We start from the raw sequence: 72,080 nt of genomic DNA, 5'->3' as shown, positions 1-72,080 counted from the left end.
ACTCTAGGGATAGCCTCCCTTGTGACCTTGTTAGTGACTTTCTTAGACTTCTTAGAAGTCTTAGTCACTTTGGTTGCAAAGATACTTCTAGGGATATCTTCCCTTGTATCCTTGACTTGACCTCTAGACATAGGGTTGGTTCCATAACTATATGGAACCCTATGGTAAGAGATTACATCCTTCTTAGCCTTTGGTTTGTATCCCAAACCCCTATGGCCATTAGATGACCTTTGTGCTCCTAGACCTAGACTATGCTCATTTTGCCCTTTTAGGATATTTTTCATCCTTTTTAGGGTCTTTTCCATTTTATCAAGCCTTGACCTCAAGACTTGATTTTCTATCACTAAGTCCTTAGTTTTTGGTTTTCCATTAAATTTATGAGCATTTTTATTTCTAGGTTTGTAGCTAAGGTCCTTAGTGTGATTGCCTAGATTTTTATCTACCTTCCTAATCCTAGGTGTGGTAGTTTTAGCATGGTAAGCTACATTATTTTCCTTAATTTTACCATGCTCTCTATTCTTATGGTAAATAGCATTAAAATGATAAAAATTTGAACTATCATGCTTTTCACCATAACGTAAAGGGGTAGGCTCAATAAATGTTACCTTCTTCTTTACCTTGGAGGCTCCCCCTTGACTAGTGCCTCCTTGAGTCTTGACCATCTTCTTCCCCTTGGGGCATTGACTTCGGTAATGCCCTTTTTGTTGACACAAGAAGCACACAATGTGCTCCTTGCTCTTCTTTGTCCCGGGGGTGGTCTCCTTGGGCTTCTCCTTGCCCATTTGTGTCACTTGACCCTTCTTCTTGGCCAAGTTGGGACACTTGCTCTTGTAGTGCCCACTTTCCCTACACTCAAAATATATTATATGATTTTTATTTTTAATTGAAACATTTATACCTTCTTGTGTAGGGATGGCACTAGCTCCGGATGTGGAAGCTTCTCCATTTGATTTGGCTTGACTTGTGGAGTTGAAAGTTTCTTCATCCTCTTCTTCTCTTGACCCGGATGTGGATACTTCTTCTTGCTCCGGGGTCAAAGAAGATCTCTCCCCCTCAATCCTAGAGGTGGAGGCTTCCTCATCTTCATCTTGTTCATGGAACAAAAAGTATGCTCCCTCCTTGTTCTCTTCATTGCTTTCCCTTGAAGATGAGGCTTCTTCTTGGACTTCATCTTCAGAGGTTGAGCATCTCTCAACCTCGGAGTCCTCCTCTTGATCTTGCTCCAATGAGTCGCCCTCTTTGGATTTTTCTTGATCTTGTACAGTGAAGGGGATCTCTTCATGGAGCTTGATCAATTTGTTCCACAATTCCTTTGCATCTTCAAATTCTCCAATTTTGCAAAGGATGGTGCTTGGCAATAAATTGACCAAAAGCTTGGTCACTTTGTCATTGGCCTCGCACCTTTGGATTTGCTCTTGGCTCCACTTGCTCCTCTTGAGAACATTGCCCTTTGAGTTTGTTGGAGTCTTGAAGCCTTCCATAAGAGCAAACCATTGCTCTATCTCCATCATAAGAAAATTTTCGATTCTTGATTTCCAAGAATCGAAGCTCATGGAAGTGTATGGTGGAGCCACCCTTGTGTCGAATCCGAGCCCATCTCGGAATTCCATTGTAGAAGTTGAGCTTTTGAATTTCTTTGACTTTGACAACTTTGCTTCAACTTCTTCACCCTCTAGCTCTTCTTGTTATGCTTGACCCTTCCGGCGATGATTCCGGTGAAGAGCGGCCTCGCTCTGATACCACTTGTTAGGACCGAAAAGTAGCTAGAGGGGGGGGGGGGGGGGAATAGCCCTTCGCGTTCTCGTTGCTCGGCGTTGCTTGTTTCTTCAAGGATGCGCAGCGGAAATACAAAGAAACAAATACAAACACGCTAACACTTGGATTTTACTTGGTATCCACCTCCAAGGGAGGTGACTAATCCAAGGATCCACACAACGCACGCACCCTCCACTAATGAAACTCTCCTTTATGGTAACTACCAAGGGCGGAGAAGCCCTACAAGACTCAATACAAGAAGAAGAAAGGGTAGTAAAGAAATACAAGCTTACAAGCTTACAATGAGTGCACAAACCCTAACCCTAGTTTCTTCTTCTTGCTTTGATCCGCCTCTTGACTTGGAAGAGCCTCCAAGAACCTTCAAGAACTGGCGATCTCGAGCTTGAGAAGAGTTGTGGAGGAGCTGGTGAAGATCTGAAATGAATCGGTGAAGAGATACTGAAGGAATCGCACGCCAACAGCTATAAACGACGCCAACGGTCGAATCCCAATCGATTGGATTGCTCCCAATCGATCGGGGAGGCTTTGGATCGATCCACGGATCGATCCAGAGCGCCTCTGTGCTCTGGAAAAATGCCTGGATCGATCCACGGATCGATCCAGCGCTTATCGCGCGAAGCAGCAGCGTCCCAATCGATCCACTGATCGATTGGGACCTCTGGATCGATCCACGGATCAATCCAGAGGGGTTCTGTTCGCGGGGACTCACCGGATCGATCGGCGGATCGATCCGGATCTTCTGGATCGATCCACTGATCGATCCAGATCTGCTGGATCGATCCACGGATCAATCCAAACCTGCTAGATCAATCCACGGATCAATCCAAATCTGCTGGATCAATCCACGGATCAATCCAAACCTGTTGGATCAATCCACGGATCAATCCAAACCTTGGTTTTTGTCCAAAACCAAGTCTAAAGCCCCCTAAACCAACATCTAGTCAACCATGACTTGTTGGTACATAAGACCTAGCATCCGGTCACCCTTGACCGGCTAGGACTCTCTCACCAAGTGTCTGGTCAATCCCTTTAACCCACTTGGACTTTTCTCTTCTTGCCAAGTATCCGGTCAGTCCCTCTGACCTACTTGGACTTTTCTTTTTCGTGCCAAGTATCCGGTCAATCCCTTTGACCTACTTGGATTCTCACCAAATGTCTGGTCAACCTTGACCCATTTGGATTTCTCTTGCCTGGCTTCACTCACCAGGACTTTCCCAATTGCCTAGCTTCACTCACTAGGTCTTTCACCTGGCTTCACTCACCAGGACTTTCCCAATTGCCTAGCTTCACTCACTAGGTCTCTCACTTGGCTTCACTCACCAGGATTTTCCTCCTGCCTAGCTTCACTCACTAGGACTTCCCAGTCAAGTATCCGGTCATCCTTGACCTACTTGATTCTTCTTCAATCAACATTGCATTGTCAAACATCGAAACCCAAACCAAGACTCAAGCTTGGTCAACCAGGTCAACCTTGACTTAAGGATGTTGCACCAACATAACTCTCAACCAACTAGTAATAGCATACACCAAAACCACTGATAGTATGATTTGACCAATCCTCTGAGACTGTAAATCCTTGATCTCCAGTAGGGTCAACCATGATTAGTGATTGACCCAACACATGCAATGCATGCTACAAACAAATAGGCAGGTACTAACATGAGAGTACTAACACATGTCATAACTATTAGAACAACAATGCATATACTAACAGAAATGTATGATCACAATATCTAAACATACCTCCTATAGCCTGGAGACGTCCTGCTGCTGCTTGGTCCGAAAGCTCGAAAAGTCACATCAACAAAATCGAATCACGAAATTCAAAACACGAATAACAGGCATCGTACCTGCTCTGATACCAAAAATTAGTATCAGATAAATCTCGAAAATCCAAAACATATAGCAAGTACCGTAAACCTTGCTCTGATACCACTAAATTATCACGTCCCCAAAGGAGTCTCTATTAGACAAAAATCCGGCAGCATCTCCCCTGTACCGGTGACAATCTGAAGTATCAATACAAGCAAAATGCATCAGCCACATACGACTGGAATATTTATATACACAACCACACAGTTATAATAACAGCTTACACGGCTGGAATGAAACAATCACAACCACGTAGTTATATTTAAAATAGCCCACACAGCTGTACTAAAAACCAACACAGCGGAAAAATGAAAACGGAAAGCCTAATACAACACAATCAACACACTGCTAGCCGGCTAGGCTTTATACAACAACCACAACAACAAATACAACAACCCACCAAATACAAAAAATACAAATAAAACGTATACCAAACCAAAAATGACCTTCGGATGTGACGTAGGACCCGACAGACAGGATACTCCGAGCGACACTCCAACCATCTACCTGAAAACATAAAGATATACATGCGGTGGTGAGTATAGGTAACTCAGCAGGTAATAGAAAAGATAGTGCATGGTCTATACATAAACATAGAGATCAAAGGTATACAGTCTCAGTAGGAAATCAAAGAACATGATCCTACTATCATAATCAATGCATCTGAACATATCAGACCTACTAACCTGACATACATACTGTAAAAACCACAACCGACATAATGATAGATACATACCCAATCTGGAATCGACACCTGGTACAATGGTCAGTAAACTCACCAGATCTGCAACAAACCTACTCGTGACACTTGTGCAATATAAATACGACTGCAAATACATGTAAATAAATGACATGTATGCAGCATGACAACCATATGCAACAATCATATCACAAACAAATACAACATACCACAAACACATGCAACTAGTATCTACTAGGCATGTATGCAAATATATCTCCAACGATGCACCGCGCATCAAATGCAAATGTGCATGCATGCTCCATGGTCACCCCCGCCACCTCTCTAGACACCACGACCCCTGTATGGCCGAGAGGCTTGGGTCCGTGACAAATCGTACTAGCCTCCAGTACATGCACCGCTATAGGCGGCCGAAGCGGACGGTCAGCTAAGCAGTTATATAACTATATAGCTAAGGGTCCCTGACCACTCACAACTCAAGCCCTCTGACTACTGTACCCTTAAGACCCACTGCTCCAGAGTGGTCGAGGCTGACAGAACACTGAGCGGCCGAATGAGCACGACAGGACTAGTTCCACTCCTAGCTACCACTCTCCAACAGTGGTCGAATGGGCAGCTATAAACAACCGACAACTCTCTCACCACAAGGGAGACAATAGTCGTCAGTATGCAATGAATGATGACATGATATATATACATATATAATCATGATACCGACACTGTCATCATCTATGCAACCCCCAAACCACATGAGTACCCCACAATATGAGTATAATCGTCATGGTACCTCCATATATACCACCAACCACATACGCACAACTACGCATGTATAATCGACCAAAGAATCTCCAATAACCCCACAAGACACATGTACACAGAACATAAGTACAATCAACATGTATCCTCCAGTAAAAACACAACAAACATGTGTATATACCCCAAACATACAATCAACACAACTCCTCCAAAAGTACATGACAAATACGTATGTACACACCACATGTAAATGCATGGTCAACAAGATAACTCCTATAACACACACCCACCTATGTACAGTCCACATCATATACTCAATCAGCATGGGAATATCAACAACCTGACAATCCTTACAAGACATACTCTACACGTGTAATCACAACAGAGTAGATATCAAGAGTGGAGACTGTATATAAATTAAATAGATCATCACAAGGGTCAAACATAAGTATCATGCAGGAAAAACAGTAACCGATCATGATATAAGTTAAAGCAGCCTAATTCATCCAATAATAACCATGCACTAAGTTTCAAATAAACTATAAAGAGGCCAAGGAAGAAATACCCGCCTTTATCTGTAGATCGCGTCCAAAATAAATCTCACGTCGTGATAATCGTCTCATATTAAGGTCCTGCATCAATCAATATATATATTTTATTTAGCTAAATTCATATAAATTAAAATAGCTAAATAAAATCCCTACCCAATCAGGATAACTCCACTCAAATCTGATATCTAATTAATCCTCCAAATAATCCTTGATCACACTCCTTCTAGATCCCAACATAATCCATAATCTATTAATCAATCCAAAACTCATTAATCAACACATCTTAAATCCAACTCACATAATTCATCATCAATCAAACACTAATCCAACTCATCATAAATCCTTCCAATCATAAACTAAACACCCCACATCTAATAATAAATCTAATGATCCCAATGACAAACATGAAATCATGATATTCATCCACCCTACATAATCCATCATTTAATCCATGACTTCGCACAATCAAACACTCATCAACCAAACTACACAGATTACAACCTTAAATGAAATCTAATACATGCTATATTAACCCAATACCATCATCAACACTCCACCAATTCATCATCGAAATGCAAACTGACCTCCAATTCCATAATGAAATCAATCCAATGCACCTAAACAACCATGAATTTATTTCCATATTAATCCAAATTAATATACATCTTACCCCACCAGATTCTATAGCAACTTCCCCTCCAAATGCAACTATGAGGAACAAGAGCTACTGACCTTTGCCGGAATTGGTGACCTATCGAGTGATGAACCCGAGTAGCAACCCTCCACAGCTTCAAGAAGTGGATTTGACAGTGGCCAGCAACAGGTAAAGTCCACAATGAGTTGATCCGTTGCCTTCCTAAAATCCAGAACAGAAAGAACAACGAAATAGAAACAATTAAGCAAGATCTTGAATCCATACGAATCTAGATGAAATTTACCTAAATTGATCACCTGATTCGATTCATCTGATGGAGAGATGTGGATTACCCTCCAACGAACAGGTTGAGGAGGAACAGATCAGTCGGAGATCGGCTGGGAATGCGAGTTAAGGTCCTCACTGTGCCCTAGCATCGAATCCTGTCGGACGCGCACCAGAATCGAACGAACTTTGTGACCGGCAACCAGATATGGGGAAGAGACGATGACGGTTGGCCGAAAGGGGAGGAGCAATGTCGCTGGTGCTCACAGTGATCCAACTACGCCGTGTGGTGTGCCATAATCGGGAGGGCTCGGCGTCGACAAATCTAGGGCACGACGACAAGGGAGAAAGGATCGATGGATTCGTGGAGGAGAAGAACGAGTGGCGGAGATGAGGGACAGTGGAGGAGAAGCTCTCCATCAGTGGTGAACTCACGACGGCCGGCGATCAACGTTGCTGCCCGACGACCAGCGATGAGACCTGATCGCGAGGGAGAAGAGTACGGGGAAGAAAGGGGATCGGGCGAAAAGAGGGGTTCGGGAGAAAGAATAGGAGAAGAAATTATATGTTAGGTATTAAAAAAAAAAAAAAAAAAAAAAAAAATTCAACAAGCCATACCTGTCCACGTGCCCCTTCCCCCTTCTTTTCCTTTTTTCTTCCCTTCCCCCACCGAACCTTGCAACCCCTCCTTCTTCTCTTTTCCTTGCTTCTCGTCAACAGCAGAAAAGGAGAAATCGCAGCAGCTCCTTTCTCTTCTCCGGTGGTGACGAAGGGTAGATCCCTTCCCTTTCTTCTTCTCCAGATTTGCGACCCCCTTCTCTCTTTTTCTCTTCTCCGACGGCAACAAGCTTCCTCTTCCTTGCTGCTGTCCTACTTCTCGGCAACATCGTCGGAGCTCCTCGGAGTGTGCCGGAGCTCGCCGGACCACTAGGAAAGGGGGGAAAAACAAAGCCCTAGTTGCTCTCTCCTTTTCCCCTCCAACAGCAGCACCTTGCTTCCTTTTGTTTCCTCCAACAGCAGCCCTAGCTGCTGCCCTTTTCTTGGCAGCACTGCCGGAGCTCGCCGGAGCTCGCCGGAGCTAGCTGAGGCGGCCAACGACGAAGGGAAAATAACCCTAGTTGCTGTCCTCATTTCCAGCAGCCACACAAAACCCTTAGAAGGTATATTTTAGGTTGCTTTGGGTTAAGTTAATGTGTAGATTTTAGGTCATTATTATTATTAGATAGTATTTTGATTATTTAAGTTATGTTTGATATTGTGTTTGTAGATCCGAGCTCGAGTGGAGCACGGTGACCTGCCGATACTCGGAGATTTTTGCTGTATATAAGGTGGATATATCTACTCTTGTCTATTTCCTTGTGCATGAATAAATATATTAATTGGAATATGTATATGTTGTATTATTGTTTTCAAAATGGGGATTAAACTGATATTAGAAATAGCGAAATGGGTTAAAATATTAAAATTATTGGAGGGTAAATAATTGATATTATTTCTTGTTCATATGTGGGTTCATATTAGGATTGATATGGGGAGGGTTGTTTTTAAAATTAAAGAAATATTCGAAATTTATCTTCTGTTGCTACCTTGTCTCTTTTGACTTGCTTGACCTTTCATACTTCATGCTTTTGATACTCTATCTGTTGATACTTGTAACTTTTTATCTGTGGACCCTATAATGATAAACTAATAGATTTGATACGAAAATATTACATTGATTGACCAATTAATATAAAAAGAGAATAATCATGATAAATGGATGAATATAATCATAACGGTGAATTAATAAAGATAATAAATGAAGAATTAAAAAGTGAAGACCATGAGCCTAACTTTATACCAGAGCTCTATATTAGAGTACTGGACCGCCCACATGTTATTGTGGTAGCGCGGCGGCCGCGGTCCAGAGTACCTGACCGTACACCCGAGGCGTGTTGGCGTGATGTAGCCCTCGGTCAGTGTTTATTATGTCTTCCACCGGTGAGGGCTGATAGCCCGTACGTCAGATGACGTATGCGACAGTTTTATACTCTTAGGAGGCTTTTAGCCTATCCATATGATATTTCACTCTGATGATATTGGCTCCAGTGATTCACTTTTTAGTTGATTTATCAGATTCAGACTATTGATATACATGTTGATCTTACCATGATAACTTATAATTGAGTGATTAAATAATAAGATTGAAAAATTGATTTTATTAATGATGACAAGTGATGATAAGGTGAAGATCCTAAACTCTAATCTAAAAATTTTACCTGATTATAGATAATGAGAAGATGATTATACATATATATGTATAAATGTAGAACTTTAAGAATAATCCTAAAGTTGTAACAAAAGATGATGATTTATTCTACTTCCTTGACTTCTTCAATAAGATTAAATTCATGTACATCTTTCTTGAGTATCCACTTAGCCATTTGGCTAATTTGCTACATTCCTTGGTCTCCAGTTTTGCAGACACAGGGATCCTTTTGATATTATAGTTGATTTTGGACTTTCATAGAGTTGCTCAGAGATCTCGACGTGCTGATTTTCTGGTTTGTTTTACGTTTGTTTCGCTGTATTTACATTTTGCACTTTTGTTACAGATGTCGTTTATCTGTATAGTGATTGTAGTCTATGGATAGATATATATAATTGATACATTTCGTGGTTATGCTGTATCTATTTTATGTATGTTCCAGCCGTGTGGGCTGATGAATATGTTGTTTATGTTTATATATTGTGATGTATGTATGTATGCTTCATATTGTCACCGGTACAGGGGAGATGCTGTCGGATTTTTGTCTGGCAGGGACTCCTCTGGGGCGTGACAATTTTATTGGTATCAGAGCTCGGTTTTTCGTTTTCTGTTCGTGGGTTTTGGCTTTATTTCGAGATTTTTGTTTTCAGTTTATGTACTTCTCGAGCAAAGGAATTTTTATACAAGTCGAGTTGTATCTCTGAGCTATAGGATTTACGGGGCATTCTTTGTTTTAATTATCGTGATTATAAATGATTATTGAAAATTTTCATCTGATTTTATAGGCAATGCCACGAGCCCGTGGTCGCGGTTGGGGCGGTAGCCGTGCCCGTAGTCGCAGGCGTGGTTACGACAGTGGTAGTGGTCGCGGTCGTGGTCGTGCATGTCAGCGTGCCACTACTACTGATCTTGGTTTGGATGAGGCTCCTATCTCCCCATCTGAGTTGGTACCGGGAGCTCAGGTTGGTCCCAGTATTGGAGTTGGTGGTCAGATTGAGGGACAACCTCATCTTGTTGCAGCTCAGGTAGCCGTACCAGCCATTCCTACAGCATCGTTTATTATGGAAAAGGCCCGTATTCCTTTGCTTGCTAGTTCAGCAAAGGATCGTTTTACGCTGTTCCATGGAGGCACCGATCCTTGGGTGGCGCGTACATGGTTGGAGGATATTGAGACCACTTTTGGATACATGTCCTGTTCAGACACAGAGAAGGTAGAGCTAGCCGCTTATCATTTTCGAGGGCAAGCATCCACATGGTGGAAGATGCAAAAGACAGTCTTTGGGGATCAGATTATCTCTTGGCAGTCTTTTCGAGAGGCGTTCGAGAGACAGTATTTTCCTGCAGCATTTTGTGTTGCTCGACGCCAGGAATTCATGAGTCTCAAGCAGGGTGATCGAAGCGTGCTAGACTATAGTGCAGAATTTAGCAGACTTGCTGAGTTTTGCCCACATATGGTTGCTCAGGACTCAGACCGTATGTTTCACTTTACACAGGGACTGGCAGCATATATTCGGATCAGGATGTCTGGATTTCCTGTTACTACTTATCGAGAGGCACTTGATCGAGCCATATTTATTGAGATGACTCAGCAGCAAGTCTCTCAAGAAAGAGAAGCCAGCCGACAGACCTCGCAGAGCTTACACTCTAGGCAGCAGAGTCGAGGTCGTCGATCTCGTGGTCAGGATACGACTAGAGAATCTTCACGGTCACGAAAGGTGGCCAAAGTATCACAGGGATCTAGTCGCCCAGTTCCATCACAGCGGGGCCAGATATCGGTGAAGTGTTTTCAATGTGGTGCACCAAATCACCTGGCATCAGAATGTCCACTGGATAAGAGTATATGTTTTTATTGTAAACTGCCAGGACATATGCAGAAAGATTGCACTTTGAAGGCACAACATCAAGCAGGAGGATCACAGTCTCAGCAGGCTCGACCTACCTCACGACCTCCACAGTCTCGGCAGCAGAAAGGCCCACAGAGACCTCAGCAGCCTCAGCAACGAAATCCCCCACCTACACAGTCTGCTCACCAGCCACAACTCTATCATTTGCAGTCCCAGGTGGAGAGTGAGTATCACTCAGTACCTCCACTTCAGCAGTATCTGCCAGCTCCATCTCAGTACTTGCCAGCTCCATCTCAGCAGTATTTGGTGGCTCCACCCCAGCAGTACCTGCTACCTCCACCCCAGCAGTACTTATTACCTCCACCCCAGCAGTATCATCCACCATTCTCTTATCAGCCTTCGACCCAGTCATACCAACCTTCGCAGGATCAGAGTCAGCCCTCTTCTTCTATCCAGAGGGGTCAGCCATCAGGTCTTGAGCCGGGTCATGTTTATGCTTTGACTCGTGAGGAGGCACAGCGAGCTGGAGGATCTGTTATCCGAGGTATTATTTCTGTTTATAATATTCCTGCGGATATATTGATAGATACGGGTAGCTCGCATTCCTTTATTTCTCCTGAGTTTGTATGCAAGATTAGGAGGGTCCCAACTCTTCGACCTTATGGATTATCAGTAGTGACACCATCAGGTGGAATATTGATGTCAGATCAGGAGATCAAGAGTTGCCCTTTAACTTTTGATAGTCATATCCTTACTGTGGATCTACAAGTGCTAGAGATGACTGAATTCGATATTATTTTGGGTATGGATTGGTTGTCAGAGCATCATGCCACTGTCGATTGTCGAGCCAAAGTGGTGACTTTTCAACCCTTAGATCAATCATCATGGGAATTTATTGGGATCAATGATCGAGGGGTATCTATTATCTCAGCTCTCCAGGCTCAGCAGTTGTTGGCTCGGGGATGCAAGGGGTATCTCTTGTCTTTAGTAAGTTCCAATGTGGATAGTTTTGTCCAGCTTTCTGATGTCCACATAATACGTGAATATCCCGACGTATTTCCTGAAGAACTTCCTGGCTTGCCACCTCGGCGACAGGTAGAGTTTGCCATTGAGTTGCTTCCTGGCACAGCTTCAATATCGAAAGCTCCATATCGGATGGCGCCAAGAGAACTAGAGGAACTAAAGATCCAGCTTCAGGAGTTGCTAGACAAGGGTTTTATCCGTCCTAGTGTTTCTCCTTGGGGTGCTCCGGTGCTCTTTGTTAAGAAAAAGGATGGATCCTTAAGGCTCTGCATTGATTATAGGCAGTTAAACTCAGCAACTATCAAGAACAAGTATCCTCTACCTAGAATAGATGATTTATTTGATCAGCTTAAAGGTACCTGTGTGTACTCAAGGATTGATTTAAGATCAGGCTATCACCAGTTACGGGTTAGAGATACAGATATTCAGAAGACTGCCTTCCGTACTCGGTATGGACATTATAAGTTTTTGGTAATGCCGTTTGGGCTTACCAATGCTCCTGCAGCTTTTATGGATATGATGAACCGGGTATACTTAGAATATTTAGACCGGTTTCTTATTGTCTTTATTGATGACATTCTGGTATATTCGCGATCAGAAGAGGAACACGAACAACATCTCAGAATAGTTCTAGAAACTTTACGGAAGGAACGCTTATATGCAAAGTTTAGTAAATGTGCTTTTTGGCTTACTTCTGTGGGATTTCTAGGGCATGTAATCTCTAGTAAAGGGATTTCAGTAGACCCCCAGAAAATTGAAGCAGTTGACCGATGGGAACAACCAAAGTCAGTGCAGGAAATTCGTAGTTTTCTCGGATTAGCTGGGTACTATCGGAGATTTGTGGAAGGATTTTCTAGTATTGCTGCACCTTTGACTCGATTAACTAGAAAAGGAGTCAAGTTTACTTGGTCTGAGGCTTGTGAAGCAAGCTTCCAAGAGCTCAAGCAGAGATTGGTGAGTGCTCCAGTATTAGTTATTCCCTCTGGAGATGATGGATTCATTCTTTACACGGATGCATCTATTCAAGGATTGGGGGCAGTTTTGATGCAGTATGATAGAGTAGTAGCTTATGCTTCTCGTCAGCTAAAAGATCATGAGAAGAATTATCCCGTGCATGATTTAGAATTAGCAGCCATCATTTTTGCCCTTAAAATTTGGAGACATTATCTCTACGGTATTACCTTTGAGATATTCACCGATCACAAGAGTCTGAAATATCTTTTCACTCAGAAAGAGTTAAACCTTCGACAGAGAAGGTGGATGGAGTTTCTGAAAGACTATGACTGCACTATCAACTACCATCCTGGAAAAGCTAATGTAGTCGCAGATGCATTGAGCAGGAAGTCTAGAGGAGTATTGGCAACTCACAGGGTGGCAGTTACAGATATAGTCAGACAGTTTTCAAAATTAGATTTATCTGAAGTAGGGCAAACACAGCGTGGTATACTGGTCTCCTTGATCGCACAGTCCCCATTGGTGGAGCGGATTAAGGAAAGTCAAATGGAAGACCAGTATCTCAGATCTATAGCTAGTGAGTTGGAATTAGGCCCCAAGCCAGAATTCACACGTGATATGGATGGATCTCTTCGGTTCCGAAACAGATTATGTGTCCCAGAGGTACATCCTGTTAAGGAGGATCTTCTTCGAGAAGCCCACCGATCGAGATTTGCAGTTCATCCTGGTGGTACACGGATGTATCAAGACTTGAAGCGATCATATTGGTGGAAAGGTATGAAAAGAGATATTGCAGACTTTGTAGCTCGGTGTCTAGTTTGCCAGCAAATTAAGGCAGAACACCAGAGATCGGCCGGGTTACTTCAGAAGATTGCAGTGCCAGAATGGAAGTGGGAGCATGTCACTATGGATTTTGTCACGGGGTTACCAAGGACCCAGAGGAGACATGATTCAATCTGGGTGATTGTCGATCGGTTAACTAAATCTGCACATTTCTTACCGATTCGTAAGACAGAATCTCTAGATCGTCTAGCAGAGTTATATTGCAGAGAAATTATTAAACTCCATGGTATTCCCCTCAGTATTATTTCTGATAGAGATCCACATTTTACTTCGAGATTCTGGCAAAGTTTTCAAAAGGCGTTGGGAACCGAGCTACGCTTTAGCACCGCTTTTCATCCTCAGACTGATGGACAGTCAGAGCGCACTATCCAGACTCTAGAGGATCTGTTGCGTGCTTGTGTGCTAGATTTTGGGGGTAGTTGGGAGGACCACCTACATTTGGTAGAGTTTGCTTATAATAACAGTTACCACTCTGCTATTCAAATGGCACCGTTTGAGGCACTTTATGGCAGAGCATGTAGATCTCCTATCTTATGGGATGAGGTCGGTGAACGTCAACTCTTGGGCCCTCAGAGTGTTCAGCAGGATGCTGAACTAGTACGCACTATTAGACAGAGACTGTTGACTGCTCAAAGTCGCCAAAAGAGTTATGCAGATAAAAGACGAAGAATGTTAGAATTTGCGGTAGGTGATCACGTATTTCTTCGTGTTTCACCCATAAAAGGAGTTAAGAGATTTGGGTTAAAAGGGAAGTTAGCACCCAGATTTATCGGACCTTTCCAGATTCTTGAGCGGATTGGTGCTGTTGCATATCGACTTGCGTTACCCCCAGCTTTAGCAGGAGTACATAATGTCTTTCATGTTTCTATGCTGCGGAAATATGTTCTGGATCCGACACATGTCTTGAAGGATCTTATAGTTCCCCTACAGTCTGATGCGACATACGAAGAATTCCCTGTTCGTATTCTAGATCGCAAGGAACATCAGTTGAGGAACAAATGCCTCCGTCTCGTAAAGGTTGGGTGGCAGCACCACTCTGATCAAGAAGCAACTTGGGAGCGTGAGGAGGATATGCGTATCGGATATCCTCATTTATTTACCTCAGGTATCAATTCTCCTCAATTACCTAAATTTGGGGACCAAATTTCTTTTAGTGGGGGAGAATGTTAGGTATTAAAAAAAAAAAATTCAATAAGCCATACCTGTCCACGTGCCCCTTCCCCCTTCTTTTCCTTTTTTCTTCCCTTCCCCCACCGAACCTTGCAACCCCTCCTTCTTCTCTTTTCCTTGCTTCTCGTCAACAGCAGAAAAGGAGAAATCGCAGCAGCTCCTTTCTCTTCTCCGGTGGTGACGAAGGGTAGATCCCTTCCCTTTCTTCTTCTCCAGATTTGCGACCCCCTTCTCTCTTTTTCTCTTCTCCGACGGCAACAAGCTTCCTCTTCCTTGCTGCTGTCCTGCTTCTCGGCAACATCGTCGGAGCTCCTCGGAGTGTGCCGGAGCTCGCCGGACCACTAGGAAAGGGGGGGAAAACAAAGCCCTAGTTGCTCTCTCCTTTTCCCCTCCAACAGCAGCACCTTGCTTCCTTTTGTTTCCTCCAACAGCAGCCCTAGCTGCTGCCCTTTTCTTGGCAGCACTGCCGGAGCTCGCCGGAGCTCGCCGGAGCTAGCTGAGGCGGCCAACGACGAAGGGAAAATAACCCTAGTTGCTGTCCTCATTTCCAGCAGCCACACAAAACCCTTAGAAGGTATATTTTAGGTTGCTTTGGGTTAAGTTAATGTGTAGATTTTAGGTCATTATTATTATTAGATAGTATTTTGATTATTTAAGTTATGTTTGATATTGTGTTTGTAGATCCGAGCTCGAGTGGAGCACGGTGACCTGCCGATACTCGGAGATTTTTGCTGTATATAAGGTGGATATATCTACTCTTGTCTATTTCCTTGTGCATGAATAAATATATTAATTGGAATATGTATATGTTGTATTATTGTTTTCAAAATGGGGATTAAACTGATATTAGAAATAGCGAAATGGGTTAAAATATTAAAATTATTGGAGGGTAAATAATTGATATTATTTCTTGTTCATATGTGGGTTCATATTGGGATTGATATGGGGAGGGTTGTTTTTAAAATTAAAGAAATATTCGAAATTTATCTTCTGTTGCTACCTTGTCTCTTTTGACTTGCTTGACCTTTCATACTTCATGCTTTTGATACTCTATCTGTTGATACTTGTAACTTTTTATCTGTGGACCCTATAATGATAAACTAATAGATTTGATACGAAAATATTACCTTGATTGACCAATTAATATGAAAAGAGAATAATCATGATAAATGGATGAATATAATCATAACGGTGAATTAATAAAGATAATAAATGAAGAATTAAAAAGTGAAGACCATGAGCCTAGCTTTATACCAGAGCTCTATATTAGAGTACTGGACCGCCCACATGTTATTGTGGTAGCGCGGCGACCTGACCGTACACCCGAGGCGTGTTGGCGTGATGTAGCCCTCGGTCAGTGTTTATTATGTCTTCCACCGGTGAGGGCTGATAGCCCGTACGTCAGATGACGTATGCGACAGTTTTATACTCTTAGGAGGCTTTTAGCCTATCCATATGATATTTCACTCTGATGATATTGGCTCCAGTGATTCACTTTTTAGTTGATTTATCAGATTCAGACTATTGATATACATGTTGATCTTACCATGATAACTTATAATTGAGTGATTAAATAATAAGATTGAAAAATTGATTTTATTAATGATGACAAGTGATGATAAGGTGAAGATCCTAAACTCTAATCTAAAAATTTTACCTGATTATAGATAATGAGAAGATGATTATACATATATATGTATAAATGTAGAACTTTAAGAATAATCCTAAAGTTGTAACAAAAGATGATGATTTATTCTACTTCCTTGACTTCTTCAATAAGATTAAATTCATGTACATCTTTCTTGAGTATCCACTTAGCCATTTGGCTAATTTGCTACATTCCTTGGTCTCCAGTTTTGCAGACACAGGGATCCTTTTGATATTACTGTTGATTTTGGACTTTCATAGAGTTGCTCAGAGATCTCGACGTGCTGATTTTCTGGTTTGTTTTACGTTTGTTTCGCTGTATTTACATTTTGCACTTTTGTTACAGATGTCGTTTATCTGTATAGTAATTGTAGTCTATGGATAGATATATATAATTGATACATTTCGTGGTTATGCTGTATCTATTTTATGTATGTTCCAGCCGTGTGGGCTGATGAATATGTTGTTTATGTTTATATATTGTGATGTATGTATGTATGCTTCATATTGTCACCGGTACAGGGGAGATGCTGTCGGATTTTTGTCTGGCAGGGACTCCTCTGGGGCGTGACATTATAAACCTAGGTTAATTAAACTTAGGTTAGTTTAATTAAATGATAAGTTAATTCCTCGATCAACTCCCACTTATTTTGGGTATCCCAAACAGGTCTCCACAAGCCCAACGATTTATCCCCTCAAAATGAGTCATAGAGACTCCATTTAAATCCCAAAAAATTTCTAAAAATTCCTGAAAAATCCAATAAGATTTTTCGTCCAATAACATTTATTATTTAATTTTACAGTATCTTACACCGGGACTTGAAGTCGGCACGCAGGCCGGGATAAAATATCGGCATGCAAGCCGAGATATGACTTCGACACGCAGGCCGGGATAATATATCGGCTCGAAGGCCAGAACACAACCACAACACAAAGCTGCAACAGGGACGCAATGGACGTGTGGACTACCGACAATGACAATAACGCTGTACGGTTGGCCCAGATCGTGGGTCGGCGAAAACCATGGATCGGCTAGGACAGCAGATCCACCGAGATAGTGGGCCCATCAAGGGCTGCCACCGGAGATGGCGACCGGAAGGGAGGAGAGCTGATGTAAGGGCTACTACACTATGACGTCGATGCGGAGGGGGAGAAAGGGCTGTCGGCGCTGGGGCTTCCCGTTGGAGCTGCCGGTGAGCTACGAGGGAGATATGGGGTGGATCGTTGCTATGGTCGGTGCTGCGAGGAGGAAGAAGGAGCGCTGCGAGGAGGAGGCAGAAGAGAGGGTTGTCGCCGGCGTTGTGAGGGTGGCAGCGAGAGAGAGAGAGAGGGAGCGACACAGTGAGGAGAGGGAGAGGAGAGGGTTGTCGCCGGCGTTGTGAGGGTGACAACGAGAGAGAGGGAGCGATACAGTGAGGAGAGGGAGAGGAGAGGGTTGTCGCCGACGTTCGCGAAGGAGGAAGAAGAAGAGAGGTGGGCGGGTGTTGGCTGTTGGAATGTATACTGAAAGCCTAAGCTTTTGTAAACATTTATTTTGAATAAAGAATCACATTTGGTCAAATTGTCTACATTTAGTTGTAGTTGTTCAATTAATTTATATTGTAGATAACATAGTATGTGGTGCTACATACAGAAGATGATGTTATCAGTACCTTATAAATTATAAACAGTAGCTCACGATCAAAATGAAAAGGAACAAACCATTGGAAGGTCGTAGTGTAATTAGGATTTAGTTTATCTTGACTATATAATTACACTAGTACACTTAGAGTGTATTGAGTAGGATCATTTGAGGTTGTTTCTTTTATACTGACTTTATAAAGGAACAAATACCTCAGTTATTATGAAAGTGTGTGGTCTTAATCCTAATATAATAACAAGCACATATATTTGATATTTATTTCTTTAATTTATCAATGGGTGAGATTTAGTTCAATAAATCAATAAGCTCGATAAGTTGGGAAATGATATTACTTATAGTGTATGTTGTTAATTATAGAAGGAAACTGTGTCCTAGTAATCTAGGTTGATAATGTCTCCAAGATGAGCTCATAAAGATTGTCATGTTAAACCCTGCAGGTGGACTTAGTCCGACATAACAATGAGGTTGAGTGGTACTATTCTTGGATAAAGATATTAATTAAATGAATTGTCAGTAACTCACTTAATTAGTGGACATTTGACATCTTAAACACAGGGAGACTAACACACTCATAATAAGAAGGAGCCCAAAAATATAATTTGGGATTGGTGCGGTAGTTCAATAATAGTTCTCTAGTGGAATGAATTATTATTAATAAAATTAAGTTGTGTGTTCGGGGCGAACACGGAATGCTTAATTTTATCGGGAGACCAAAACCAATTCCTCCTCTCGGTCCCTATCGTAGCCTCTTATTTATAGAGTACTATACCCACCTATACCCACCTTCTATACCCACCTAGAGGGGGCCGGCCAAGCTAGCTTGGGAATCAAGCTAGGGCCGGCCTAAGCTTGGTTTATGGGTGGCCGGCCCTAGCTTGAACCCAAGCTAGAGGGGGCCGACCATAATAAAATTAAAAAGAATTTTAATTTTAATTTTTATTATGTAGAAAATATAATTTATTAAAGAGAATTAAAATTAAAATATCTCTCTTAAAAGGGTCTACAAAAGATTAAAGAAAGAGATTAGATTTCTTTCCTTATTTGTAGATTGGAAAGATATTTTATTTTCTCTTTGAAAATTATTCACATGTTAAAAAATTAAAATTATAGAAATTTCTTTTTATCAACCATGAAGGAATTTTTGAAGAGAAATTTTATTTTTAAAATTTCCGGAAACAAATAAGGAAGTTTTAATTTGTTGATTGAAACTTGTCTAATTTGTCTCTCTATGATGTGGCCGGCCATTGTAAGTTTAATTGGGAAATTTTATTTTATTTTTCTCAATTAATTCATGTCAAGGAAAATTAAGGAAATTTTATTGTAATTAAATTTCCTAATTTACCAAAGCCAAGAAATATAAAAGAAGGGGTGGGGGTGCCTTCAAGGGTTACAACCTCTATTATTCTCTCTCTCTTTTCCTTGGTGTTGTGGCCGGCCAACCTCTCTCCCTCTCTTTCTCTTTGTGGTGGCCGAATCCTTCCTCTTGCTTGGAGCTCTTGTGGTGGCCGGATACTACTTGGAGAAGAAGAAGAAGAAGGAGAGAAAGCTGTTAGGACCGATGATCGCGGCTAGAGAGGGGGGGGGGTGTGAATAGTCGACCCCAAATTCGTTCTTTTCTTTCTACAAACTAGGGTTAGCGCAGCGGAAATAAGAACAAGAAACGAAAACAAAAAGATCAAACCTCAACGCGTCGATGTAACGAGGTTCGGAGATGAAACTCCTACTCCTCGGCGTGTCCGTAAGGTGGACGAAGCCTACCAATCCGTCGGTGGATGAGACCCCGGAAACCCGACTAATAATCACTCCTTCTGGGTGGAGAAACCTCGCCACAATGTTTTGCAAAAGCAATACAGGAGTAGAAAGCAGCAAGAAGCAAAATACAAGACAAATGTATGAAACACCTTCGCTTACTTGCCTTCTCTTCGACTGGATGAAGCAGCAGCTTCTCGGATCCAACCACAACAGAAACAGCAACTGATCAGTTGGTCCCAGCCGAGTGGAAGCTCACAAAAAGCTTCAGGAACGAGGAGCTCAACAAAGCTCGCAGAAGAACTTGCAGCAGCAAGAAGAAGAGGCAGTAATAAGAAGAAGCAGAAGCTTCGAAGAAGAAGCAGCAGCCTAGAAGCCCTCAGCCTCTTTTATACCTGCATCCACCTGCGAAGAAGAAGACAGAAGAAACTAGCCGTTGCTACGCAACGGCTAGGATGTGGACCGATCAGGCTTCATCCTGATCGGTCCACAAGGGTCCTAATCGGTCACAAGACCGATCAGGCCCTTCCCTGATCGGTCATGGAGACCGATCAGGTCCTTCCCTGATCGGTCCCATGACCGATCAGGACCTTTCCCTCCCGAAGGTGATCTCCTTCTGATCGTCTCCTGATCGGTCTGCAGACCGATCAGGAACTTCACCGTATGCTACTGATCGATCACTGATCGGTCTGCTGATCGATCACTGATCGGTCTGCTGACCGATCAGATAAGCAACAGAATACTTCTGTTTGGTTACTGATCGGTCACCAGACCGATCAGATAACCCAGCGTATCACTGGATCGGTTACCAGACCGATCTAGGTTTAGAGCTCCCGACCCTAAACCCTACTTGGTCCTGAGAACGAGCTACCGAGCCCTCTCCGACTTCGTCCGGTCCAGAGAACGAGCTACCGAGCCCTCTCCGACCACAGTCCGGAGAACGAGCTACCGAGCCCTCTCCGACTTTCCGTGCCAAGTCTCCATCTTGGTCTTCTCCGTGCCAAGTCTCCATTCTTGGACTTTTCCCGTGCCAAGCTCCCTGCTTGGACTTTTCACCAGATGTCTGGTCAACCTTGACCCATTTGGATTTCCCTTGCCTGGATTCACTCACCAGGACTTCTAAACTGCCTAGCTTCACTCACCAGGTCTTTCCCCTACTGCCTGGCTTCACTCACCAGGACTTTCACTTTCACCTAGCTTCACTCACTAGGATTTTCACCTGGCTTCAGTCACCAGGATTTCCTGACTGCTTGGCTTCACTCACCAGGACTTTACGAACTGCCTAACATCCCAGTTAGGACTTCCCAGTCAAGTATCCGGTCAACCTTGACCTACTTGATTCTTCTTCATCCAACCTGATCAGACCCTGATCAGTATCTCTCCGCATGGACAGCTGCACCTGCATTGTCCATGTCTACATGTCTTTCTGTATTGTCAAACATCGAAACCATGACCAAGGTTTACGCTTGGTCAACTAGGTCAACATTGACCTACTGGAAATTGCACCAACAATCTCCCCCTTTTTGATGTTTGACAATACCTTTAAGTTAGGCTAATCCAATAGCCTCAACTTTCTTCATGCCACTAGGTAATGAAACATAAGTTACAACCTTACATTCTCCTTCTAAGAAGGCAACCTCCTTCTTAGATAATGAAGGCCTAACTTAAACCCTTCATTCTCCCCCTTTTGGCACACATCAACAAACTCTCCCCCTGAAGAGTAAGTTATTGTTGTTCACAACTTTACTCGTCGTGATCAACAAATTCTCTCACTAACTCCAATGTTCTTCCTTGAACATTCTCTAGACATTCTTCCCCTTTTTGACACACATCAAAAGGAGTGAATCAAGGTCAAGAGTTTCTTACTAATGAAAGTCTCATACCTTTCATTGAAACCCTTAATTTCCCCCTTGAAACTAAATTCAACAATCAACTTAGTGATAATCCCATATCACTCATCCTCAAAAATTTCGACGAGTAAAAACTCCCCCTAAAAGTCAACTCCTACTTGACTAATAAGTAAAATTCCCCCTAAAGGTCAACTCCCCCTTGACCATTGCACCAACAATGCCTTGGAGAGTTTCAAACCTTTAGAACTCTAAAACACCACTTCCATAGCTGCAATTTCAGACAAACAGTCGAAATTCAGCAGGTTGGCACGCCCTGATTGGTCACGGTGACCGATCCAGGCTCCCCTGGACCGATCAGAAACCCTTCCGATCGGTCCACAACTCTGATATCGATTTCGATTTTTCTCTCCACGAAATTCAGAAACCTCTAGAAAATTACAGAAAATTCCAAAAATTGTGAAATTTTGAGGATACATTCCTCATAACATATACTATCAAGGAAAAATAGTTTTCTATGAAAATAATTTCCCTTTTCAAATCTTGATACAAAGTTCAAAAGTCTTTGAAATAGCTCAAAGTTAACTCATTTTGTATCACTTTGCTCAATGATGAATGCTATCACTAGAAAAGCTTCATCAAGGTTTTTCAAATCAATTTTGAAATGATTTTAAACCATTTAATTTAGGACCACAATCTTTGGGCTAAATGTACATGACTTGTACACAAGCTTTCCCTATGATCCCCAATTTTGAATTAGGCTCATCTAGGTACAAGAACTATGCACCTTGTTCCTAACTCATCATCCTAATATCTCACACACATCTAAGGTGTATCAAACACATCCAAGTCAATTTTGATGTGAGATATGGGTTTAGGTTATCTTAGGCTAAGGTCTCATGCATTTTTCTAAATAACAATTTGATCTCCATATCAAATTGTGTTTTGGTCCTTAAATCAATTTCATTGATCATAAATGCAAAAGATGATGACATGGCATATAATTGTATCATAAATGGAAACATGTGCCAATGTCATGATGTCATGGCATAAAGTATGAAACTTAAATAAAGCATGACATTTAACTAACCTAAACATTATCATGACATTTTAAATGATCATAAAATAAATATGATGTCATGACATGGCATATGGCAAACAATATATGGCAAATAGCACATAAAGGTATAGAAAATACCTAATTCTAGCCTTAGTTGCCATTTTTGATAATTTTGATCATTTTGCCATAGGTTATATATTCCTAAGTGTAATAGACCTAAAATCACATACCAAGGATGTTTAGATCACTATGTGCCAATTAAATTGACCTAAGAGAACTCCTCAAATGTGATTGGCACATCCTAATCACCTTAGAAATAATTTTCAATTTCATTTTCAAGGCTTGATTGCACCTTGAAAATTCCTAAAGTGCCACCTTTTGCCATGATTAGGTTAACTACCTATTCAAGTGAGGTTGGCATACCCTAACTCATCTAGCGTGATGAAATCACGCTCCTAGGAACCCAATACCTATTGGAGCTCATTGGGTTCACTAAATATTCACTAGGGATGACTTCCCTAGCAACCCTCCTAATGACCCTCCTAGACTTTAAAGTCTTGGTCATTTGGGACTCATCAAGATCCACTCTAGGGGTGACTCCCCTAGTGACCTTGGTGATGGTCTTCCTAGTCCTAGGTTTTGTTCCATAATCGAATGGAACATCATGGTAAGTGGGCTTGACTACTTGGGACTTAGGTTTGTGACCCAAACCTTTCATGTCCTTGGACTTGGGTTTTTGACCCTTAGACCCTAGAGTTGACTTCTCTAAATTTTTAAGGGTCTTTTCTAAAGTGTCAAGTCTTGACCTCAAGACTTGATTCTCCTTTTCTAATACCTCAAGTTTTAATTTGTCATTGTTCTTTGAGGTACTCCTAGGCATATGTCTAGTAGTTTTGGGATTCCTATCTAGGTTTCCCTTAACCTTGGATGAGTTGATCCTAGGGTTGGCTTTCCTAGTGTTATCCTTATCTAGGCTCACATGTTTGGCACCTAAGCATGTGTATCGATTTCTAATGTTATCATGCTTACCATTATTAACAATAGCAATAAGGCTACTAGCACGTGTCTTATTATTATTGCAATAATGTGCCTTAGAGATTACCTTAGGGTTTGCCTTAGCTCCCCCTATCGATGTGCTCGTCTTCTTGTCCTTGTGAGGTTGCCTCCCCCTCGGACATTGGCTCCGATAATGTCCCCTTCGCTTGCATTGGAAGCACACCACGTGCTCCTTGCTCTTGCGTATCGGGACTCCGGCTTCCTTGATCTTTGGCGCCGGTGGAGTCTTCCTAATCCTCCTTGGACACTTACTCTTGTAATGTCCATACTCCCTACACTCAAAGCACATTATGTGTAATTTATTTGAAATTGAAATGCTTGAGTTACCTAGGGTTGAGGATGGATGAAGACTTTCTTTTTCATCCCTTCCGGAGGTAGAAGCTTCTTCCTCTTGCTCCATTCTTGAAGAAGAACTCTCCTCTTCTTCTTCTTTAGATGTTGAGTAGCCCTCAACTTCTAATTCCTCTCCTCCATGATGTGAGCTACTTGGCTCACTTGACTCCTCTTCATGACTTGAAGTGGAGTTCCCCTCATGGAACTTTGCCAAGTTGTTCCACAACTCCTTGGCATTGTTATATCCACCTACCTTACACAAAATGTCATTAGGTAATGAAAATTCAAGAGTTTTCGTTACCTCATCGTTGATTGTGGATTGGTGGATTTGCTCATTCGTCCACTTTTTCTTCTCTAGGGTTTTTTCGTCTTTATCCACCGGATGGGTAAACCCTACTTGCACACAACTCCAATGAACTAGGTTAGTCATAAGAAAGTACTTCATCCTTACCTTCCAAAACGCGAAGTCGTCGCGATCGTAGAAGGGTGGAATCGTGACGTCTTCTCCAAGTTGATCCATTCTCTAGCTTGTGCTCCCCCGGGTGTTAATCCAACGAAGAGCGACCTCGCTCTGATACCACTTGTTAGGACCGATGATCGCGGCTAGAGAGGGGGGGGTGTGAATAGCCGACCCCAAATTCGTTCTTTTCTTTCTACAAACTAGGGTTAGCGCAGCGGAAATAAGAACAAGAAATGAAAACAAAAAGATCAAACCTCAACGCGTCGATGTAACGAGGTTCGGAGATGAAACTCCTACTCCTCGGCGTGCCCGTAAGGTGGACGAAGCCTACCAATCCGTCGGTGGATGAGACCCCGGAAATCCGGCTAATAATCACTCCTTCTGGGGGGAGAAACCTCGCCACAATGTTTTGCAAAAGCAATACAGGAGTAGAAAGCAGCAAGAAGCAAAATACAAGACAAATGTATGAAACACCTTCGCTTACTTGCCTTCTCTTCGACTGGATGAAGCAGCAGCTTCTCGGATCCAACCACAACAGCAACAGCAACTGATCAGTTGGTCCCAGCCGAGTGGAAGCTCACAAAAAGCTTTAGGAATGAGGAGCTCAACAAAGCTCGCAGAAGAAGTTGCAGCAGCAAGAAGAAGAGGCAGCAATAAGAAGAAGCAGAAGCTTCAAAGAAGAAGCAGCAGCCTAGAAGCCCTCAGCCTCTTTTATACCTGCATCCACCTGTGAAGAAGAAGCCAGAAGAAACTAGCCGTTGCTACGCAACGGCTAGGATGTGGACCGATCAGGCTTCATCCTGATCGGTCCACAAGGGTCCTGATCGGTCACAAGACCGATCAGGCCCTTCCCTGATCGGTCATGGAGACCGATCAGGTCCTTCCCTGATCGGTCCCATGACCGATCAGGACCTTTCCCTCCCGAAGGTGATCTCCTTCTGATCGTCTCCTGATCGGTCTGCAGACCGATCAGGAACTTCACCGTATACTACTGATCGATCACTGATCGGTCTGCTGACCGATCAGATAAGCAACAGAATACTTCTGTTTGGTTACTGATCGGTCACCAGACCGATCAGATAACCCAGCGTATCACTGGATCGGTTACCAGACCGATCCAGGTTTAGAGCTCAGCCCTAAACCCTACTTGGTCCTGAGAACGAGCTACCGAGCCGTCTCCGACTTCGTCCAGTCTAGAGAACGAGCTACCGAGCCCTCTCCGACCACAGTCCGGAGAACGAGCTACCGAGCCCTCTCCGACTTTCCGTGCCAAGTCTCCATCTTGGTCTTCTCCGTGCCAAGTCTCCATTCTTGGACTTTTCCCGTGCCAAGCTCCCTGCTTGGACTTTTCACCAGATGTCTGGTCAACCTTGAACCATTTGGATTTCCCTTGCCTGGATTCACTCACCAGGACTTCTAAACTGCCTAGCTTCACTCACCAGGTCTTTCCCCTACTGCCTGGCTTCACTCACCAGGACTTTCACTTTCACCTAGCTTCACTCACTAGGATTTTCACCTGGCTTCAGTCACCAGGATTTCCTGACTGCTTGGCTTCACTCACCAGGACTTTCCGAACTGCCTGGCTTCACTCACCAGGACTTTACGAACTGCCTAACATCCCAGTTAGGACTTCCCAGTCAAGTATCCGGTCAACCTTGACCTACTTGATTCTTCTTCATCCAACCTGATCAGACCCTGATCAGTATCTCTCCGCATGGACAGCTGCACCTGCATTGTCCATGTCTACATGTCTTTCTGTATTGTCAAACATCGAAACCATGACCAAGGTTTACGCTTGGTCAACTAGGTCAACCTTGACCTACTGGAAATTGCACCAACAAAAGCTTGTATCCCTTGGAGCTTGGTTGGTGTTTTTTTTCTTCATCCTTCGTGAAGCTCTTTTGTTTTGGCCGAACCTAGCTAGGAGGAGAAGAAGGTGCATTGGTGGTTTCTCATCTCGGAAGATCGTTGCCCACACAACGTTCGAGGTTAGAAGAGGAATACGGTAGAAGATCAAGAGGTCTTTCTAAAAGGTATAACTAGTAATTTTTCCTTTCCGCATCATACTAGTTATTTTTGGAAATAATATCAAATACAAGAGGCTTACGATTCTAGTATTTCGAATTTATTTTCGATGTAGTGTTCTTATGTTGATTTCTTTTCCTTGTGATTTGATTGTTCCTTTCGGTTAACCTAAAGTTATTTTAGGAAATTAAATATTAGCTTTCCATAAAAGGTTTTGTCTAGTCGGTGGTGGTTGCTCCCATATCCAAAAAGGTCATGTGCCTCGCCACGTCAGTACTGGGAACCAATTATGGAAATTAATATTTAATGGAATTAATAACTTAGGTGATTTGGATCAAACGTGTTAAGTTCCGCAGGAGATCCAAGTCTAAACCTAAAAGAACAAATAAATTAAGTTTTAGATCAAACATATTAAGTTTCGCAGGCGATCCAAAATTTAATTTAAAAGAACACATGGTAGCTAGGAAAAGGTTCAAACCTTTGTACAAAATTTTTGTACAGTGGAACCTCTAGGTTTTCCGAGTAGCAACCAACAACGAGGAGTTAAGCACGAGGGAGAGATGTGGAGAAGAGGTGGAGGTCGCTGGCCGGCGTCGGTGTCGACTAAGAGCCTGGGAAGGAGGAAAGGGCTGGCCTCTCTGGCGGCGGCGTTGCGAGGAAGAGAAGAGGAGCAGTAGCGTCGCATCGACCCGGTGGTGAAGTCGCGAGGAGGAAGAGGAGGAAGGAAAAGAGAGGAGGCCGGCGGCCGGTGTTGTCGCCGGCGAGGAGCTCGAGAGGGAGAAGCAGATGGCGGCGGCGCAAATCCACGAACGCACGAAAACCCCGCTTCCTGCTACAATGCCTCCCCCTTTTCTCCCAAAGCCCTAGCCAGCCCCAAAGACTAAAACGCCCTCCCATCTCCACTTAATTGCACCTCTACCCCTGAATCATATCCACGTCACATGCCTCCCTTTCAAGTCTAGTCGAAGGAGGCGCAAGTCCGACTGACTAGACCAAGCCCCAAAACGGAATCGCTACCGAACACGGAATCAGATCACCGAGCTCATCTTACTACGTCGAAAAAGTAGCTATGGTGATGCTACGCGACTCAAATAGTATCGAGCGAGCGATGAGAAATAGTGCGGAAGGCATGCCGAGCAAGCGCTCGATCAGAGGCTGAGGGAGACCGAATGATATCGAGAAGATGCTCGAGCGATACTGAGCAGATTGATCGGGCGATTATGCAAATGACAAGTAAAAAACAAGCGTCGACCGGGAGACGAATGCGAGGCAAAACGATAATTGAAACACGGGCAAGGGGTGCGAGACGCGGACGACGAGTGCAAAGTGGAACGGCGAGTGAGTCGCGAGCTATGAATATCAACCAAGCTATGAGTGTCGAATAGAACAGCAACCAACTCAGAATTAGATCGAACATCTGAACGATACCCCAGGCGATAGGACAACTGTCGAGCGGGTTGTAAGACGCTGAACGTGCGATGTCAAGCGTGTGACCGAAAAAATATCGTCCGAGCGATAGTGAATCCGGGTGATAGAGAGAATAATGGACGAGCGAAGCCGTGAGCACGAATAAGAAATTACTGATTGAGCGACGATAAATCACGACCGGACACTCAAAAGTTAGGCGACCGAGACAAAGCTGAGCGAGTAGACGAACGGATAAGTAGAAACGATTGTGCGCTCGAGAAAGGGTCGACCGAGCGATGGTAAATCACGACCTGATGATAAAGAGCATGACCGCATGAGTGCCGATCGAGCGACAGTAAATCACGACCTGTCAACAAAGAGTGATGGACGATCAAAGATCATGACCGAACGAGGGCCGTCCGAGCGACAGTAAATCATGACCTGTCAACAAAGAGTGATGGACGATCAAAGATCGTGACCGAATGAGGGTCGACCAAGCGACATCGGTGAGCAAAGCGCTAAGGATTAGTGCCGAGTAGAGCAGCGAAGCGTGCACGATGAGTGCCGAGCAGAGCTGCGAGTGAAGCGATGAATGTCGACCGAGCAACAGCAGTGATCGGAACGTGGGAGCTGAGTGCCGGGCAGAGCGGTGAGTAAAGCGAATATGACGAGTGTCATGCAGAGCTGCAAGTGAGTGATGAGCGCCGACCGAGAGGTCGTTGGGCGTGAGAGCATGCTCACTTATAACTCGCACTGGGGCGAGAGTCTGGGACAGCCGACCGAGCAACTCGGTCGTTGGGCGTGAGAGCAGAGCTCACTTATAATTCGCACTGGGGCGAGAGTCTAGGACAGCCGACTGAGCAGCTTGGTCGTTGGGCGTGAGAGCAGAGCTCACTTATAACTCGCACTGGGGCGAGAGTCTGGGACAGCCGACCGAGCAGCTCGGTCGTTGGGCGTGAGAGCTTTGCTCACTTATAACTCGCACTGGGGCGAGAGTCTAGGATACTCCGGTCCGAGACCGGTGGCGATGGCGCTGGTCCAAGACCAGTAATGATACTCCGGTCCAAGACCGGTGGCGATGACACTGGTCCGAGACCAGTAATGATACTCCGTTCCGAGATCGGTGGCGATAACTTGACCCCGAATGAGGGAGATAAGAAATCCAATAAGCTGGTCCAAGACCAGTGAAAACCACTCAACCCCGAACAGGGGAGATATGAAATCCGATAAACTGGTCCAAGACTAGTGAAAACCGCTCAATCCCGAACGGGGGAGATATGAAATCCGATAAGCTAGTCCAAGATTAGTGAAAATCGCTCAACCCTAAACGGGAGAGGATAAGCCTCGAAACCCATAGAAGCGAAGCCTGTAGCAATATAAGGGAATAAAGCATTTATCATACCTGGTCACGGAGTGGTGTCAGCTGACTGAGGATTTGTCTCGGTCCCTCAACTCCTGAATACACATGGAGCGAGGGGAGAGGATGATAATATGAGCCCAGACCATCAGAGGGAGTGAAGTCTATAGCCACACAAGGGAGCAGAGTCCGTAACAATAGGAACAGAGCACCGTGAATGTAGGGAGCAGAACCTGTAGGCGGAAGATGTTGCAAAACAAGTGAAGGCAGAACATATACTAATGATAGAGTAAAGTGCCTATAGCAGTAAGAGGGGATTGAGCCCCATGATGAAGGGTGCAGAGCCTGTAGTAGTAAGAGGATGCAGAGTCTTATGGTGAAGGGTGTAGAGCCTATAACACACCTGATCGAGGAGCTGGGCCCTGGTCCCTGATCGGAGAGTAAGGCTCCTAGCCTGTAATCAAAGAGTGAGGCCCCTAGTATATGAGCGGGGAGTTGGGCCCCTAGTGTACGAATGGGGAGCGGGGCCCCTAGTGTCGGATCAAAAATCAAAGGCTCTAGTATTTGATCAAGGAACTAGGAACTTACTCTGTTATCAGGGAGCTTTAGCAGCTCCTATAACCGTATAAAAGAGAGAGCAGAGCTGGTAATCGTACCTGGTCAGAGAGTCGTGCCAACCCGCTAAGGGTTTGTCTCGGCCCCTTGACTCCCAAATACCCGTGGAGTCAGGGAAAAAACATAACGAAAAAACTAACCTGTCAGCCAGCTGAAGCTCCACTCGATCCCTCGACTCCCGAATACCGGTGGAGTGAGGACAGAAGATAATATGTGCGTTGAGATCCTCCGGGATTGTGATAAAGGCAGAGAACTTTCTGACGTCGTCCATCTTCACGTTCCGGAACAGGTGCATATGTTCCCATAGACGATGCCAAATTGATCCGGTCCGGAATCTGAGTCAGACGGACTGTCGGGTGAGATGGCGAGAATGTTGATGAAGTCACGACGTCCCGGAGGAGGAGGGGTGTGCTGAGATGACTTCTGTGTTGACCAAGTCTTCAAAAGTCCTCTGGTCAACGCTACCTGCAGCCACCGATCGGGTTGACCCAACCCCCGGTACCCCGATGCTCGAGGCAGATCCAACAAATATATGAGTACAAGATTAAGCCATAAAATAATGAAATATGCATAGGATATGAACGAAGAACGTACCCTGGCCCAGGGGGGCGCCCTCGGATGGGACGCGGCTCGAGTTGTTGCGACCCGGAAGAATGGATGACTCCGATTAAGCTGGAGAGCTGGATCTGACGACGAGGAGTTGAACGTGGCACGGGCTCGGAAGACGAGCTGCAGGTCGAGATAAAACACCGACACACAGCCCGGGAGATATTAGCGGCATGCAGGTCGGGACACGAAACCATCACACGGACTGGGAAAAGAGATCGGCACGCAGGCCGGGACACTAGGTCAGCACGCAGGCCGGGACATGAGGTCGGCACGTCGGTCGAGACATGAGATCGGCACGCAGGCCAGGATAAAATATCGACATGCAAGCCGAGATATGACTTCGACACGCAGGCCGGGATAATATATCGGCTCGAAGGCCAGAACACAACCACAACACAAAGCTGCAACAGGGACGCAATGGACGCGTGGACTACCGACAATGACAATAATGCTGTACAGTTGGCCCAGATCGTGGGTCGGCGAAAACCATGGATCGGCTAGGACAGCAGATCGACCGAGATAGTGGGGCCCATCAAGGGCTACCACCGGAGATGGCGACCGGAAGGGAGGAGAGCCGATGTAAGGGCTACGACGCTGCAGAGAGGCGACACTACGATGTCGATGCGGAGGGGGAGAAAGGGCTGCCGGCGCTGGGGCTACCCGCTGGAGCTGCCGGCGAGCTACGAGGGAGATAGGGGTGGATCGTCGCTATGGCCGGTGTTGTAATTCATGTACAATCCTGTAACTTTGTCTTATATGGTGCATTTAATTTCTTTCGAGAATGAGAATGGCCTAAATGATGGTGTCGTTTAATTGAACTAGAAGAGTGTCATTATACAATTTAGTAACTATTTACTGAATAAAGGGCCATATTATCTGATTCAAGTGCACATGCACTACCTTCGGCAGCTAATGGCCATCACTTACAAGTTGCTCCCAGGCAGTTATGGCGTCTGCTCCCTCTCTGTCATTGCTACTTCCCCATCTTTTCGATCAGAGAACTCATCCAAATGATGCAAAATGAACGACGACGATCCAGAGAATTTGGATGCCATCAATCTCCCAGGGCCATCTAATTAAAGGCCCTCCATATTCTTTCATCATACTTTTTTTCTCATCACACTTTCTCTACTTTTCTCTCTCATCACACTTTCTTTCTCTTCATTCTCTCTCATAACACTTTCTCTCTCCTTATTTTCTTTCTTTCGTGAATTTCTCCACCCTTTTCTCTCTTATCATGCATTATCTTCCATCATACACTCTCTTTTCATTTTTCTTCCATCACATTTTTTCTCTCATCACGCTTTCTCTCTCACCATACTTTCTCTCTTCTCAATCTCTCTCATCACATTCTCTTCATTTTCTCTCATCATACTTTTCCTCTCTTTGTTATCTTTCATCACACTTTCTCTTTCATTATATTTTTCGCTCCCATTCACTTTTCTCTCGCATCTAATTTTTTCTTTTATTTTTGTCTACAGGTAAAAAAGAAAATTTTGGTTCATTCTAATAAAAAATATTCAAGTAATCAAACATTATCTTTAAGAATGATATCACCCACATCATTTTCCCTATCAATATATTTAAAATTTAGGGTAAATAATTCACTTTATTAAATTTAGACAATAATTTTTTACTACACACTACATCAACTACCCTTCTTTTTTATTATTATATTTATGGAATGAGTATAAGAAGAAAGATTGAAAAGAATGAGTGGAATGAGAGATGTTAAAAAGAAATATTATTTACTTTTAGGATAGAGGTTTCATTCCCTAAATTTAGATAATCATTATTTATCAAATCTAAAGTTAGGAAATATATATGGTAGTTGATGTAAATATTTTTTAACTTCCCTATCTAAAATTTAGGATAAAATCATTGGATATGGTAGCTGATGTGGATGTTCTTGTACCCATTCATATTCCATAATACTATCATTCTCATTCCCATTTTGATTTCTTGGAAATAACCAAATACCGATACTCAAAATATTTTATTAGGTATATGATATCCTCGTATAAAGGACTGTTGCATTAGAATAGGATTGTAAATAAGCTGAGCCGAGCTCGAGTCAACCTAGGCTTAAACTCAACTCAACTCGATTTATACTGACTCGACTTATATGATATCCTAGGATTGTAAATGAGCTTGAGCCTAATTATTAGTAACTCAGTGGTTTATCGAATCAAACGAAGTTAGTAATAATATATATTTTTATAATATATAATAGATAATATATATTTTATTAATTTATTTATTAAAAATAATAAAAAAATAAAAAAAATTAGAGCTCGAGTCAAGCAAGTATAAATTGAGTCGAGCCAAGCTCGAGCCTAGGCTTGCTTATGCTCAGCTCGACTTGTTTACCGTCCTAACTTAGAACAAAATATTCCTCGTAATTTATTATTTAACTGGGGTTAACTAGGACTGTAAATGAGATGAGCTTGAGCCAGCATAGGTTCGAGCTTGGTTCGATTCAATTTATACTGGCTCGATTCAAGCTCAAGCTCACTCGAGCTTATAGAGTTGAGCTCTATATTTAATTATAGGCTTAAATTCGAGCTCGAATTTTTTAGTTATTTATATTATTTTTAATAAATAAATTAATATTATATATATATTATAAAAATATATATTAATAATGACTTGTTTGGTTCGATGAGCCACCAAACTAATAATTAGATTTAAATTCGGCTTGATTTCTAATTAAGTCAGTTTAAGCTCAGCTCAATTTCTAATTAAGCCTACTCGAGCTGAGCTCAGCTCGAGCTCATTCAACTTCAAGATCGAGTTGAATTTTGACCTGGCTTGATTTCTAATCAAATCGGTTAGAGATCAACTCGATCTTAGCCAACTTCAGGGCTCGATTTCTAATCAAGCCGGTTAGAAATCAGCTCGAGCTCAGTCAATTTTAAACTAGCCGAGTTTTGATCGGGTTGCTCGCTCATGACTTATGTGTGACTTGATTCATTTACCCCTGGGGCAGAAGATATTAAACTGTCTGAAACGTAGGTTATATCTTTTACTCCGTAATATTATTTTTAATATAATATAATCATTAAAAGCCTTCATTTATAATAATTTGCTGATTAAATATAAATTCTTACTCGGCTCGTCATCTCGTTCCCTTGCTCTCCCATTTCCGGAACCCTAAACATTTTTACGCAGGGGAACTTGTTAGGCAGCTTCGTGGTTCTGGCTTGCTACCGGGCGAAATCCAGGGTTTCGGTCCTCGGCGGTTCGTTGTTTTCTGGGTTTGATGTGCTTTTGTGTGCTGCGACTGGAAGCTGTTAGTTCTCTCCTTGGATCCTCTGCTCGAATCGATTGCACTGCGATTCGTTTTTCACCGGATTCTGGAATAGAGAATCAATTTGTCTAGGCGTTGATTGGGTTATTTAGGTTTTTTACATTTGTATATTGCTGTTTGTTGGATCTATTTCTTTACGCATTCGGGGGAAAATGAGTAGCAAAAAAGAGGAGGAGCGGAATGAGAAGATTATTAGAGGTCTTATGAAGCTCCCGCCGAACAGAAAATGCATTAACTGTAATAGCCTGGTAATTTTTTTATTTTGCTTCATTAGTTTTACAGTGCATATTTTCTCCGTCTGCTATGTTTGTTGCTGGCCGTGTTGGATACTTGAATTTCTCCATAGCAGCATTCTAAAACCCTGCTGATAGATGCCTTAACCCCTTTGTTCCTAATCAACCCAGGGGCCGCAATATGTTTGCACGAACTTTTGGACCTTTGTTTGCACACCATGCAGCGGGATTCAGTGAGTACTTGCGTTTCCCTATTATATCGTCTTTTTTTAAAAAAAAAAAAAATCCTGCAAAGTTACATGGTCGTGTTTCTGTGAAAATTTTCAGATGATTTGTTGAGAAAGATGGTTTCCAATTTTTATCTCTTTTTTTCCAAGGGCCTTTGTTCTATTCATGAAGATCCATTTAATGGACCATCAAAGTTATTTTGTGGTCGTGTTATTATGATTTTTGAAATAAATAGTTTTACTTGATTTCTTATCCATACCAGACCTGTTGGTTTTGCTTGGGCACATGAGTTTGATTGGAAGCCTATTTTCCTTCTGTGCTTTTAATAGTTTATTATATAATTGTTATGAGATTGTATCTGCCTGGCTTTGCTTAAACCTTACTTGCACTATCAATCTAAATCATCCAGACAAAAAATTTCAAAATTGAGTGAATAAGAAAAATAAATAATACAATGTGTTAATAGTTAAGTTATACTTATTGGGCCATAACAACAAAAACAACAATAGTAGAAGGGGCCAAGGGATCTTGTGCTTCAAAGAAGAGGAGGGGGAGCAGGAGGAAGAAGAAACACAAGAGGAAGAACTGAAGAAGACTCTAATTCTGTTGCCGTAAGAATCCTAGGAAGAACACTTGTCACTGGAGGAAGCATCATATCCATTGTTGTTGGAGAAAGAAGCTTCCAATCTCAATGTGTTTTGCTTCGTCACTGTAGGATGAAGAAGGTCATCTCCACTAATTCTGGATGAGGAGAAACGCACAAAGAAGATCTGTAATTGTGTCAACCAGTTTTGTTTTCCAGTTGGTCAGCAGAATGAGATTCTTGTCCTTGCTAAACAGCTAAGAACAGGTTTTTAAGCCATGAGAAAATTATGACAAAGAAGGCAATGTGTAAGAGCTCCTACTAAAAATGGCTTTGTTCCTACCAGCTGACAGTCTATGTTTTGTCTTTGTCCATGTCAGTATTTTAACGCAGGAGAACCTATTATATTGCTATGGTTATTAATCAAATTCCTCTGTGTGCTTCTACTGATCTTGTTCCTCATGCCTTGCATCTGATATTCTGCTTTGTACCTGATGAAGTCAGCTTTTGTTTCTTTATTTATGACATTTGCTTTTCTCCAATCTGTTTTGAGCTTACACCCTTCCTTGGGAAATGACATGCAGTAAATATGGTGATGATGAAAACAGATTTTTGACCAGATAGTTGCTTCTCTACAATGCATTTCCATAATGTTAGTAATTGGTTGCTCTAGAAACTTGGGATGTGGTATCCATCTAGTTGGTATACCTAACTGTAGTCAGTGCATATATACTGCTTAGTTAAACCAATAATTTCATCATCCATTCTTCACTTTTTTCTAGTATTTGTTTAAGCTAATTGTCCCAAACACAGTTTTTTATAGCCTCATCAAAGGAGTCCACTGAACCTCATTTTTGTTATCTTCTGTATATAGAGACTGCTTTCTTTGTGCTAAAATTAGCAGTAACCTCAAAAATTTCAAGGTGATCCATTGGATTGGATGTAATTGTTGATAACTTGATATCAATACTTAAGTCAATTAACATGGTTTACACTTTGACTTACTTCTAGATTTTGTATCATCTTAAAACTTGGAATGCTTGTATTCAGGCAATAATTTATGCCTTTGTAGTTGTTTGGGATTATGAGTTATGACAACTAACTTTAATATAATTTGTTCACATTACAGCCGTGAATTTACACACCGGGTGAAGTCGGTTTCCATGGCAAAATTTACTACACAAGAGGTGGAGGCTCTTCAAAAGGGAGGCAATCAGGTAAAGCAAATTGCATTTTTTTTTAAAAAAAAATCAAGGATATATGCTATATCACCATAAACCAACAATGGTTTTTTCAGCTTGCAAGAGAAAACTTTTTGACAAATTGGGATATGCAAAGGATGAGATTTCCAAATAGCAGGTAAAACTTGTACTCTCTGAGTTGCTGATAACTTGAATTACAATCTAATAGTTTCTTGTTAAATTGTGTTCTTAATCTATGATGTTCATGTTGCAGTAATCCCGATAAAGTTAGAGAATTCATTAAAGATGTTTACATAGATAAGAAATATGCTGGGCGGAAGTCGTCAGGCAAGCCACCAAGAGAAATGGAGGTTATATAATCTTTCTTCATGCATTGAAGAGCTGTTCTTTCAGATTTGGGCCACCTGGCCTATGCTCTTACCTTTGCTTTATTGATGGCTTGAACAGAGCTTTAAGAATCATGAACTCGAGCAGAGAAGAGCCAGCTCTTACCATTCCTTTTCTCAGAGTCCTCCCTATGACTATCAGTATGAGGAAAGGCGATATGGAAAACAATTTGGCACATTGAACAGGAAACCAGGATCAGAACAAGGGCATTATGATGTAAAAATGAATAGTTCTGTATATAGTCCGGGTCGTTTACATATGCAAGCATATGAAGATAGATTTGCCAATGAAAGTTCTGGGTCAAGAATGTCAGACTGCTCAGTGTCTAGTGCAGGTGATACATTTAAATATGATGGCCAGTCGCAAAATTCTCAGGAACTTGGCTACTGCAGCCCCACTTTACGCCAAACAAGGGACACCATTGAAGATGCAAGGCCTCAAAAATTGAATCAACTTACAGAATCTATTGTCAAAAGGGATCTAGATAATGTCTCATCTCCCAAGGTTTGTGATCCTTTCACTACAATGTACTCTAGGATCCCATAATGTCTGTGTGGTACCCTATTCCTGTCATGTCCCAAACATCGTGATCCTACTTTAACAATATTGTAATAACCTGTTTCGTTGTTTGGTGTGGATTTTTCAGACATATCATTTACAAGTGTAATTATTTTCTTGCTTGATCAGAGAACTTTATCTGCTGGTACCTTTGGTTCCATGAGTTCAAGAGATGTTACTGTGAAACCTGTGCTTCCCAATGAAACTCATCATGCCAAAGCATCTGCTCTTGCTTCTTCCACACAATCATCTGGTTCTTTTCCTGGGGGCAATGATGCATTTAGTTCATCATTGATGCAGCAACCGAAGGCTTCAGTTCCATCTGTAGATTTGTTTGCCGACTTCAGTAAACAACCTCCATCATCAGCGGTAAATGTTGTCATGGAACCTGTTTACTCAGGTGGAACCCAACGGGTGAATACACCTGCTTTTTCTTCTATGCAGTCATTTGCTTCTGTTCATACTGCACACAAGGATCCTATCGGTTCAACATTTGGAGAACAATTAGGGACTTCATCTCCAGTAGATTTGTTTGACAACTTCAATAGTCAGTACTCATCCACAATCCATATCGAGCATAAATCAGCAGAAGTTTCAATGACACAAAATGAAGGATGGGCTACATTTGACTTACCTCACCATGTGAAGGTTGATTCTTCACTGAAGCCAGGCATACCTACTTCAGACCTTTCTGGAAGTGCTATGCAGGGGAGTGTAGGTGTATTGACATCTCTACAGAACAACTCAGCCTCATTCCCAGATCAAAAATCTATGGCTTCTGGAGTTTTACCAGTAGCGCTCAATCAATGGCAGTTAGATTTAAAGGGGCACTCACAACCTCTCCAGCAAAATGATTCGCTGGTAGGTTACTTATACACAGTTTTTAATTTTTTTTTAGGAATAAGCTATCTCTCCTCTGAGTTAAAGTCTGATACCAGAAAATTTTGCATGACCAGTTCCATGGATCTAGAACCATGATTCTAGATGTCATTTTTGTTTATTTTCTTCCATTATTTTTTTTCTTTTCATTTTTGTTTTTCAGTTGTGGAATGCATTTGATACTTCAAGTGAGAAGTTAGCTGAGACATCGGCTCATGGTCTACCTCTGAATGGTAGACCATGGATTTTTGCATCTGAGTCTGCACTGCATGATCTTCATGTAAAACAGACTGTTTCAGAGGTGATACCATGCTTTTTTCCTAAGCGATGTTTCTGCTATCTTCTTTAAGATTTCTTGATTTTAAAATTGTTTTGCAGAACAATAATGATGGGTTTCAAAATTTTGCCCTAAATGCTGTAACTCCTAGCTTTGGTCAGACAATGGGTGGTGTTGCTGAGCTAACTTTTTCTCCAATGGTTGAACCATTTATGGTATGTAGTAATTTCTAAACCTTTTTCTAGCTCTCTGCTTTGTTGAATGTAGTTATTCACCTATCATATATTGTCAAAGGATCACTAAACTAGATATTTGCTTTATCTCACTATAGTATTCAATTAGCATTATTCCACTTAGGCATTTTGCTGCTAAACTGAATAATATCACATCTCATCTCTCAATTCTAATGCATATTATTCAGTTTAGCAGCAAAATGCCCAAGTGGAATAACTCTCATTGAATACTCTAGTGAGTTGAAATTACTCATTTAACTTACACAAGTTTTACAGATTGCACACAAATCCTTGCTTAAAAATCAAACTCATGGTTTATTCTATTGAACACTAGAATTTATATAGATAACATGCTTATTGGTCAATCAGGGTTTACGTATGGGCAATTTGTCAGTGAACATGGTACCGACCTTGACCTCAGCAGAGAGCATGCTAGATTCTTTTAACTTAAAACATGGAAAACAAAGTGAGAAAACAATTGCTTAAAACTAACTCTGCCTAGTGCCAGGTACTATCTATAGGTGTAACCTGGTGAGCCTCTTTCTACAACATTCGGGTTCCATCTAGATTCTGGATTTTTTTAACAATAAGTTATGCTTTCTTTTCCTTTTTGAGAGGGTACTTGTGAAACTGGAAAATACTGGTTAATTGTCAATCCATCAAAAGTGTAATATAACAACATTCAACCTATTTAGGACTAACCAGCACTATGTTTCACAAATATATGTGTAACAGTGATTTCAGTCAAATTTGGTACAGTCATAGTTAGGCTATTCAGCGTTGATTAATTAAATTAATTTAGTTGTGTATGCTATATAAGGAAAACATATTCTTTGCAGGAGCCATATATAAGTCATCACTATGCTAGATGAAATTGTATCTTGTTTGATAAAATGAAGTTCTATCCTTGACAGGGAGGAGTCTCTATAGCTCAAAAGTCAACAAATCCTTTTGATCAACCTTATGAAGCACACATGGATTCCATGAATACAGTATGTTCCTTTTCTAGATTTTTTCTCTTCGATATAGTGGCAAATGTTTTATTTATTCAATTTATGTATGTGATAGCATAGTTATAGACCACTAACCTCTGCTGAATGACAAAATTTTAACATGCATTACGAGGGTATAATCCCTCCGTCTGCAACTGGTTCTGAATGTAGTTCACTAACCATCTCATAGCATAACAGTGATGCAATTTTCAGCTCCACATTTTCATGGATACATTAAACCTCAAAGCACATTCCTTGATTGGGATAATACTTTTATGTTAAATCTGGTGATAGCATCATTACAACCACAATAAGAAAGTCATTACTCTATTTATTTATGTAGTTCACGTACTGAATAATAGAAATGTCTGTATTATTGCCTATTTTGTCAAATTATGTGAGGTTAGAGGCTGTATAACTTTCAAAGTTACGGTGCCAGTGCTCCAGTTAGATGAACCTATTATCATGATGGTTGGCAGCATGAGGTGGTGCCTTCTTAAGATGTCATACCAGTGTAATATTCCTGAGTTCCTGCTATGCATTTCATAGGCCCTTTACTAAAGCAGTTCTGAAAGCTATCTAAAGCCTTTTTATCGTGTGTGGTCTTTAGTGTTCCAAGACCTGTACAAGATGTCAATTTGATATGCTAACTTGATTTCATAGTTCCTGGATATGAGTTCTCTTGAAGCTGCACTGCCTAGCACACAGTTGACTAATGATTACTTTGCTGGTGCAAGTCAGCCATGGTATCCTCAGAATGCTGCCACCACATTTGTTTCTTCCTTCCCTGAAGGTAAATTTTAAAGATGGTTGTTTCTACTGTTCCATTTTTTGCTGTATCCATCATCCATATTTCATTTTATTAATGTTCAGGGGAGGTGCAAGGAGTACCTATGCAGGGACGGAGCACACATTACGTGTAAGTTGTGGTTATCATTTCGTAATACAAACTATGGTCAGAATATTCTTCATTATGATAATGGGGACTAATATCTGCAGAAATTTTACTCCCCAAGGCCACGGCGCGTCTGTTGACAAAAATCCATTTGCATAAAGTTTGGGACCAACTGCAGAATCTGTGACTTCAGCTAAAGTTTGCATATCTGGGTTAACTTTTTGATTGAATCATCTACCCCTCATCTGTATGTTTGCAAAAGTCAGTTGTCGAAAGCTAGTGTGAAAACACATGGTTCATATTTTGTTCACGGCCGCATTTGCCCGTTGATCTACATCAAGTCAGCCAAAATCTGGATAGCTAAAGGCTTAATAGGTGGTGCACTCATGATGTTGAATATCTCCTTAACGTTGTATCGTCATTCTTAGCTTGGATTCTTGGGTTTGCTATTTTCAGTAAGCATATTTAATCATAGTTTGGTCACAAGAGAAACCTATGGTTCAGATAACAGTTTGTACCTCCCAGCCCGGGGAGGGTGTTTGTATATTTTCCTTGAACAGAATGTTGTTGTGGAAGAACCAACTTGAAGGGCCTATTGAGGTGGTGAATGATGGTGTCTTATGCTTGCTATTGTTCAGACTTGAGATATGTACCTTTAGGAAAGCTCATCTGTCTATTATGCTTGCTATTGTGCAGACTTGAGATATGCACCTTTAGGAAAGCTCATCTGTCTATATTAAGGTAGCTTCGATGAAGCTAAATTCTCCTAATTCTCTAGTATTTTTTTTTCTTTTTCTTGGAATTTATTCATTTTGAGAATAAAATTGGACCAGTGAATTGGTGGAGGACGGGAGGTCCATTTCTATTTTAGTAGAAATGGATCATCAAAATGTTCTGTAAAATCTTGTGCTTTAAACTCAAAATAACATGAGAAAATAATCAAACAAATCAATTTTTATTTTTATTTTTATTTTAAAAAAAAGAGTCAAGACGCGACATTGGTATTTTTATTAGATCTACTTTAGCTTTTTAAACATTAAACCCAATTTACTGTGATTTTAAGCAACAACTTTTTCCATTAAATGTAGAGTCTGAACGTGTTCACCACGCAGAGTTGTTTGTTCAACGCCAGGGCAACATGGCTCACCACTCATCAATTTTTATTTTCGAACAGGAACTTGCATGACTGCTTTCTTGCTATTAAGTATTAACATGCTAGTAGTCAGCCTACTCATTCAACTATTATATAAATAAACATATTGTTTTAATCACAAATCAATCTTCTTAATGTTCAAGAAGTGAATAATGACGGCGTTGCATCTGTGGGCTGGCGTAGTTAATTTATACAAGAGTGTTGTATTAGGTTGATTTTTATTAGATGTAAAATATCCCATTGATTATCTTAATTCCTTCTTATATGTGTTATTATTGTTTTTGTTGTTGGATGAAGTCCCTTGTGACTTCACTTTCCGACAATGAGAGATCGTTTTGGAAGAGCCATCTAATGAAGATTTCAAAGAAGTGAACAAGGATAAAAAAAATAAAATAATAATAATAAATAAATAAATAAATAAATAATGATATATGCAGATAAAGTAAATTAGTGTAAAAAAAATTAAAAACGATAAGTTCATACAAATGCAGATTTTTTTTTCGATTGATTTTAGAAATCAAATAGAGAAAGCTTGAGCCCCAGTAAGTTAGTAACTTCTATTCTCTACTTCCTTTCATTTTTTTTTTCATTTCGTGTAAACTGACTTATTACACTCAACTTTGATTTAGCTATTTATTTTTTAAGAAATCAAAAGAAAGAAGAATATAACAAATATTTTATACCTGGTTCAAAGTTAATAATACCCAAGATAAGAAGGAAAAAAAAAAACAATTAAAAGAAATTGAGAGTCAAAATGGCAATGGTGGTCGTGCATTCCATAACTCTTCGTTTCAAAAACCCATCCACCTCATGGGTCACGGCCGCCTCTCCAAAGAGCAGACGCTGCGCGCCATGGCCAGCCCCGCCGTCGCCCCCGAGTCCACCTCCGGGGACTGCCCCTCCTCGCCCCGCCCCACCATCACCCTCGCGCAGCCCAAGAAGAAGAAGCCCAACGCCAAGCTGGCCTTCCGCGCCGTCCGCTCCCTCTTCCGCTCCTTCCCCATCCTCACCCCCGCGGCCTGCCGCCTCCCGGGCGACGCCGCCGGCGGAGGCCTCTCCCGCGGCAGCCGAACCTCCGCCGACGGCCACATCAGCGGCGCCGCCCGCACCACCGGCACCCTCTTCGGCCACCGCAAGTCGCGGATCAGCCTGGCCATCCAGGAGAGCCCCCGCAGCATCCCCATCCTACTGCTGGAGCTGGCGGTGCCCACCGGGAAGTTCATGCAGGAGATGGGGGCGGACCACCTGCGCATCGCGCTGGAGTGCGAGAAGAAGGCGGCGGCGGCGGCGGAGGAGAAGAAGAGGAAGCAACTGCTGGAGGAGCCGGTGTGGACGGCGTTCGTGAACGGGAGGAAGATCGGGTACGCGGTGAGGAGGGAGGCGTCGGAGAGGGACCTGGAGGTCATGCGGATGCTGTACACCGTGTCGATGGGTGCCGGCGTGCTGCCGGACGACATGACCGATCCGGTGGAGGGGGAGATGACGTACATGCGGGCCCACTTCGACAGGGTGGTAGGCAACAAGGACTCCGAGACGTTCTACATGCTCAATCCCGACGGCAACCATGGGCCCGAGCTCAGCTTCTTCCTAGTTAGGATCTAGTTAGTACTGCTGCAACGTGTACGTGTAATCTCTCTATGTGTGTACGGGTATTGTGTACGTGTACAAAGCAGATTACTGTGTATTGTGTTGTAATTTGTCTTATATCATAACTAATTAGATTGGAAAGTTGGTTACTTATCAGCACAAGGCAAGGGATAGAATGGTTATATCTCTAGTCAACTCTGAGGATCCTGACACAATCAGTCAAACCTGGCCGAGCTTCAACACCAATTTGGAAAACTATGAATTTATTAAACGCAGATTTTTTGCAAACATTAATTGATCACGAAATTAACAATCCATAACAGAACTCACCACTTTAGCTCATCGCACGATCAGACAAAGACAAAATGTAGTAAAAAAAAAAAACACAGTCGAGGGTGGTAAAACAATGGAACGTACTAGAGGAATACATACGAGACTCAAGAAAGGATTAAGTACAAAACCAAAACTGCACTAAAGTATTACTTGGGAAGAACTTGTAGCTGCTCCTTTCATGGTACTGCGCTGGCCTTGGCAACTGAGATTTGCAGCGTAGCAGCAGACTCGCCATCGTTGCTGTTTCCACATTTCGTATCAGTCAAATCGGAGTATAGCCCAGGATTTCCACATTTGATTGGGCAGCACACTTCTTTCCTGGAGTGCTGCTAACCTGAAATAATAAAGACAACAATAAATCAGACGTTCATCCATCTTAGGATACTAAGAATGGCTAAATGATTTGTGCATCGAGGTTTTAGGCCATGACATCATCATCATTCTACAGTCGATGTTGTCCCATGCTCTTCCGTGAGAGAGACTTCCTGTCACAGCTGCTGCTTTTGCAGGACCTGTTTTTGCTGTGCTTTTTGACAATCCTGTAACCGCGACGATGCCCCTTCACGGTGTGGGACTCAGATGTAACTGGTGGATCATAGACATCGGGTGACCACTTAACACTCAATTTTTTATTTGGCTGCGTGCCTAGTTGCTCACGGCTCCCTTTCATGGCCGAGATAAGCTTTGGAGTACACTGGACAAACCAATAAGAGCCATTTATACGATTTAACTCTGTAAAGCTATATGCATCAAATATTCGTCCTTGAATAAAATTTACCTTTGATAAATTGAGCGGTCTTGTGATACAGGATGATCAATGTAAATCAAATTTCTCAATGAATATAGAGCTAAAATTCTAACCCAAGTCAACTCCATGAAGCCAAGTTTAATCAATTTCTAGTATACCTTAAACTAGGTACCACTCCGACAAAAAACTTAAACAATCTGAAAAACTTGTAAGCATTAAGCAAGCACTGAAATATTATATCAGACAATACAACAACAACAACATCAAGCCTTATCCAACAAGCCAACTTCGAAACATTAAATTGGCTGACATACATGAGTTTTTATCAAACAAACATAAATGAGTTTTTATCAAGCCAAGAACCAAGCTTGTTGACAAGCATAAATCACTCCTACGGTAGACCCACTCATCTCTAAAAAACAACAACATTCCCCTTTCAGTTCCATTCAAACTTCCATCAACATGAAGGTTCCATAAAGCATGAGGTTATATGGGATCACATGTGTCGGTGAATATGTGGTTGGTATTTCTTCAAATAAGATCATTAGTTATATTGACAATACTCTATAAGACATGTCAAGGAAAATGAGTTTGTATCTACTATATTATATTCAAATAAACCAATATAAGCAACCAATATAAACAAGAATTATATATATATATATATATATATATATATATATATATATATATATATATATATATATAGTACATATAATTTTAAAAAAAAGAAGCAAATATTAGTGCATGATAACCAACAGTATAATCTGTATAACAAAGAACTTGCATGTTGGCCTAAGCAATACATACAGCAGCATCTTGTTTGTTTATTTGGGAAAACAAGTTTAATCAATATTTAACTTCCAACATATGGCATGGACTTTACAACAAGTGATTCGTTTAACCTCTAATCTTGTTTCTTTATTTGGAAAAACAAGTTTAATCAATATTAACTTCCAACATAGGGCATGGACTTTACAACAAGTGATTGGTTTAATCTCTATCACCCTTTGGTAGGCACAAGTGGATGTGCAGTCCCGCATTGCATAAGCATATGCTGATATATAAGAGATGTAAGTAGAGGTTTTTTAAAGCAACTGCCAATGCAAGGATGAGGTTCATCCTAACATTAGGAAGGAAAACTACATAACATCTGGACCATGGTTTTTCTTAACACTATAAGCAACAATATAGTGTAACATCTGTTTGTTTGAAGCATAATCTAAAGAGCAGATAGATGCAATAATTGGCATGGAAAGGAACTTACAGGTTTTCCAGAGCTCTCAGCATCCGTTATTTTACTTGGTGATCCTCTTGCATCCTGGGAAAGAGGTGATTGCAGATGTTCCAACATGTGTATAGAAGTATGCTTGTCAAAATCTTCCCATTTATTGTCGTCCATAAAAGTTATGTCAATTTCATTTACATGACCGTGTACCCCCTTATAAGAATCCTTATCTGTAGCAGGATCATGATCGCATATCCCCTTATATGAATCACCAACATGAAAGATTCCACTTAAAACTCGTCCAAGTTCTCCAATTATAGGTTTGTTTTGCTCATTAATAGATAAAATGTCAAGATCCTCCAAGGCTATATTCTTCACAATATTTTCAATGATGACAGGAGTATTACATTTATGCTTCACCAATGATTCCCTAAAGTTAGGAGTGCAGAAAGATGGTTCAGTCCCAAAATCTCTGGAAGCTATCTTTTTGCAAGACTGACAACTGGCCATCAATTATGATCCTGTAAAAGAGGTTTTTTCTTGAAACAATCAGTGGTATCAATGATATGATATCAGAAGAAGTAAAAGGAGGATCATTGCAATAGCTAAGTTCTACAGCATAATTATAAAAATGATGTTCCAACAGAGGGGATTATTATAAGACAATGCATCTGACAAGAGATTGAATTTTTTAAAGCGGTGAAAAATAACATAAAAAACTTTTGATGCAAATGGGAAATAGGTATCCCCTAGATCTGCAAACTGCCTAGTTGTAAACCTAATATATGCCATCTGAGCATATTACTAACTACTAAGTATCTACTGACTAATCTTGTTTTCAATTCACAACAATTACATAGCTATGTCATTCATGTTTAAGTTGACATAATTCTGGCAAAGGAAAGAAATCCCAATTAGCTGCAAAAAGAAGATACGAGGGTTACTTAAGCAAATAAAATAACACGATTTCGTTCTCCCTGTTGCAATTATCATTTACATCCATGGAAAACTGCAACGGGATTATCAGTCCTATTTTCTTGACCATTAAACTAGACTATCCAAGACTTTCTAACTGTTCAGTTGTAGAACCTGATTAAATACGTGGCATCAGAGCATATTTACCACCTACTGAGTTCTGCATGACAAATCTGGTTTTCACCTAACAGCGATTACATAGCCACGCATCCTCGAGAAGGGAAAAAAAAAATCCCAGTCTTACAGCACAAAAAGAACATCGCATAGAAACACAATTTTTCCTAATAAACCTAAAAAAAAAAAAAAAAAAATTCAACACTCAATAAACAATGATCAACAGAATAAAAAAATTAAGAAGTCAAAGAAATACCTCTGTCACGTTTCTTTAATCACCAGCAGCAAGCAGCAACAAATACCTAAAGCGACGAGATAGCACCCCACGAGAAGCAAATGTTAGCTAAGATTACCACGACTATTCCACTTGTGACACTTCTGTTGAAGACGATTGAATCTGGATTTGCCATAGAAGGAGGTGAGCGAGGCGGAAGACGAGGGGAAAGCCATTCGTGGGTCGAGGGTTTCTCCAAGCACCGAAGGCATTGTCGATGCTCTTCGAATCGAAATGGCACGAAGCCCTAATCCGCCACCACTCCCTGAGTTCCGAACTCACTCGATCGCATGCAAAGAGAGAGGATCGAAATCTCCGGTCGGTGAGGTGGGAGGAGGAGGAGGAGGACTATACTTACGTTCCCATCCAATCGTTACAAAATGGGTATTATAGGGGGGCGGAACAGCTTAAATGGGATAGGGATGATTTCGTAGGCCGTATAAATTGCCGTAGTGTTATCCAAGCCGGTCGCTGCCAGCGGACCGATGACGTAATGCGAGCTTTTTGTTTTTTTGTTTTTTTTTTACAAGTGAAAGTGGTAAGATTTTAAAATATGAGGTAGTATTAAATCTAAATAGATACTTAATATATACCCTCTTGAATTTTTTTTTTTATATTTAATTTACCTTTAGTAAAGAAAATTACGATTTCAAATCCCCAACACCTAATGTATCAGTGATGATAAAATTAATAATTGTATTTTGTCATCATCTTACTCCCTTTGTAATACCATATAAATATACTAAATACACAGATTACCTTCTAATATGTTAATATCTCTAGACGCATATGCACCTAACCTCAATCCTTCGTCATAGATATGCAATCGAGGAGGAGGAGGGAGGCATCGGAAGAATAAAAATTCCTGTATCTTTAGTACATGTTCGTAAAACGTGCACATGCACTATCGATCCTCTTACTACTCCTGTCGATCTCTGATAAGGAGTCTTTGTTATGTCAATATCTAGAAAGTGACTACATGACTAGGTTGAATGTAATACTTCTACACTAACCAAGCCCATGGCACCCTAGGGACCAGACTTCGGATAAAATCATAAGCCCGGAAGACTCCGTCATCTTGTGAAAACTACTTTGTCAGTTTCTGTCTAGCAACCTCAGGTGACCTAGTAGTCTCAAGGATGAGATCTTTTCTGTGTAGTAAACGCTTGATCAACGGGGAATCTGAATGAGTTTCCTGCCAAGACCACAAATCAATATAAGTCAAGTAGGTATGATGTACTCACTTGATCCACAATGCATCCTCCTTCTCTTGAATCCTCCAAAGAACCTTAGCCAGGAGGGCTAGGTTCCATGCCCGTAAGTCTATGAATCTCATGCCACCCTCATCTTTCGGTCTACACATATCTGCCCAAGACACTAAGGGGTTCTTGGGCGTCCACATGAAAGACCAGCATATGTTGTAGATATGATTAAAGATACCCTGAGGTAGTGGCATAATAGAAAGCCAAAAGCACTCGACACCCTGAAATACTGAATTGATAAGTTGTGTCATGCCTGTATAAGACAATATCTTCCTTGGCTAGGTGTTGATCCGTCAGATTAAAGAATAAGTTAGTGGGCTATAATAAATTATCGGTAAGCACTGTGCAGCTAGTGGAACCCCGATGTACCTAAAAGGCATAGTGTCTTCCTTCTGTGATGGATAGAAGTCTACTCTGCGTCGTATCATAAACTCTAGCAATAAATATTAGACTTCAAATGATTAACTTGAAGTCTAGAAGTAGAAACAAAGTCCTAAAAGCATGTGATCAATGTGCCTACTCAAGCTGTATCACCTCGACTGAAAAGAAGGAGAACATTTGCATAAGCTAAATGAACCAATATAAGATGCTCGCACTGTGGGGGGAAGCTAAAACCAGGCCGCATCTTGCTCTACTGCAACTACCTCCCAAAGATCTCAATGTAGATCCTAAACAGGTATGGTGATAGAGGATCTCCTTGTCGTACTCCTCGAGCTCCTTGGAAAAGACCAAAAGACTCTCCATTTATAACCAATGAGAAAGAGGTAGTAGTTACGTACTCCATAATCCAAGCGATAAACTACTTTGGAAAATTCAGCCCAATGAGTGCCTCATGAAGAAAAACCCAATGCGCCGAGTTAAAAGCTTTCCGAAGATCAATCTTCATAATACATATCGGAGAAATGTGCTTTCTGCCATATTTTATAGACAATTCTTGGGCTAAATGAATATTGTCCGTGATGGGTTTATCCTGCATAAAAGTCGCCTGCAACTAGTGAATAATAAGATTAAGAATACCATAAATGCATTCAACTAAAAATTTAGATATAATTTTATAAAAAATAGTACTATAGGAAATAAATAGGCATATAGTTATCAATATTGTCAACTATAATATTGTCAATATATTCTTTCCTTACATAATATTGTCAATATATTTTTTCCTTATACTTATTTTCTTCTTTTAGCTTTTTATAGCAGTAAATCCCTTGATTATTTCTTTCATTATTGTAATTATTATTGTATTTCTTCCTATGTTACACCCTAGGATTGAGGAATTTGTTAATCCTTGATATCTAAATATTGTAGTTCTCTTAGTGAATGAGAGAGAAAATGTTTTTAAAAAATTTTCTTCTATTTCTTTATCATTTTCTTTATCATGGTATTGGAGCAAAAACTCTGAGATCATTTCATCTTGTGTCTGGTTTCTAGCTCCAAGATGTTAGTATTTTGTTTTGTTCTTCTTCTAGGTATGTTTTCTTCGACTTGATCTCTTAGTACTTGTTTCTGGTTGAATCATGTCTGTAGAACAATCTGAACATTTTTTTTATTCGATTTAATGAAAGGAACTATTCTTCCCGAGTATTCTAATTCAAATCTTTATCAAGAAAATGAAATTATCGGGTCATATTAATGGGACAAATCCTGCACCAACAATGAGAAGGAGAAGGAGAAATATGTGAAATGGGAGGTGAAGGATGCTCAGATTATGTCTTGGATCCTTGGAAGTGTAAAACTCTCCATACGTCTCAATCTCAAGTCTTATAAGACCTCTAGAGAAATATGAGATTACTTGAAGAAAATTTACAACCAAAGTAATAAAGCATAAAGGTTTCAATTGAAACTCGTGTTGAGTGAGCTCGGTTAAGAGAGTATGTCAATCTAAGAGTTTTATTCTTCCTTTGGAAACTTTTGGACTGAGTGCACTGATATTGTGTATGCAAGTGTATCTTTTGAATGACTCATTGTTATCCAAAGTATGCATGAGACTAGCAAGCGTGACTAGTTTTTAATGAAGTTTAGGGGGGAGTTTGAAGCAATCAAGTCCAACCTGATGAGCAGGGAGCCAGTTCCTTTATTGGATATTTGTGTGGGAGAGCTCCTTAGGGAAGAACAATGGTTCATTACACAAGCTATCCTAAAACAAAAAGCTCAACATTCTACTCCAATTCCTGTTACCTATGCTGCTCAAGAGGTTTAAAGGAAATAGAGATATGACTAATTCCAATGCTATAGTTGTAAAGGATTAGGGCACATTGACACTAATTGTACTAAAAAAATTCTATAATTATTATAAGAAATCAGGGTATATCATCAAAGATTGTTCCATTCGGCCTCCAAAGAAATCTGAAATTGCCTACAATGTCCTGGTTGGTTCCTCAAATGCTCTTAGTCCTGATCAATCTTCTATTACTCTTGAAATAGTTCAATAAATGTTAGTTTCTGCCCTTTCTGCTTTAGACCTTTCAGGTAATAAAAATTCTAATCCTAAGCTTTGGTATTTTGATTTGGTTCTTCTAATCACATAACCAACACTGCCTTACCTTTATATAATGTTAAAAAAATATAAAGGAGATCTCTATATTCATACCACTGATGATAATTCCTTACCCGTCATAGCTGTTGGTGATATTTCTATCTCTTTAAATATTGTTTTTGTATCTTTTAAGTTGTCCACTAATCTTATACATATCGATCAGTTAGTTGACAACAATTGTAATGTTCAATTTTCAAATTCTAGTTGTCTTGTGTAGATCAAGTGTTCGGGAAGATCGTGAAGGAATCTAAAGTGGGACGTCTCCTTCCTTTTTTTTTTTTAATCTCCCTCTCCGGTATCAAATTATGTTGTTTGTAATGTTGTTCAATGTGATAATCAGGTGTGGCATGGACATTTTGGTCACCTTTATTCTCACGTACTTCGAATCTTATTTAGATCTAGTTTATTTGGAAATAAAATTTTGACTTCTTCTAATGATATTGTTGATTGTGCATCTTGCAAACTTGGTAAAAGCAAAACACTTCCTTTTTCAATGCATAAAACCTGCATCACCAAACCTTTTGAACTTATATACATTGATGTATAGGGTATTATTCCTGTAATTTCTCATGAACATTACAGATACTTTGTTATATTTATTGATGATTTCACTTACTTTACTTAGGTATATTTTCTTCGGTATAAAAGTAAGGTTCTTTTTTGTGTTCAAGTCTTTCATGTTTTACTTGAAACATAATTTTCTACCAAAATTAAAATCATGCAATTAGATTCAGGTGGTGAATATTATTGGAGCAATCTTAATGTCCCATGCGATCATGTGTTTTGATATTTGGGCAAAGCATTTAAGTTAGGTTCACCCTTGTATTTGATATGTGTATTTGAGTTGTGCAGGTTTGTAAGATACACATATATGACTCAGCTTAATGGCTTCGGGTCCGGTGAAGGATGGAGCATCCGAGGGACCGTGGATAATGTAGCAAGGACAAGGGCCGAGGGAAGCGACTTCGAGGCATACACGAAAGATGACATTGGAGACGAGCCACGAGCTTGAATGCATCCGAGGGACGAGAGCCAAAGGAAGTGGCTTGAAGGCAAGAAGTCAAGGCTGCAAGGAAGACTCAAGTGAGTCGTAAGGGTGAGGGTTCGAATGCTGAGAAATTGTACTCGAGTACCAGTTGACTGGTGGTTTCATTAGTCGACTGGTGCAGTCGACTAAGTAGTTGACTGGGGAGAGAATAGAATACCTCTGTTCGCTCAACTAGTGTGGAGCAGTCGACTGCTACTTTTGAAAGGTATGGTTTTTCAAGCTATATTGCTATGTCTATTACTTTGTCTTCTACTTCCATTCCCACTTGATATAGGCTATGGAACATGAGTGTTGGCAATAAGCAATGGAAGCAAAACTTTCAGAACAAAGGAAAATCATACTTGGGACATTGTTTCTTATACTCCAAATGTTAAGCTCGTTGGTAGTAAGTGGATCTATAATGTGAACCTAAAATATGATGGGTCTTTAGATAAATGCAAATCTTGATTGGTTACTCTTGGCAATAAACAAGAAATGTGGCCATAACTATGAAGAAACATCCGCATCAGTTGCTACGATGAGAACCATCTTGCTATTGCATTCTCTAAATTTTAGCCTTTACATTAGATGAATGTAAAAAATGTCTTCTTGAATGAGGTTTACATGAAACTTCTACCTAGTATATTAATGATAGGTTCTCATGAAGTTTGCAAGCTTAGACACTCTTTGTGTGGATTGAAGCAAACACCTAGAGTATGGTTTGAGAAGTTCTACAACACTCTTCTCCCCTTCTCTTTCACACAAAGCCAATATGATTCTTCACTTTTCTTTTACAAAACCAACCATGAATATGGTCTTTCTCTTAGTCTATGTTGATGATATTATCATCACTGGTAATAACAATGGGTTAATTGTTGGGACACTCCAAAGCTGGGGGAGGGGGGGGGTAGCTCATCTCGCTTCGTCGAAGATGATTTGCAATGGATAATCTCGAAGCAAACTTCTCTAATATTAACATAAGGATTTACTAGGTATCCACCTCTAGAAGAGGTGACTGTTGGAGTAATCTGAGTACCCTAGATTTTGATGTTTGGGCAAAGGTTTAAGTTAGGCTTATTGTTGTATTTGATATGCATTGTGAGTATGCAGGATACAGGTACAACAAAGAAAGTCCAAGTGTGATCTTGGCAAAGGAGAAAAGTCCAAGATAAGTCTTGGCGGTGTAAGTCCAAACATGTAGTCTTGGCAACATAAGTCTAAGTGTGACTTGTCAATGGATGAAGTCCCGGAGGTGAGGAGCCTCTTGGCAAAGGAAGACCTAACAATATGGGCATGGGTGAAGGAAGCTCTAGAAGGCAAAACGTGAAGGATGGGGAGACATCCGAGGGACGCGAGGCTGATGGAGGAGACTAGAGGCTAGGTCTAGGTTGGTAAGGCGAGGACGAGTGCTGAGTGATTGTACTCAGGATAAAATTCTATGTGTTTAGGATACTGAAGCGGCACTGTAGCAGTACTGAAGCGGCACTGTAGCAATACTGTTGAGACACTGTAGCAGAACTATAGCAGTCGACTAGTACACTGTAGCAGTCGACTGGTAGCCGTCTGTTGGATAACTGTCAACTTCACTTAAAGGACCAGTCGACTGGTGCATACACCAGTCGACTGGTAGCGGGAAAATAACTTAATGTTTTCCTCTCGAACTCTATTTAATAGAGCTCGGGGTGCTTGAGCATAGTTGATGAAATAGAGATGGTTAACCCCTATTAGCAGTTTTCCAAAGCCTCTAAATTCTTCTTGTGATCTAAGAGTGTTTGGATCAAGGTTGTGGTGAGATTTCTCCACCGAGAAGGAGGTTTGAGCTAGCCGGAGGTTTCCGGGGAGTCATCCACCAACGGATTGAGATAGTCCACCTTACGGACAGTCGTGGAGTAGGAGCCCTAATCTTTAAACCACGTAAACGCCTCGTGTTACGGTTTGTTTTTGGTTTATTGTCTTTCCTTATTGTTTATAGGGTTTAGTTTTCTTCTTGTTAGTTTGTATTTTGTTTTCCACTGCGTACTAACAAGTGTAGGAAGTAACGATTTGGGAGAGACGCTATTCACCCCCCTCTAGCGGACGTCAAGGTCCCAACAAGTGGTATCAAAGCTAGGTGAGCTCTTGTTGGACTAATCGCCAAGAGAGCGGCTAGAGGAAGAAGATGGAGTCGGAGGGACCTCTCGGATGGGACATCCGAATCCCACCTCCATACGAGCGTGAGGACTTCAACTATTGGAGGAAGCGCATGGAGATGTGGTTCCAAATAAATTGGAACCAATGGATTGCGTTGGAGGAATCGTTTAAAGCTCCAACAGACAAGAAGGGAAAGTGACTCCGACGTCGATTTTGGACCGAGGAGAAAAAGGAGTAATCGGAGACAGACAAGGAGGTAACTAGAATTTCAATTAATTTATTAACTCCTAATGCGATATTGAATGTAGGTGAATACGAGAATGCAAGTGACCTTTGGAAAAAGGTAATTGTGCTTCATGAGAGTCCTACAAAAATCCAAGAAGAGAAGGAGTCCAAGGAGAAGGGCTCATTGGTCCAAAAAGAGAATGACCAATCGGATGTTGACACGGGTGTTAGGACCAAAAGTAGCTAGAGGGGGGGTGAATAGCTCGTCGCGTTCGCTCGTTGCTCGGCGTTGCTTGTTCCTTCAAAGATGTGCAGCGGAAAATACAGAAACAATCACACAACGCTAACACGGTTGGTTTACTTGGTATCCACCTCACAAGAGGTGACTAATCCAAGGATCCACACCAACACACACACCCTCCACTAAATAAAACTCTCCTTTATGGTAACTACCAAGGGCGGAGAAGCCCTACAAGACTCAATACAAGAAGAGAGGGAAAGGATACAAGAAATACAAGCTTATAAGCTTACAATGAGTATAAACCCTAACCCTAGCTTCTCTTCTTGACTTTGATCCGCCTCTTGACTTGGAAACCTTCCAAGATCCTTCAAGAACTGGCGATCTGAGCTTTGTGAGTGCTATGGAGGAGCTGGCGAAACTGAGTGAATCGGAGAAGAGATTCCGAAGGAAATGAACGCCTGCGGCCTTTATCGACGCCAACGGTCGAATCCCGATCGATTCGAATATTCCCAATCGATCGGGGAGGCTTTCGATCGATCCACGGATCGATCCAGAGCGCCTCTGTGCTCTGGAAAAACGCCTGGATCGATCCAGCGCTTATCGCGCGAAGCAGCCGCGTCCCAATCGATCCACTGATCGATTGGAACATCTGGATCGATCCACGGATCGATCCAGAGGCTCTCTGTTCGCTTAGGAGAAGCCTGGATCGATCCACTGATCGATCCAGCTCCTGGATCGATCCACTGATCGATCCAACACTTGGTTTTTGCCCAAAACCAAGTTCCAAGCCTCTCAAACCAACATCCGGTCAACCTTGACCTGTTGGTACATCATGCCTAGCATCTGGTCACTCCTTTGACCTGCTAGGACTTCCCACCAAGTGTCTGGTCAATCCCTTTGACCCACTTAGACTTTTCTATTCATGCTAAGTATCTGGTCACTCCCTTGACCTACTTGGACTTCCATCAGATGTCTGGTCAATCCCTTTGACCTATCTGTATTTCCTCGTGCCAAGTATCCAGTCAATCCTTTGACCTACTTGGACTTCCCTACACCAGATGTCCGATCATCCTTGATCCATCTGGATTTTCCCTTGCCTGGCTTCACTCACCAGGACTTTCACCTAGCTTCACTCACTAGGGCTTTCACCTGGCTTCACTCACCAGGACTTTCACTTAGCTTCACTCACTAGGGTTTTCCTTCTGCCTGGCTTCACTCACCAGGACTTTCACCTAGCTTCACTCACTAGGGTTTTCACCTGGTTTCACTCACCAGGACTTTCACCTAGCTTCACTCACTAGGGTTTTCACCTGGTTTCACTCACCAGGACTTCCCTGTCAAGTATCCGGTCAACCTTGACCTACTTGACTCTTCTTCAATCAATTTCTTATTGTCAAACATCTAAACTCAAACCAAGACTCAGCTTGGTCACCCAGGTCAACCTTGACCTGAGGGATATTGCACCAACAATCTCCCCCTTTTTGATGTTTGACAATACCACAATAACACTTACAATACCACATGTAAGTTAGGCTAATCCTATAGCCTCAATCTTCATGCCACTAGGTAATGAATATATAAATTAAGCTCTTCATTCTCCCCCTACGAGGGCACACTTCCTCTAGGTAATGAAAGCCTAACTTACACCCATTCATAGGTCCTTTCATTCTCCCCCTATTGGCACACATCAACCCATTTTTGGGTATACATCAACCCATGCCCCAATTTTGGGTACACATCAACAAATCCATTTGTTGACGACTCTCCCCCTGAAGAGTTACTCATCCTTGTTCACAACATCACTCGTTGTGATCAACACGATAATGAAGGTCCCATACCCTTCATTTATCCTTAACTTCTCCCTCAATGTAGACAAATACCCAACCTTGAGTATTATCTAACCACTTGAGTTCCCACTTGAAATAATGAGGATATCCACTCCCCATTTCAAGTTCAAAAGCTCATACATGAGCATTTTCTTTAAAGAAGGTTAACCACCTTCCAAGGTTCATGAAAAGTAATTTTTCATGTCTTTAAAGAGTCCCTCCCCCTAAAGACATGGTGGAAACTTCTGTCATTGCACCAACAATGACTTGGAATTCCTAAACCTTTAGGAAACCCAAATTTAGAAGTTTTGAGGTTCAAATACTCAAAATTTGAAACAAACCTCAACCTAAACTTCAATGAAGCCTTCCTTAACCAATCCATCCTTGTTTTCACATGAAAACACCCTTTGTATGTATACAAATATATTTTAGGGGTTTGGAATGGTTACCTAGACTCAAAGAGGTTCAAAGATGCTGAAATCAAGCCTTCCCAGCCAAAATCAGCAACTTGGATCGATTGGAGTTGGGTTCCAATCGATTGAACCTTTCTGAATCGATCCACTGATCGATTCAGACTACCTGGATCGATCGGCTGATCGATCCAGCTGCTCGCGGGAGATTGTCTTTGAATCGATCCACGGATCGATTCGGGCACTCCAATCGATCCATGGATCGATCGGAGCTCTGATAGTTGCTGAAATTCCATTTCAGTCAACTTCAGAAACCCCTAGAAAATTCTACAAAAATCCAAAAATCATGAAATTTCGTGTAGACATTATTTAGGGCATACTTAATCATGGAAAAATAGCTTTCTATGAAAATACATCATATTTTCAAAGATTGACACAAACTTGAAAACTTGCAAAACTTTAGTGTTTTTCTTCAAGTTTGTGTCTAACTATTCAATGGTGATTACTATCAAAAGATAGCCTTCACCAAGGTTTTCCAAAAACATTTTAAAAACATTTTCAAAACCAATATCCCATCATGTTCCTTGGGCATAATGCACATGACTTGTACATTAGCTTTCCCAATGATGGGAAAACACATAACTATGTGTTTTGATGAACCTAAAAACTCAAAAGAATGCACTAAATCAACATGTTGAGTTTTGTTCATCTTTCTAACATCTCACTTGTATCTAATGTGCACTAATCACATACAAGTCACCTTATAGTCTTTGTGAGATGTAGATTTTGATTTTTGCCCTAATCTAGGGATCATGCATATCTATCTAGGCATTTTAGAAATATTAGTCATCCACCTAGGATGTCACTTGTCAATAAGTGTCGTTAAATGCCATTCGTCCTTGATTACAAGGAATTAAACTTAATGCATGATTATGTTATGGCATACATCAAAAGAAAATAATTTTCAAAAGAAAATATCTTATTACTACATGATGTATGAATGTCATGACATGGTATTTTTGAAGTTTTCATACTAAAACAATGAATTCAAAAATAGACATGATGTCATGGCATATGATGGGCAAACAATCATGGCAAGATTTAGTATAAATAAAATATACTTAGATTAACTATCTAAGTATCCTTAAAGTCTTAGCTAAACTTACAACTTAAACCTAGATTGCCCTAAAGTGCTTCAAGAGAATGCCAAAGCCTAAATTGGCATTTCTAATTTCCTTGATTTAATGTATGCCAATTGAAAATAAACATGTCCTCAAATGTTGACATATTCCATTTTTCCACAAGAGTAGCACTTTTAAATTAAGGTCCGGATTGCCTTAAATTGCCTAAGAACATACCAAAATCCCAACTTGATAGTTCTTATGAATTTTTCAATATGTGCCATTTAAGATTAAAATCAATTCTTCCACCATTAGGCACATTTTACTCTTTCAAGGAGTAATCAATAGGTCCATTTCATTTTCAAAGGTTAACTAAAACCTTGAAAATGCTCCTTGAGTGTCAATTTCCTCAAAGTTAGGTTAACTACCCTTCTAATCGGAGTTGACACTCTCTAACCCATCTATGGGGTAGAGAAGATGCTCCTAGGAACCCAACACCTATTGGTGTTCCTTGGATGCTCTAGGTACTCACTAGGGATAACTTCCCTAGATACCTTCCTAGTGACCTTGTTGGGCTTCTTAGAAGCCTTGGTCACACTTTCTAGGTCAACTCTAGGGATAGCCTCCCTTGTGACCTTGTTAGTGACTTTCTTAGACTTCTTAGAAGTCTTAGTCACTTTGGTTGCAAAGATATTTCTAGAGATATCTTCCCTTGTATCTTTGACTTGACCTCTAGACTTAGGGTTTGTTCCATAGCTATATGGAACCCTATGATAACTAGGCACATCCTTTTTAGCTTTGGGTTTGTATCCCAAACCTCTATAGCCATTGGATGACCTTTGTGCTCCTAGCCCTAGGTATTGCTCATTTTGCCCTTTAAGGATATTCTCCATCCTTTTTAGGGTCTTTTCTAGTTTGTCAAGTCTTGACCTCAAGACTTGATTTTCTATCATTAAATCCTTAGGTTTTGGTCCATGAGCATTTTTGATCTTGGGCATGTGTCTATTTTCCTTAGTGTTTTCGCCTAGATTTTTACCTACAATCCTAGCCTTAGGTGTAGTAGTTTTAGCATGAAAATCTATATGTTTTTCTTTAACGCTATCATGCTTTCTATTTTCATGGTAAATAGCATTAAAATGATATAAATTGGAACTATCATGCTTTTTACCATAATGTAAAGGAGTAGGCTCAATAAATGTTATCTTCTTCTTTACCTTAGAGGCTCCCCCTTGACTAGAGCTTCCTTGAGCCTTGACCACCTTCTTCCCCTTGGGGCATTGACTTCGGTAATGCCCCTTTTGATTGCAAGAGAAGCATATAATATGCTCCTTGCTCTTCTTTGTGTTGGGGATGATCTCCTTGGGCTTCGCCTTGCCCTTTTGTGCCACTTGGCCCTTCTTCTTGGCCAATTTAGGGCACTTGCTCTTGTAGTGCCCATGTTCCCTACACTCAAAGCATATAATATGATTTTTATTTTTAATTGAAATATTTATACCTTTGCTTGTAGGGGTGGCATCTTTTCCTTTGGATCCGGAGATAGAAGCTTCCTCTTGATCCGATCTTGATTCTCCTCAATTTGATTTTTCTTGACTCATGGAGGTAGAAGCTTCTTCAATCTCTTCATCTCTTGACTCGGATGTAGAAGCTTCTCCTTCTTCTTGATCCGGCGTCACCAAGGATTGCTCCCCCTCAATCCTAGAGGTGGAGGCTTCATCATCTTGAATATGAAACAAGGAGTATGCTCCCTCCTTGTTCCCTTCGTTGCATTCCCTTGAGGATGAAGCTTCTTGGATTTCTTCTTCTTCGGAGGTTGAGCATCTCTCAACCTTGGAGTCCTCCTCTTGATCTTGCTCCAAAGAGTCACCCTCTCCGGATTCTTCATGATCTTGTACAGTGGAGGGGATCTCTTCATGAAGCTTGGCCAATTTGCTCCATAGTTCCTTTACATCTTCAAATTCTCCAATTTTGCAAAGGATGGTGCTTGGCAATAAGTTGACCAAAAGCTTGGTCACTTTGTCATTGGCCTCGCACCTTTGGACTTGCTCTTGGCTCCACTTGCTCCTCTTGAGAACTTTGCCCTTTGAGTTTGTTGGAGTCTTGAAGCCTTCCATAAGAGCAAACCATTGCTCTATCTCCATCATAAGAAAATTTTCGATTCTTGATTTCCAAGAATCGAAGCTCGTGGAAGTGTATGGAGGAGCCACCCTCGTGTCGAATCCGAGCCCATCTCGGAATTCCATTGTAGAAGTTGAGCTTTTGAATTTCTTTGACTTTGACAACTGTGCTTCAACTTCTTCACCCTCTAGCTCTTCTTGTTATGCTTGACCCTTCCGGCGATGATTCCGGTGAAGAGCGGCCTCGCTCTGATACCACTTGTTAGGACCAAAAGTAGCTAGAGGGGGGTGAATAGCTCGTCGCGTTCGCTCGTTTCGTTGCTTGTTCCTTCAAAGATGTGCAGCGGAAAATACAGAAACAATCACACAACGCTAACACGGTTGGTTTACTTGGTATCCACCTCACAAGAGGTGACTAATCCAAGGATCCACACCAACACACACACCCTCCACTAAATAAAACTCTCCTTTATGGTAACTACCAAGGGCGGAGAAGCCCTACAAGACTCAATACAAGAAGAGAGGGAAAGGATACAAGAAATACAAGCTTACAAGCTTACAATGAGTATAAACCCTAACCCTAGCTTCTCTTCTTGACTTTGATCCGCCTCTTGACTTGGAAACCTTCCAAGATCCTTCAAGAACTGGCGATCTGAGCTTTGTGAGTGCTGTGGAGGAGCTGGCGAGAAATCTGGAGTGAATCGGAGAAGAGATGCCGAAGGAAATGAACGCCTGCGGCCTTTATCGACGCCAACGGTCGGATCCCGATCGATTCGAATATTCCCAATCGATCGGGGAGGCTTTGGATCGATCCACGGATCGATCCAGAGCGCCTCTGTGCTCTGGAAAAACGCCTGGATCGATCCACGGATCGATCCAGCGCTTATCGCGCAAAGCAGTTGCGTCCCAATCGATCCACTGATCGATTGGAACATCTGGATCGATCCACGGATCGATCCAGAGGCTCTCTGTTCGCTTAGGAGAAGCCTGGATCGATCCACTGATCGATCCAGCTCTTGGATCGATCCACTGATCGATCCAGCTCTTGGATCGATCCACTGATCGATCCAACACTTGGTTTTTGCCCAAAACCAAGTTCCAAGCCTCTCAAACCAACATCCGGTCAACCTTGACCTGTTGGTACATCATGCCTAGCATCTGGTCACTCCTTTGACCTGCTAGGACTTCCCACCAAGTGTCTGGTCAATCCCTTTGACCCACTTAGACTTTTCTATTCATGCCAAGTATCTGGTCACTCCCTTGACCTACTTGGACTTCCATCAGATGTCTGGTCAATCCCTTTGACCTATCTGTATTTCCTCGTGCCAAGTATCCAGTCAATCCTTTGACCTACTTGGACTTCCCTACACCAGATGTCCGATCATCCTTGATCCATCTGGATTTTCCCTTGCCTGGCTTCACTCACCAGGACTTTCACCTAGCTTCACTCACTAGGGCTTTCACCTGGCTTCACTCACCAGGACTTTCACCTAGCTTCACTCACTAGGGTTTTCCTTCTGGCTTCACTCACCAGGACTTTCACCTAGCTTCACTCACTAGGGTTTTCACCTGGTTTCACTCACCAGGACTTTCACCTAGCTTCACTCACTAGGGTTTTCACCTGGTTTCACTCACCAGGACTTCCCTGTCAAGTATCCGGTCAACCTTGACCTACTTGACTCTTCTTCAATCAATTTCTTATTGTCAAACATCTAAACTCAAACCAAGACTCAGCTTGGTCACCCAGGTCAACCTTGACCTGAGGGATATTGCACCAACAATCTCCCCCTTTTTGATGTTTGACAATACCACAATAACACTTACAATACCACATGTAAGTTAGGCTAATCCTATAGCCTCAATCTTCATGCCACTAGGTAATGAACATATAAATTAAGCTCTTCATTCTCCCCCTACGAGGGCACACTTCCTCTAGGTAATGAAAGCCTAACTTACACCCATTCATAGGTCCTTTCATTCTCCCCCTATTGGCACACATCAACCCATGCCCCAATTTTGGGTACACATCAACAAATCCATTTGTTGACGACTCTCCCCCTGAAGAGTTACTCATCCTTGTTCACAACATCACTCGTTGTGATCAACACGATAATGAAGGTCCCATACCCTTCATTTATCCTTAACTTCTCCCTCAATGTAGACAAATACCCAACCTTGAGCATTATCTAACCACTTGAGTTCCCACTTGAAATAATGAGGATATCCACTCCCCATTTCAAGTTCAAAAGCTCATACATGAGCATTTTCTTTAAAGAAGGTTAACCACCTTCCAAGGTTCATGAAAAGTAATTTTTCATGTCTTTAAAGAGTCCCTCCCCCTAAAGACATGGTGGAAACTTCTGTCATTGCACCAACAATGACTTGGAATTCCTAAACCTTTAGGAAACCCAAATTTAGAAGTTTTGAGGTTCAAATACTCAAAATTTGAAACAAACCTCAACATAAACTTCAATGAAGCCTTCCTTAACTAATCCATCCTTGTTTTCACATGAAAACACCCTTTGTATGTATACAAATGTATTTTAGGGGTTTGGAATGATTACCTAGACTCAAAGAGGTTCAAAGATGCTGAAATCAAGCCTTCCCAGCCAAAATCAGCAACTTGGATCGATTGGAGTTGGGTTCCAATCGATTGAACCTTTCTGAATCGATCCACTGATCGATTCAGACTACCTGGATCGATCGGCTGATCGATCCAGCGAGCTTCTGCTCGCGGGAGACTTGACTTCTGAATCGATCCACGGATCGATTCGGGCACTCCAATCGATCCATGGATCGATCGGAGCTCTGATAGTTGTTGAAATTCCATTTCAGTCAACTTCAGAAACCCCTAGAAAATTCTACAAAAATCCAAAAATCATGAAATTTCGTGTAGACATTATTTAGGGCATACTTAATCATGGAAAAATAGCTTTCTATGAAAATACATCATATAATTATAGCAATGATGAGGTGTCCAAAGTGAAGGACAGGAAGAAATTAACCAAAGACAAGGTGTCTAAGGTTAAGAATGTGAGTTTTGTAGGTCAAGTGTCATCCGAAGTGCACCGAAGTGGCCTAGCCATAGTAAATGAGTCACCTAGGGAGGTGGATAAGATTAAGAGCTTAAGGGGGAGCTCAAAGAGTATTTGGGACATATGATAAATGATCTCAAGTGAATCAATATGTGCTAAAGGGATTAGAGATGGATTTGAGACTCTATTATAGTTGGTTGGCACAATTGGATTAAGTTTCATGCATAAAAATATGAATTGGGTTCATATTGAATGAAAATTGATTTTTGATGTATAGATGTCATATAAACTAATGCAAGAGATGCATTATGGTTTAGTATAGGCAGATACATTAAGAGGAAGCCAAAACTAGGACTTTATGTCAAGGTTCAATTGAACTATTTAGCTAGTTTTAAATTTTGTATCAATCTTGGGATCTGTGATAAATATATTTATATATATATTTTTTCCAAGTAGACAAGGTTAAAATAGACTTCTCCACAAAATTTAGAAATTTTTGGAGGTTTGTGGAATTTTTGGTATATTTTTGAAGTTGATCAGAAAAGATTAATTTTTGCAGAAATAGGGTGATACCGGTCGACTGGTAACAATGGTTTTGAGCACAGAATGCCTCTGTAAGTTCATTTTGATAAGGGCAGTCGACTGGTTCCGATACCTGCCGACTGGTAATAGTATATTTCGAACACAGAGGACTCTGTAAGTGGAAATCGAAGGGGGCAATCAACTGGTATCTAGTGCAGTCGACTGATACCAGCTTGAAAGTATTTTTCAACACTGTTCTTGATTGTGTCAACTCGTTTAGATGTATGAGATCCATGGGGGATAAATACATGAGTTTAGGGACAGTTTGGATGACAAGTTTTCAACAATTAGGATATTGTTGGAGCCTTTTTTGATGTATGGCCAAGGGGGAGAAATTTAAATTTAAGTGGGAAACCTACACACATTTGCAAGAAATCCTAGCTAAGGGGAGCTTAGGTGAAGGGGGAGCGATTGTTTAGGCAAAGGGGGAGAAGTTTATCTTTGCGGGAAATCCTAGCTCAAGGGGGAGCTTAGGTGAAGGGGGAGCCTAGGGATTTAGGTTTCATTATTTATGTATGAGTTGATTTGCATATTTATTTGCATACATAGTTTGCAAAATCGCGATCCAGATCGTAGGATCGTACGATCCGGAAACCCAAAATTGATCCAAGATCGTGCAGAATCACTTTTTGCAGTAGAATCACAGTAGGATCGGTAGGATCGAAATAGAATCGGTAGGATCGGAGCAGGATCAGAGCAGAATCGGAGCAGGATCTGTGGAAGCTTTGAGAGGTCATAACTTTTGACTTGGATTGAACCACGAGACCTATAATATATCAAATCAAAGCTCGTTCAGAGATCTTTAATAAATTTCAAAGTTTATTCTTAACCATGCTATTTCAAATCCAAAAAATATCATTTAAATCCTTTTCAAATGTCTAGAAGATTTTATCCTTTTTTTTCATCTTATTAGGGTTTTAAATTAGTTAAACATATGTTTAATTATTTTTAAGTTAGTTTTTTATCAATAATATGCTGTCATTTCTTTTCCCCAAAATAATGAGTTTTTAGATGTCTATTGTCTAGTATTGTGTGACATCAACCAGTCTTTAGAAGATTATTTCCAGCGTTCATATTTGAATCAAATGATTCAATAGTTTCTGTTATATACGTTAGGTGCTTTGTTGGCCTTTAAATTAAATTATCTTATAAACCAAGAAAATATTTTTGACATTGAATGCGTTATTATTATTGTGTTGATAGAAATTTTATATTCTTTCATTTTATGATATGAAAATATAAATATTATTACTGTGCGAGAATGATAGTTGAATTACAAGTTAATTTAAATTTGTACATGTAGTAATGTAATTTGAGGTGTTGAGTATAAATGATTGCATATATATACAAAATTAATTATTTATTTATATATAAATGAGTTTTTAGGTATTTTTTTTCTAATTATTAATCATGTATGATAAGATTTTCAGGGTTTTTGGTAGGATCGTACGATTCTATGATCCGATCCTGACCCTAAATCGATTCTGCGTAGGATCGCGATTCTACAAACTATGTTTGCACATGTATTGCTATATTGTTTCCCTAACTTAAACGGGTTGCCAAACATCAAAATGAGAGAGATTGTTGGAGCAATCTGAGTACCCTAGGTTTTGATGTTTGGGCAAATATTTAAGTTAGACTTATTGTTGTATTTGATATGCATTGTGAGTGTGCAGGATACAGGTACAACAAAGAAAGTCCAAGTGTGATCTTGGCAAAGAAGGAAAGTCCAAGGATGAGTCTTGGCGGTGTAAGTCCAAGCATGTAGTCTTGGCAACGTAAGTCCAAGTGTGACTTGGCAATAGATGAAGTCCCAGAGCTGAGGAGCCTCTTGGCAAAGGAAGACCTGACAATATGGACAAGGCCGAAGGAAGCTCCAGAAGACAGGACGTGAAGGATGGGGAGACATCCGAGGGGCGCGAGGCTGATGGATGAGGCTAGAAGGCTAGGTTTAGGTTGGTCGGGCGAGGACGAGTGCTGAGTGATTGTACTCAGGGTAAAATTCTATGTGTTTAGGATTTACTGCAATAGAATTGTAGCAATACTGAAGCGGCACTGTAGCAGAACTGTTGCGACACTGTAGCAGAACTCTAGCAATCGACTAGTACACTGTAGCAGTCGACTGGTAGCCGATCGTTGGGTAACGGTCAACTTCACTTAAAGGACCAGTTGACTGATGCATACACCAGTCGACTGGTAGCAGGAAAACAACTTAGTGTTTTCCTCTCGAGCTCTATTTAATAGAGCTCGGGATGCTTGGGCATGGTTGACGAAATATAGGTGGTTAACCCCTATTAGTAGTCTTCCAAAGCCTCTAAGCTCTTCTTGTGATCTAAGAGTGTTTGGATCAAGGTTGTGGTGAGGTTTCTCCACCGAGAAGGAGGTTTGAGCTAGTCGGAGGTTTCCGGCGAGTCATCCACTGACGGATTGGGATAGTCCACCTTACGGACAGTCGTGGAGTAGGAGCCCTAATCTTTGAACCACGTAAACGCCTTGTGTTATGATTTATTTTTGGTTTATTGTCTTTCCTTATTGTTTATAGGGTTTAGTTTTCTTCTTGTTAATTTGTATTTTATTTTTCGCTGCGTACTAACAAGTGTAGGAAGTGACGATTTGGATGAGACGCTATTCACCCCCCTCTAGCGGACGTCAAGGTCCCAACAGTGACTAATCTAAGAATATATACCCAAGCATACTTTCCACTATGAAAACACTCTTTCTCTGAACAATTCAGAGGTGGAAAAACCTCATATAAGATCACACAAGAAGTAATCCTGAGAACTCGCCATCGCCTTTATATCTGTGCTTTTAAGGCTTCCAATCGATTGTCATGTCAGATCCCAGCAATCACAACCATCCAAAGCTCGTAACTTGTGCAACAATCATATCTCAATCGATTGGAAAGACTTCAATCGATCAACTGATCGATTCAGAACGCCTTTATGCTCTCACAGAAGACTCAGAATCGATTGATCAATCAATTCCGACTGCCTTAGAATCTCGCAAGAAAACCCAGCCCAATTGATCAACTGATCGATTTGGGAGTATCCCAATTGATCGGCTGATTGATTGGGAATCTATCTATGCTCGCGAGAATGGTTGTCAATCGATCATTTGTTGGAACCCCAAGGTAGCCTTGATGTGATCAAACAAATTAGGTTAGGTCCTGTTGGGTTTAACCTTATGTCTAAGTGTGCAGGAACTTAGGAGCACAGGAAGTCGAGCAAAAGACGCAACTAGAGAAAAGGAAGGCACAGGAGAGAGTCGACGGGCTCGGTGCGTCTGAGGGACGAGGTGCTGTGGAATAGTGCGCGAGCGGACGAGAAGGATGCACACTGCATTTCCAAGGGACAAGAAGCCGGAGAGGAAGGTTGCTCGAGAAGGCCGGAAGTTGGATTCAGGTGAGCCCTATTCGGATGGCTAAAATCACTCAAGCGAGGCGAGAGGAACCGGAGCAGAATACCCGGATGAAAAAAGTCAACTATGTTGACTTTTCTGGTCCGGGTGCCCGGACCTGGTTGGGGCGCTCGGAATCCAAACTTTACCCAAATCAACGTGACATTTAACCATTACGCCGGGGATAGAATTCTATCCCATTCTAGTCGCTTGGAACCTTTCCAGACGTCCCGACTAAGGCTATAAATATAGCCCTAGTTCAAGAGGTTCAAACAACACTTGTGATTCATTCTTATTTTATTTTGTTCTATAATTGAGTACTTTAACTGCTGTAAGAGGTTTCTCCGCCTGAAAGAGATTGTTTACTGAGCTCCAACTTTCTTGGATTAACAACCTTACCGGTTGTAACCAAGTAACCCTTTCGTACATCTTTTCTTTTAGTCATTTATTTTATTTATGCGAGTGTTAGATTAATTAAGCCATAAATTAGAGAAAGCTTCTTTTTATTTGTCAGGGCTATTCACCCTCCCTCTAGCCGACCGCCAACGGTCCTACAAGTGGTATCAGAGCAGGTTCACTTTAGGAGGACTAACCGCTGATCGAAACACACTAGATGGCCGAATCGAGCATCCATCAACCGAAATTCGAGAGAGAATTCACAAACTGGGAAAAGAAGATAGAGGTATTTTTTAAAATAGATTTTGAATTATTAATCATTATGAAATATGATTTCATAGTCCCGAAAGACAAAGAAGAATATCAGTGGACAAAGAAGGAGCATGTCGACTTTGTGACAAATGGAAAAGCAGAATTTCATCTGCTTAGTATTTTACCACTTCAAGAAGTCAACAGTATCGGAGCCTACAGGTCAGCCAAGGAGCTCTAGGAGAAATTCCTGAAACTACACAAAGGGATCTCGGAGGTAAAACTAGCAAGACGAGACCTGCTCCGGAACCACATCAGCAACCTTCGGTTAAAAGAAGGCGAAACCATCGCACACCTCCACTCAAGAATCAAGGAGCTAATCACCAGACTCACGAATCTTGGAGAAAAGGTATCCAATCGAGATTCTCTAAGGTACGTAGTTAACGCATTTCCTAGGACTCCAGAATAGTAACCTTAGTAGATGCGTATTCATTTCTAAGGATTTAGAGGTAAGCACCTTAGAAGAATGTTTTTCAACTTTTGAAATTCATGAGTCAAGATGTACAAGTCTAAAGAAAAAATCAAGGTAAAATGTTGCTTTAAAAGCAAAAGTGGATGAACCAGATTCTGAGACATCACTTGACGATGACGAAACAACTTTAATGGTAAGGAAATTTAAAAAATTGTTTAAATCAAATAAGTTTAATCAAGTGTAGGGTAAGAGACAAAAAAAAAGGTAAAATACTATCATTACAATGAAGAAGGGCACGCAAAAGACAACTGCCCAAAACTGAAAAGCAAGGACAAGCATAAGGACACAAGTACAGACAGGAGACCAACTTAGAAAAGGCACAATAACCTAAAAGTAACGTGGGACGAAACCTCATCAGAATTAGAAATCGAGGTCTTTGCCGGAATCGCACTAATGGCAAGCCATCAAGACAACGAGGACAAAGCAAGCTCTTCCACAATGAGCATCGAAAGCATTGATGAAGGGGGAGCAACATCAGAAGAGAGCAGCTCTACAGGGGGAGTCTTAGATGATGAAATCGACAAAGTAAGTTAGGTATGATCCTTACCGCCTGATAAGTTATTTAAATTTATAAAGATTTTGACTAAAACATCTCATAAATTAGAAGTAGAAAACAAGGAGTTAAAATCAACATTAGTTATTTTTTGTCGATTAGAAGATTTTGAAAAAGTGAAATTCGAAAATGAAAAATTGAAAACAAAAATAGAAGAGTTGAAAAATCGTACATTCACACATATTAAATATATAATGATTTAAATTGACACCTTAGATTTTATAAGGGGCAAATCAGACAACTATCAAGAAAATATGTACCTAAGAAATTTCTGATTAACCTAGTTAGAAGGAACCTATATTGGGTTCCAAAATCGTATTTGAATTAGATATTTAAATTTAGGGCTTTCAGAGAGTAGATTAAATGTTTTATTTTCTTAAGAGGCTTTGTCTAGAAAGTGGTTGTTGTTCCAATAACCAAGAAGATTTAATGCCTCACCACAACCTGGAAGCCAATTAATGAAATAAAATGTTTAATTGACTAACTGATAAATCATTTATTTGTGTTTAATAATACTTTAAATAGTTGTCAAAATTACTTAAATATTCTTTTATTACATTTTTTAACTTAAAATTATTTTTTACAAAACTTAAAGTTTTAAAAAAGAACAAAAAATTTATCTATCTCAAAGTTTATTAAAACTTTATCAACTCAAAATTTTTTTTCCTTAGACTTTTGAAGTACCCTATTTTTTATGTAATCAAAGGGGGAGAAGGAAAATTTAAGTCTAAGGGGAGGTAGCTTAATTTTTTTTTACTTTTTGCACTTAATAGCAAATTTATTACTTTTTCCTTATGTTGGTTTACCCTAACTTAACTTGGGTTGCTCACATCAAAAAGGAGGAGATTGTTGGAACCCTAAGGTAGTTTAGATGTGATTAAACAAGTTAGGTTAGGTCATGTTGGGTTTAACCTTGTGTCTAAGTGTGCAGGAACGTATGAGCATAGGAAGTTGAGCAAAAGACACAGCTAGCGAGAAGGAAGGCATGGGGGAGAGCTGACGGGCTCGGTGTGTCTGAGGGACGAGGTGCTGCAGAAGAGTACGCGGGTGGACGAGAAGGAGGCGCACGACGCTTCTGAGGGACAAAAAACCAGAGCGGAAGATTGCTCGAGAAGACCAAAATTTGGATTCGGGTATTTTGGATGGCCAAAATCACCCAAGCGAGCGTAGTTGGAGCAGAAGACCTGGACCGAGGCGAGCGGAACAGGAGCGAAAAACCCAAGCAAAAAAGTCAACTATGTTGACTTTCTTGGTCCAGGCGCCTGGACCAGGTCGGGGTGCTCGAACCTGGTCGGGGCGCCCGGAACCCTTCCGAGCACCTAGAATCCAAACTTTACCCAAATCGACGTAGTGTTTAACCGTTACGCCGGGGATAGAATTCTATCTCATTCCAGGTGCTTGGAACCTTTCCAGACACCCCGACCAAGGCTACAAATATAGCCCTGGTCCAAGAGGTTCAAACAACATTTGTGATTCATTCTTGTTTTGTTTTGTTCTATAATTGAGTACTACAACTGCTGTAAGAGACTTCTCCGTCTGAAGGAGATTATTTACTGAGCTCCAACTTTCTTGGATTAACAACCTTATCGGTTGTAACCAAGTAACTCTTTCGTGCCTCTTTTCTTTTAGTCATTTATTTTATTTATGCAAGTGTTAGATTAATTAAGCCATAAATTAGAGAAAGGTTCTTTTTATTTGTCAGGGATATTCACCCTCCCTCTAGCCGGCTGCCAACTGTCCTCCATCATTGACGTAGCTGATTGATTGGGTCGTCTTTATTTATAACACTCTCCCAGTCGATCAACTTGGCTTTGGGTTAATCGATCACTTGATCGATTAACCAACCTTAGCTTGCTTGGCTCAAGTATAGGGTTCTCATGCTCAACATTCGGTCAACTGTGACTTGTTGGGACTCCTTATTGTCTAACATCTAGTCAACCTTGACCTGCCGGGACTTCATCACTAAGTGTCTGGTCAACCCTTTGAGTCATTTAGACTTTTCTCCTAGTGTCAAGTGTCTGGTCAACCTTGCCACTTGGACTTATCATCTCGTACCAAGTGTCTAGTCATCCATAACCCACTTGGACTTTCACTCGCTCGATGTCGGGCCAACCTTTATCCACCTAGATTTCTACTGTCTAGCTTCACTCACCAGGACTTTCTCACTGCTTAGATTCACTCACTAGGACTTCACAACTGCTTGACTTCACTCAGGAGGCATTTTCACACTGTCTAGCTTCACTCACTAGAACTTCCTAACTTCATTCAGGAGGGCTTTTCACACAACCTAACTTCACTCATTAGGACTTCCCAACTACTTGGTTTCACTCACCAAGTCTTTTCACCTAATTTCACTCACCATAACCTTTTCCATCTGCTTAGTTTTACTCACTAGGATTTTTCAATTGTCTGGCTTCACTCACCAGGATTTTCTCATCTGCCTAGCTTCACACACTGGGGTTTTTCACATGGCTTTACTCACCAAGGTTTTTCAGTTGTCTGGCTTCACTCACTAGGACTTTCACACCAAGTGTTTGGTCAACACTGATCCACCTAGATATTCTTCTTCTACCAACCTTCCCATCTGACTTGCCCTTGCCTAACCTCTAATTAGGACTTCCTAGTCAAGTATCTAGCCAACCTTAACCTACTTGACTCTTCTGGTCAACCTTTGACTGTCAATCTCCCATATGGACAATTATACCTGCAATATCTATATATTATTAAATATCAAAACTCAAACATCAAGACTCGAGCTTGAGCCAACTCAAGCTTAGTCAACCTTAACCCAAGGAAAATTGCACTAACATTAATCACTAAGCTTTAAAAATATATTACATAGTACATTTAAAATGAAAGATCTTAAACATCTCATATTTTTCTGGGGGATAGGAAGTTCATGTAGGATTGATGTGCACATGAGAGGGGGTGAATCATGTGTATTTTAAAAAAAAAACTTAATTTTTACAGTCTTTGAGATGAGTACGTAGGGGAAAAAACACTAAAAATAAGCGAAAGAACACACGATTGATTTTTACTTTGTTTAGAGTCTTCGACGACTCCTACTCTAAGACTCAGGTCCTTTGAACCTTTCCGATGGATAATTCACTATCAAATCACTTCTTTACAAAAATTAGGTTGGTAACAGAACTACTAACCTTAGAATTTAATAAGTGGGGAAAAAATGATAGAAAAATTATGCAATAACTACACGTTACCAAAGTCTAGGCTCATTTGAGCACGTAGCAGCGTTGTGTTGTTCTTGCATCATTGAGGCTTGAATACGACAACAGTACGAGGTCGTAGAATAGTCGTAAATGCTTGTGTATGAGTTCTCTCACTTCTGCTGGCCAAACAACTCTTTTATTGAGCGTGAGGGCACCTCCAATCTCATCCGAGGTGTCTCTAGGTGTAAATCTGAGCCCTTAAACTTCGATCATGATAAGTTGTGCGGACTGCGGCTTCTATCTACTCGAGGGCGCCTTCCATGCACTCTGAGGTGCCTCTGTGGAGCTTCGAGGTGCCTCCAGTGCTCTCCAGGGCGTCTCCCCGTCGTAAGAACTTTATCCTCAAAGTTCATCCGACGAGGGCGCCTCCAGTGTTCTCCAGGGCGTCTCCCCGCTGCGATAACTTTATCCTTAAAGTTCTTCCATGTGAGGGCACCTCCTTGGGATCCAAGGCACCTCTATGCAGCTTCAAGGTGCCTCACCGCAGCTCCGAGGTGCCTCAGACATTATTCATCTGATGCTACTTTTGCATTTTCACCCCTTTAAAAAGTGTTAGTTTAAATAAT

The 72,080-nt window shown here is 41.2% G+C and overlaps 3 protein-coding genes and 1 long non-coding RNA gene across 5 annotated transcripts; 3 read left to right on the top strand and 1 right to left on the bottom strand.

Moving 5' to 3' along the window:
- Nucleotides 1-15,124: 15,124 nt before the first annotated feature.
- Nucleotides 15,125-16,717, top strand: LOC122035307. Its single transcript, XR_006126945.1, has 3 exons — nucleotides 15,125-15,230; nucleotides 15,338-15,398; nucleotides 16,511-16,717. It is a non-coding gene; the product is annotated as an uncharacterized LOC122035307 (long non-coding RNA).
- Nucleotides 16,718-33,573: 16,856 nt separating this feature from the next.
- On the top strand, nucleotides 33,574-40,848 carry LOC122035289 (probable ADP-ribosylation factor GTPase-activating protein AGD14). Of its 2 annotated transcripts, XM_042594706.1 has the most exons (13): nucleotides 33,574-34,021; nucleotides 34,178-34,239; nucleotides 35,947-36,034; nucleotides 36,115-36,176; nucleotides 36,273-36,369; nucleotides 36,467-36,910; nucleotides 37,094-37,825; nucleotides 38,007-38,144; nucleotides 38,222-38,335; nucleotides 39,268-39,345; nucleotides 40,009-40,138; nucleotides 40,219-40,264; nucleotides 40,345-40,848. In XM_042594706.1, the coding sequence occupies exons 1-13, from the start codon at nucleotides 33,926-33,928 to the stop codon at nucleotides 40,397-40,399; spliced, it is 2,142 nt and encodes a 713-aa protein (XP_042450640.1). In that variant the 5' UTR covers nucleotides 33,574-33,925; the 3' UTR covers nucleotides 40,400-40,848. The 2 variants fall into 2 exon arrangements, with proteins under 2 accessions (XP_042450640.1, XP_042450646.1); XM_042594712.1 differs by lacking the exon at nucleotides 38,007-38,144.
- A 1,355-nt stretch (nucleotides 40,849-42,203) lies between these two features.
- On the top strand, nucleotides 42,204-43,105 carry LOC122003805 (protein MIZU-KUSSEI 1-like). The gene has a single exon (XM_042558814.1). It carries the CDS (start codon nucleotides 42,204-42,206, stop codon nucleotides 42,993-42,995), a length of 792 nt encoding a protein of 263 aa, XP_042414748.1. The 3' UTR covers nucleotides 42,996-43,105.
- A 169-nt stretch (nucleotides 43,106-43,274) lies between these two features.
- Nucleotides 43,275-47,044, bottom strand: LOC122035278. Its single transcript, XM_042594698.1, has 4 exons — nucleotides 46,635-47,044; nucleotides 45,329-45,810; nucleotides 43,744-44,007; nucleotides 43,275-43,647 (listed from the first exon to the last, which is right to left on the bottom strand). Exons 2-3 carry the CDS (start codon nucleotides 45,797-45,799, stop codon nucleotides 43,756-43,758), a joined length of 723 nt encoding a protein of 240 aa, XP_042450632.1. The 5' UTR covers nucleotides 45,800-45,810; nucleotides 46,635-47,044; the 3' UTR covers nucleotides 43,275-43,647; nucleotides 43,744-43,755.
- Nucleotides 47,045-72,080: the final 25,036 nt, after the last annotated feature.

The sequence above is a fragment of the Zingiber officinale genome, chromosome 1A (genome assembly GCF_018446385.1).
Source record: "Zingiber officinale cultivar Zhangliang chromosome 1A, Zo_v1.1, whole genome shotgun sequence".
Lineage (NCBI taxonomy): Eukaryota > Viridiplantae > Streptophyta > Magnoliopsida > Zingiberales > Zingiberaceae > Zingiber > Zingiber officinale.
Note: the sequence above shows the minus strand (reverse complement) of the source record. Positions and strands in the feature narration are given on the sequence as shown.

Coding starts and splice junctions, on each gene's coding strand:
- LOC122035289 (XM_042594706.1), top strand. CDS start 33,926: ATGAGTAGCAAAAAAGAGGAGGAGCGGAATGAGAAGATTATTAGAGGT. Junction 34,240..35,946: donor ACACCATGCAGCGGGATTCA/GTGAGTACTTGC, acceptor TTCACATTACAG/CCGTGAATTTACACACCGGG. Junction 37,826..38,006: donor TCCAGCAAAATGATTCGCTG/GTAGGTTACTTA, acceptor TTTGTTTTTCAG/TTGTGGAATGCATTTGATAC.
- LOC122003805 (XM_042558814.1), top strand. CDS start 42,204: ATGGGTCACGGCCGCCTCTCCAAAGAGCAGACGCTGCGCGCCATGGCC.
- LOC122035278 (XM_042594698.1), bottom strand. CDS start 45,799: ATGGCCAGTTGTCAGTCTTGCAAAAAGATAGCTTCCAGAGATTTTGGG. Junction 44,008..45,328: donor CTGAGAGCTCTGGAAAACCT/GTAAGTTCCTTT, acceptor TGGTTTGTCCAG/TGTACTCCAAAGCTTATCTC.